The sequence below is a fragment of the Lytechinus pictus genome, chromosome 14 (assembly GCF_037042905.1).
Source record: "Lytechinus pictus isolate F3 Inbred chromosome 14, Lp3.0, whole genome shotgun sequence".
Lineage (NCBI taxonomy): Eukaryota > Metazoa > Echinodermata > Echinoidea > Temnopleuroida > Toxopneustidae > Lytechinus > Lytechinus pictus.
In genome coordinates this window covers 6,656,059-6,728,147 of record NC_087258.1, presented here as the reverse complement: position 1 = coordinate 6,728,147, position 72,089 = coordinate 6,656,059, and the positions used below count along the sequence as shown (strand labels likewise).

Genomic DNA, 72,089 nt, shown 5'->3' with positions numbered 1-72,089 from the left:
GCGCTAATTTGAAACTTCGGGATGGTGCAGACGGCCTTATTTAGCATGCGTCTTCCGTCATGTCAGGCAAGCCATCTTGCGACAAGTTGGACAGCAGAAAAGCACTAAATGAATTATTATTCAAACAAATTACTACTTCTGTCTTCTTGTTTCAACATTGAATACAGCAATTCTAATAATGTAGAATGAAAAATGATTGGCCATGCATGTAACAGCAGTCGGGCCAGACTTGGCAATCCACTTTTTGTAGGCTGACATCATGAGCTCAACTCCCTACGAATGCCCACCATGTAGTACTGTCCCATTTTGAGCATTATAATATGAGGGGACCTAAAGCTACGCACTTTGTTTACAAACGATAAATACTATGCCAATTTTAATATTCTAACAAAACATCTTTCACAAATTTCTGTTAAATATTGTAAACATTCATAACCAAAAAGAAAATATCACACAACTCACTAATAAATCCTGCCGTGTTTTCCTAACACCTCTTGATTTCGCCGCCCGATATAGAAGGGGTCCTAAAGCTACGCACTCAATTTATCATGCAAAGAAAAAGTATTTCCTGTGCCTAAACTTTAAAATAATGTTCATATTCTTAAAGGAAAATATGAAATCAAAGTGAATATAACTCCAAAATTTGAAACAGTTGCTGGTTTTCTCTGTATTTAGTGATTTATTGCAGCCTCTGTAGAAAAAACTGAATAGGAATCGTTCGTCACACTGCAGTCACAGCTCCACACACAGAGTGCGCATTTTGCAATTGAAATTGCATGCGCATAGGAGTGGTGCATAGCTTTAGGACCCGCGTAGCTTTAGGACCCCCTATCATACAGTTTTGAATGAAAGTGGGATCAAGGTTAGACCAAGATCATGTGACAAAAACTAGACCCATGGCCTAGACCTAAAGAACATGAGCCCCTGAGGGTTAGTCCAAACGAACTAGTAGCCTAAATAGGCCTACATGGCCACTTAGCTAGCCTTAAGCTGACGTCTCATGTATATGCGGTTCTAAGCAAGGTCATGAACAATTAGTCACTGACTTTTACCCAATGAAAGGAAATATCGGAGCAATTACCTGCAAAGTGTTTTATTTCCTAACTAGGGAAACCCTATCACCCGCATTCCTGGAGTAAGATAAACTGGTGGAACGAAAATGTAGGTCATTCGCAAATGCATCACAAGTAATTCTATGTTCTGAATTCTATTGTTTTGCTTCCGTGATTGGTTTCTACACTTTCTTGTAGATGTCATCCTTTTAAGAGAAACACTAGTCCTTTTACTTCTGAAGTGAGTTGCATCCTATAAGAATACTGGTCACTATTCAAATTAGATATTACATTTTTTGCAAGGTACAAAGATCCATATTGAAAGATTCTGTTGTGGTGCTGTTCTTATGGTAATGGGGGCGGGGTGGTTTGAAGAATGGCTAAGATATTTCATGCATCGATATAGCATTGCAAATGGGAAGTGAGTTTGTTCTTCTCTGGAATCAGGTATACTGACGTAGCAACATTCATATAGGCCTAATCCATTAATTTTGGAAGCCCATGAATTACAGTGGTGTAAAGTCAGAATAGGCATCAACTTATATATTCAAGTTTTAAGGATGATTTGAAAAAGCCCTTCCTAATTCCATAGGCCTATATCTCTTGATAGCTCGGACAGCAGAATGAACTCTTACCTGAATGTAGTATTTTGGCTGTTTCCTTGACTATATACCCGCTGTGCATGATATTATACTGTGATTAGAACTACCGATACCTTTAAATATCCAGATTAAGAAAATATAAAGCCGAGATATCCTACTAGATAAGAGTTTGATAATCTGTGATTTCGAGAAATCTTTGGTAATTTGCTGGCTTCTCCCTCTCCAAAAGCTTAATCCTTTGATGTAAGTTGGGCATTATCTGAATATGTTATGATATGTTCTGGTCAGTCACGAGGTCAGTGATGGTCTAAAAATAGAAGAAGAACAGAGGGGCTATCTGTTTCTGTTCAGTCTGGGGTATCTCTTGAAATGATCAAAATATTTTGACTAATGGATGATGAAGGATAGTTTGTTATGTTTGGATAGGTGAATGAAACTGTAGATGGATGGATTGATGGATAGAAGGAAAAGTGCTGTAAGTTGGACGGATCAATGAAACTAGCATGTCTTTTTGTATTGATATTAGGACTACACTCTAGGTGCCAATATTACACCCCAGAGTCTGAGCATAACACCAAAGAGTCAGTGTTAATGAATAACCACTCACTCGGGTACTAACCTTAAACCCTAGAGTTTAGCATAATACCAAAGAGTATTAACAGAAATGGCATTAATCAGTGTTAATTAAGAACCACACACAGGTGCAAACATTAAACCCTAGACTTTACGCATAACAGCAAATAGTTTTAACAAGTATGACATTAGTCAGTCAGTCTTAATAAAGCTTTATTGATCATGACAACAGAGATATAGGACTTATTAACAACCAAATTGTTAATAACTTGAGAGGGTGTTTAATTCAACCAAAGTCAGATTACTTGATGTGTCTCTGTATATTCAATCACATCCAGGGAGTTTCATGAAATTTGTTGAATTGGTCAGAAGTTAAAATTTTAAAAAATACGAGTTGTGCCTGTTTAGCTTAAGACTTATTCCTTTAATTAAATGAAAGAAAAATATGCTATAATAAACATTCAACTATTTTGGCAAGATCATCCTCTTATGGAAACTACGGAGGCAAAGGTCTGAGATAAATTTGAAGGTCAGTTATTAATATGAAGGAAGTATGATAATAGAGGACCTATTTGACGATTGAAATCTGCTACCCATGATGCCCTCCAATTTCCTATTGTATAGATAGCCATGATTAGAGCTATCATCCACACAGGTCAATTTTATTCTTACTAAATTGCCGAGTAATATATTCTTTGCCATATAAGACCAGAATTAATTGCGGCGTCATAATTTTGATAATGATTATCTGATTTTTTTGGCATAGTGTTTATCCATTGTTATTTATTCAAGTTGTGATTCCAAAAGTGTTCTAAAAGTGTACCTTCCCTTTCAAGTAGCCTTCCTGCAAAATATCAGGCCATTATCTGTAATTTTATTTTCAATTTTCATGAATATAGGCCCTGCTGATATTTATTTTTATTTAAAGCCAAATTAGTCACATAATTGAATATATTGAGCATAGATGATGTCATTTATCAATCAAAAAAATTATTCTGTTTAATGGGTTAAAATGGAGCTGACCGATGTCTTATTTTGATTATACACAATTTTATTAATTCAAATCAGTTCAATTAATTTACTTTGAGATATTTCAAAACAAAAGGACAACAACCAAAAGTAACACCTTTAGAGGCTTGTTCTTATTAAGCTTAACTTTAAAAGGGTGAAATAGTGTATTTTAACCTGGTAAATGTCAAAGTCATTAATATTATGCTTTTTCAGTCAGTGAAGCCCTGAAGATCCTCCTTTCAATTCGATGCATACACATTTGAAGTACAAGTGGCTTTAAGCTATGTGAAAGTCAGACATGTTTCCAAAGACGTATTTCAAAGACATTTTTTGAATGGCATTTGAAGAACATCTGGATATGTGGGACCTCCCAAATCACATCTTCTTGAAGTCTTTCTGTCATTCCATCTTCTGTATCATCTCCTTAACATTCCAGCGGATAAAGAGGCTCTGCCCAGTGATCGCGATAGGGGTACCCGGTGTCACAGATACAAGAACCGTTCACAAAGATATCCCAATGCCAAGTTCGGAGGAGAAATTTATTGACGAAAAGATGCCAAAGATTGAGGGAAAAGAATATTAGAGATTAAGAGCTAACATTGCCTTTATCAAATGATTAACCAAACATGAATTATTTGACATAGGGCCTACTTTGTTCGCACACAGACATGCAAAGATGAAAATAGAAATTGAAAATCAATTGTATGAGTTTGTAATATTGTGATTAATCAATGTACCCACTTTAAAATCTTTGAATATGATTGCATTTTGGCAGTTGCAATCATGATAAAGGGACACCTCCCACACCTTTGCGAAGCTTAAGTATGTTCTGAATAAGCCCTCAAAGTGAATGCTGTCGTTATATAGGCAGGGCAACGGCCACCAATTGACCATATCCCCTATGTATCTGAAGTGTGAACAATGCCCACCCTTTACTTTCCTCATTTTTCCTTGAGAATTCTGCCTATACTGCACATGTTCTAGGTTCATATATCCTCCAGGTATCTCGTGGAAACTGGTCCAAGCATCCAAGTTCATAATCGGTCACTGTCTAGGTCAGATCCATTACGCCTTGTTAAACACATCAAAGACATAATGGCTTCTAAATCTACCTCATAGAACATTTTCTGTAGCTGCATTTATCCCTACCCTCCAATTCCCTGTCCATACTTCCCCTCTTAACTTCTTGAGTTGTTTGAATCATCTCTATCTTACATTGCCAATGAAAGTGGCTATACGTACATAAACACTGGCCTGGGAATTTTGACGTTTGTAAGCGGCAGTTTATGCTGCATGCACCATGCTATGGGTGTGTGATAGATAGTACAGAGTTTACAGTGACTTGGACAAATTCTGAATGGGATTCTCACTGATAATGGTCCTTTTGTACTCAAAATGATTTTTTTGGGGTTATTTTTAATAAATAGAAAACTTACATTTTGTATATGAATAATTCAGTGAAGAAAATGATTGAATATAGCCGTATGCAACTCTCTTGAAAAAATGCAAGGCAGTATTTGCACATTTTGATAATTAAAAGACAATGTACTACTCTTAGATGATTTATAAAAATATACAATACTAAGCCCAGATATCCTGCCATTGATTTGACACAAACCACATTGGCTGGAGTTATGTCTGATTGCGTGCTTGTGGGTGAGATTCTATTCACAAAAACAATTCCTCTATGGTGAAGGAAGCCCATAATTTCCAGAATATATATAAGTGTAATTAAACTAATCCTGCAGTAGCAGTGAAATAATGTTATATCCTATTGAAATATATGTCTGTAAGATGAGCAAGTAGCTTAATATCTTTCTATGTATGTTTGTAATATAAGTTGTGACAATAAATTGTTGGGTTTTTTTTACATGGGGGGGGGGGGGGGGTGGCGTACTATTCTTCCTGTTTTGTAATGATGGTAAGAATTTTTTCTCTTTTTCTTAATTTTTTAGTCTATTGTATTTTTTAAAAAATCCTGAAAAATCAAAAGGGGTATGAAAACACAAATCAATTTCTTTTTTGAAAATGTTACCGGAAATCCGAATTTTTTTATAATGGAATTAATTTTGCAGTTCAGTCATCCCCTTTGGTTTTGGTTTGATCTTTTATATTATTTTAACCTTTCTCTTTTTGGTAAGAGACATATTAAACATGAGGCCCTGTGGAAATCAGAAATGATATTTTTTTAAATGCTGGCAAGACAGAAATTAGTTGAGTAGCAGTCATTCATAACATTCTGCCTCAGGCACTGAGATGGAAAGGCATTTTATTGCGAAAAGCAGCCAGAAAAAAATGGAGAGCAGATGTGTGGAGCATGCAGATACTGCAATTCCCCAGCTACGGGTTTGAGAGTCCTCAGTCATGCCTTGTTAAAGCTCACAGATTTTTGTACACATGGGACTGTACAGAGAATGCAGACTCTTATTGCTAGGGTAATAGAGTGTCATGTGTGAAATAGATGATCATGAGGTACAGCTGAAAAGCATTTGTCCATAATTGAGAAACAATAATACGAATCTAACTTTAGAGACCTGTTCCACATCTGAGAAAAGAAAGGGCAAATTTCTCCTTCTTTCCCCTTTATATTTGATGAAAAAATATTCTAAATTGAGATTTTCTTTTTAGTTCTCTTCATTTTGATAAAATACAACTTCAGGGCCCTGTAACATATAGCTTAGAGATCAGTTGTGGGGCTAATGGTTTTTATGGTTGACCATACACGTTAATCAGTGCAGTTGATTGTAGAAACTACCCCTATGATTAAACGCTAGGGTTTATGGTCCAGTGCCGGCCGCACAGAAACGTTAGCCTAACAGTGAGCTATCAGTAAGCCCAGTCACATCTTTCGGATTGTGAAGTCAAAACATTGATTTCAATGTGTCAGTAATGCATTCTTGTAACATTAGGCATCGCTGCCACATTACCCGTTGTAACAGGGGCTCTGTTAGCGTATTGTTAGCACAAACAACATTTCTGTGCGGTCAGTACAGGCGCTTTTACTCAAAATTTTTATTAAAATTGTTAGAGGATCAAATATCCACTTTTATCAGTCAGAAGTATGATGGTGATAACAGATTTTAATATAGTACATGTTGTTTGAAGTCCATTGTTCTTTGTAGCTTTACAATTTATAAGACTACTGAATTCTAACCAACATTTACGGAAGCTTACACAATGCATGGTGAAATGTTTGCAATGATATTTTATGACATCTGCAAAACTTTCAAGAAATAATTATGTGCAGGTTCTAAGGGTGCGTTTATCCGCCACTTTTTTACCCTATAATCATGATTCCAATCATGATTCAAATCACGATTCTGCAGAATCACGATTGCGTTTAGTCGAAATTGAATATAATCATGATTAGAATCACAAACATGAACTACGAAAAAAAGGGCGTTTGGAAAGACGTTTCTGCAGAATCACGTACGAAAATGTTCGGATAAACGATATCGTGATTTGAATCATGATTATATGACGTCATTGTGTCGAGCTATTTCCGGTTCTTGCCAAGGCGCGCGCCCCACGTTGTCACATCACATGTACGTCGCCGACCTCCAATTAAGTGTCCAACGTTGACCTATACTTCCTGGGTCAAACTGCGCACTGTGATGCGCACTGGATCGGTCCGAATCCGAGGAGAAACAGCGTTGGAACGAAGGTCGTCTAAACCCTGATTCTGTAGTAATTGTGATTCATGTTTGTGATTTGAATCATGATTCCAATCATGATTCAAATCACGATTCTGGCTTGAGGTCGGATAAACGCAGCCTAAGAACAACAGAATAACAGCTTTTCTTAACAGGCTAGATCTAACCCTTAGACCACCTATCATAGTCCTATTTTTGTTCCAGTTGTTGCTTTGTGGATTAAAAACATAGTTCCTAAAGTGAAAAAACCAAATGCACCCCAAAGCCCTTTAAAATAATTAATATTTAGGCCTACATGATTGTGTGCTTAGTTCAAGAACTAATAGGATGAATTGAAATGCAGAACATTGTAACAGATGTTCATCTTGTCTGGTAGAGTTCAAGAAAAGTTTACTGTTGAATAAAATACACTTCCAAACAACAAGTACAAATGACCTGTAGAGAAGACAGAATTAAGCTGTACTATATCAGCATAGATACTATATCTACATAACGTTTCATCCACCCTAAATTTCAAAGATGTAAAATATATTCAGATCAGCTGTGAGTAATGACCAGCTGAAACAGAGTTAATCCATGTGGATTTGAATTTAAATCTTTTGAGAATTAAACATTTATCTTTAGGATTAAAAATACTTCAATGTTTCTCTGGTCACTATTCACAGCTGATTCGGATTTGTTTATTAAATCCGTGAAATTAAGAGTGTATGCATGCAAAGTTTTGCTTTGTTAGTTACTAGCAACTACAAAACTTGTTTAACAAAAAACTTAATTTCGTGTTATCTTTTTGTCAAAATTAAGTATCTGAAAGATTATGTTGTGCTATGGTTGCAATTTTAAGAAACAAAGTTTGCTATAGTAGCGGTTGCAAGAAATAAAATTTTTAACTTTTAGAGCAGTCTATCCATAGTTATCATTTTGTTTGCCCTTTTTGTTTGCCCTTTTTGTTTCAATATTGTTATTGTGTTCGTCTCTTTAATATTTCTGATCACTTGTAAATATTGTAATTTGTTCTTACATAATAAATACATAAATATAAAAAAAACAATAGCCTGGAGGTGTAGGACTTCAGAGATACCCAAGCGCTCATCATGGCATATCCTCAGGGTATCAAAAAATCACTATCACATCCAGATGACTTCTTAAATCAAATTGGCACTACCCTTATATTGAATTTAAATGATTAATGTTTGTAGAATAAGCACTATTTAAAGAGATAAAAAAGGTGTTTTTAACAAATATAATAATAATGCGGTTCTTGTATATCGCATATAACATCCCTATGCGCTTCCAAACTACTTGGATATTATTACCCTGGCTTTAGCCCCGCAGCCTTTTACAGCGCGATGGCACTTCAAGGAATAAATTCCTGCCAGGTACCGATTCATCTCACCTGGGTTGAGTGCAGCACAATGTGGATGAATTTCTTGCTGAAGGAAATTGCACCATGGCTGGGATGGCATAACATGGACATGTTAGCCATGAGCTTGAGCATTTCCCTTAAACGGTTAATAGGAGCTTCGGGCTGCAGGCTTGCGATAGAGAAGAGTGCCTTGAAGGCAAGAGTATATACTTCCTAAATGTGAGTGATTTATGTTTGGAGGGGTATTTTATTTCACCTGTAGATATTCTGTAGGGACTCGGAAGGGAATCTGGAATTAGCGTTTCAACTTGGGACTCCCATTTAAAGCTACAGTTAGTTTCTTACACTCTTGAAGCCAGCTCCAGATCGACAAAAGCTATTACCTTATGTCCATTGACAGATGATTTGCCCGTTTTGAGTTAGGTTTGGTTGGTGTGACTGTATCATAAAAGTGATTCAAATAAATCTTTGTTTTTACCATTCATGCGAATCACTGTCAGTAATTATAGGAATCATAGATAGTAGGCCTATTGCTGGGGGAGGGTCACGGGTGTGAGCTGGATGGATAGATACATGGGTATGAACATGGAGGTTGAACTTGACTCTATGGAATTACGTTGTTGCCATGGTAATAGTACATTTTTCCCATGTGATGAACAATTTTTCAAGCTTGTTACAGGTACACAATCCTCATAATCTAGGAAATACAACAAACTCTGTTTGCAAACTGCTTGAAAGTAATATCCTCTGAACTTTGACCTATTGACGCCTTTTTCTGCCTCCCTTATCTGGGCAACCATAGGGGGAACATTGCTTTCATCAAAAACACATTTGCCACACATAACGCGAGAATGAAGTGCCAATTACGGTGTGAAGTATCAGCTTCTTTTGCCCTGCACTGATATGACTTTCGGTCCCTCCCATCTCTTCCTCTTCCAATCTCATGTAATTTCCCCCTCCTTAGCAAAGGTGAGCCAGAGAGCTTTTGGGTTGCCGAGAAAATCCATATATAGTGCAGAATCTAACCGGTTTCCTTGGAGCAAGTTGCTATTGGCATGGCCATGCTATTTGATTAAGTTAGATTGATTATTTGTTTAATTAGAAAGGAAGTAATCTGTCCTTGTTGTATACAAGGACCTGCAGGTGTGTTCCTTCACAGTTTTATATATTGTGGATATCAGGAAGGGGCTTTGCAGGCATTTAAAATTCTATTACTGTAAAACTACACAGATGCAATTCTCTAGAATAGAATTTAACTAACCAAGTAGCGAAAAAATCAATTAACTTCTAGACTAATCGTAGATCATGTATGTAAATGTTATACAGGGATCATCAGCAATTAAATTCATAAAAAAAGGTATGCTGAAATAAGTGTAAGAGCAATGATTGAAAATATAATTTTATTAGCAATGGCAGTTTAGATATATTTTCAAAGTCGATCTAAAGCTTTTGAGGATTGTTTCATATAAAACATCATGGTTTTCAAATGATGACGTTCTGAATTGCTATTTTTCATGTTCTCACTTTTGATATTGAGATGCCAAACATTCTAAGACAGAAAAATGCAAAATATGCAAGCAGAATCAACAAGCTATATCCAGGGTCTCATTAAGGATTTTTTTATTTGGAAAAGATTATTTTGATAATCTCTTGCATAAAAACAGGAAGAGTGTTGGATCTCGGTGAGGTCATCATGCATGCTGCTCTTTGAGATTTGAAAAGTAACATTTCAATGTGCTGTGATGTAAAAAAAAAAACAAGGGTCCAGAAATGGAAATAGACATATGTGAACTTGTATTCGTGCTTGTATTGATACATTAATGTATACAAATGTGAAATGAATATTATGTAAAAAGAGAGAAAGAATACTCTGCAATTTGATATGCGATAATTGTAGAAAATTCTAGATATAAAAATAGGGTTTCTCTATTTCACACCATAGGTATTGAGCAAGGAGTCTTGCAAGGAGTCTCTCGTAATCTTAGCAATGAGACTTGAAATTGCCCCCTCCCCTCCCCTAAAAAATGGTGATAAAGAGGGTAGAGGGGATGAAAAGAAAAGAAGAAGGAAAAGAGAGTTTGGGAGAACAGAACTGATAGAAAATATCATGGAACTCAAATTTGTGGCAATTGTGTAAAAGTCAGAATCCTCCACACAAGTTACTCCATTGTGGCTAGGGCATGTAGCAATACTGGGTTTGAAAGTATGATGTGAACATAGTAGCAAGTGGAAGAGGAGGTGTGAGAGGGGGGGAAGAAAATGATACACCCTTACTCTAAAATACACACACCCACACCTACAACCAGACAAATGAGATCACCATAAAATACAAGATGAGACCTAAATGTATGATGATAGAGGGACATTTCTTATATCCATGGACTTGCTCCTATGTGACATCAGATTCATGTACAAAATAATGATTATAGTAGAAAAATTGATAATGAAGTAAGAATATCAGCACAGAATAGGCATATGTGTAAAATGGTTTATAAAAAATAGAATTAATTAAATTATCAATTTTAGATTGTAAAGTTCTTTGGAACACTTCATAGCCAGTAATATACTATTCAGTCCTGAAAAAGAGAGCTCCAATACATGTCTTGGTTTGTGTGTTTATTGCTCAAAATCATGTCTTAAATAAAATCCTAGGTAATATTCCATGATTGATGTCTGTTGTCTTCAGCGTACGACCTTTGAACTTAACCTACGACCTCATGATTGATAGTTTGAATTCCCACACCTAGCTGTTCTACTTAGTGCCCAGGGGAGTGTTGCACAAAAAGTTTTGTCGTTGATTTTCAATTACTTATTTGTTCTCAGCCAATCAAATGCAAGGATTTCCAGTAGTTTATAACATCTGTCTGTGACAATTATTGACAAATATCTTCATGAAACACTCCCAGATCGCAGGCCCCACCCATCAAACTCCAAAGAATTTCATATTGTGATTTCTCCACATGTGTTCAACAGTTCTAGTTTGATCAATGTTCCAGTTTCTTTACAACTCTCAGGACTGAAGTCTATGGCAATTCTCTTTCTTGTTAGGAATTTGCTTTATAAAACGCAATACTGATAGGGCCTACACGTTGCATGTGAACTGCTGTTTGTGCTAATTCATCTTTTATGTGATGAAATATTTAAGTCTCTGGCTTCTATGGTTCTGTTTATAAATATGCCTAAGGTATAGGATATTAAGTTAAAAGTGAACCTTTGATTAAATGCATTAAACATGGTAATTGACTTCTTTGTTTTAATCATATTCAATTCTTGATTCAATGAAGGCCTTATAATTCATAGTTTTAAAAATACTGTTTCTGTCGTAATTTATCGAACTTTTGCTCATTCCCTGCATTCATTCAATGTATGTGAAACTATCATTTTGTTGAAGTGGTTGAAAAAAAAATCAGTGTTTTCTGAAAGATTTTGATGAAAAACCCATGACATAAGGTGACAGTGATTTTGCTAAAACAACCCTCATAATTTACAAAAAGAAATTGCATGATGTGACATTTAGCTCACAAGATGGATAGAAGAGTTCATGTTGTCTAAGGCAAAGAATTAAATACATTTAGAAATAGTATAAAAAGGAACGATTGATCAACTGAAAGGATGATAAACCCCCCACCCCACAAAACCCCTAAGGAGTTAGCGCCCTCTTAGCATCGCAGCTGGTAGCCGATTGCATAGTAAATTACCACCAAACCTTTCCAAGATTATATTTCAAAACTCGGCTGAAACCGGTCCCCGACATCATCACTTGTCTAGACCACCAAAATGTTTTTTTGTGGTGGCACTTTGTTTTCACACTGGGTAAAAATATTGTTCCTACACATCTTGCCCTAAGTGGGGGAGATAGTATTACTATGAACCCAGACTGCTTTCTTAGGCTTTGTCTGTAAATAACAAAAGGTCTCTAATACTGGTCAGATTGAAAAAAAAGAAAAGAAACCATTTCCCATGTTGCTTATCTGGTGTTAGGCGGTGTTTGTCACAGAGGCTATTATTATTTCAAGATTTCATTTAAAAGGAAAAGATTCTTCTGGGTGAAAGTGGTATTTGAGTGTACAGATGGTTATAATTGTCCACTAGAGTATCACATTCACTATTTTGAATGGTAATCAATACAGAAATGAAGCAAACTTCTTTTTATTACATTTCAGATGCATATTTATGTGGTTGGTTTGAAGTGTTTTTTTATGTAAGCAACTTCAAGGAGTCCAGCAGAAGTAAAGAGGCCTATGTAGTATTTTCTTGATATGCAGTTTATGCATTTTAAATCAAATGAATAACAATGTCTTCAACACTATATTGCCCTGGAAAACTATTTTTCTGTGTTTTATCATAACATTTTTTAAGTTCTGCAATCTCTGTACTCTAATACAATTCAGAGATCTGCATGTACTAAATATCTTCTTCGCTCATGTGCAGTTTGTTATATGGCTCTAAGTTGTCTTCTCTATAGAAAAATAGTAATAAGAGATTGTAGCTGAACTTCAAAGTTACAGAAAATCCCGGAGCTTAAGCCAACTTCCGAAAAGCTTTATCGAGAAATATGAATTCAATTGTACTCATTTCTTGGGGTCATTTACCGATTAGAATGGGCTTAGGTGAGATACCCCCAGTGAGTCTCGAGGTGCTTTACACCAACTCGAAAACTGAAAATACCTGGCGTTCTCTGATAACAGAAATCTAGCCTGATTTACCCAGGTCAGAAAATGCATGTCATTCTTGCCAGTGTGAAAGCATATTAACTCATAATTTCCCAAAAGAAAATACCCACTAATTATTCTTGTTTAATAATGGCTACAACGTTCACAGGGATTTTTGTCCAAGGTTGCGTATGTTCTCCCAGTGTGAAAGAATATTACAAGAACTTGCCTATCCAAGCGAGTATGTTGGATGTGCGCACTGTAAGGTAATTGGGATGTTGGCTTGCTGAGCTGGTGATTGTGCAACGCGCACCTGGTATGCTACTCAGACCATATGGCGCATGCTCGTAACTCCCCCGAAAAGCCTCTTGTTTGGGTTGGTATGAATGGGGCAAATTCTTATCAGGTATATTGAGGCCTGAACAAGATCTTCTTGAAATTACAAGTATTTTGGTGATTGGGTGGGCCTTAAAGCACCTTCTAGTAGAGCAAGGGAAGTAAAAGGGGATTGGGAGGGGGTCTATAAGGGGAACATGAAGGTGAAGGTGAGGCAGCACCTGCTGACTGAGAAAAACCCAACACCTAAACACTTGATCCTTTGCAACAGAAAGAGAGAGAGAGGGGGGGGGTTTAAGGAGAAAGAGGGAGTGGAAGAACAAGGAAAGAGAGGAGAGGGAGAGAGAGTGAGTGGATGGATAAGGAAAAGGTAGAATGAAGAGACAAGAAGATAGGGGAGGAGGGAGGGGGAGTCAGCATAAAGCCTTGATCTTATTTTGACAAATTCAAAGACAGAGTTTGGAAGGGTAGAGGTGGGGGGGGGGGGGTGAGAAAATGAGGAAAAGGGGATATTGGAAACCCTTAATCTCACACTGACAAAAACTCAAAGAAAAAACACAAAGGAGGGAGGGGGAGGAAAAGAGGGAGTTATAGGGGAGAGGGATGGAGAAGAGGGATATATATAAGGGAGATCAGAAGGGGGTATAAGAAAGAAACCATCACCACCCTTAATGCCCTTATGATAGAAAGTCAAAGTGAGAAAAAAATGGAAGGATGTATTGATGGAGGGAGGAAGGGGAAATAGGTAGGTGGAAAAGATAGTAAGAACGAGAGGGTAAGAAACATGAGATTGTGAAAACAAAGTTAGAGTAACAGGAATAGAAAGTTACTCATACTTATCCAAATGTTGTCCAATCCAATTCCTCTGCCCTATGTTTGGTTATTGATTGATGAGATGAGTGTTGTAGTTTTAGAAATGTCTTGCCCAACAATACCACAACAGTATCACATTCGTAACCACCAGAGGAAGAAAATCATTGTGTCTCCAGTGGCTTTTGCACTAAAGCCTTCATGATCAAAGAAATAATGCCTGAAAACTTTCTGTGTGTTCTGTGATGTCAATTAAAGATTTGAATCAACTTTGCTTTTGATTGTATGAGGGGTATTCTCCATGTATAATCAACAATGCCTGGAGTTTTTAGATGAAATGGAAGTTGTTAAAAATCTAAAAATAGCAACCAATAATGCATGCCTAAATTCAGGTATAGGGTATCTTTAAACTCTATATCAGACCTAAAATGTCTTGTTAGAGATATATTTAAGAGGGCAGCACTTGTTTATGGGTAAATTGTAAGAAGAAAAAAAGCTTTTGAATAGGATTATGGGATCAGATTTCAGTACAATGTTTGGTGAATGAGCTTGAAGATTTATTCTCATGACAAGGTAAAGCAGTCAAAATCATTTTGAATTCAATCTGCAAGTTCATCTACGATTCTAGAACTTTTTTTGCTTTAATTTTGAGTGCATCGACCTCTCACCAGCTGTCACAGCCAGACTCTTCTCTAGTTTCCAGAGATATGTTTTTGCAAGCTAAAACATACTGCTCTTCCTCGATTTCCATGATGATTGTGCCATATTCTACCTACCTCTACTCTGCCCTCCTTCTCTCCCACATTGGACTATCCAACCTTCCCATTTTTTGTTTATATTATCTCCAATCTTTCTTTCATATCTTAAGTTTAATTGATTTCAACTAGTTGAACTTGATGGCACAGCTAGGAGTACCCCAAGGTTTTTATTGAACCTATATTAAGACATGCCCTCAATGTACTTTGGATATTCTTTGAAGAAGCTTCCCTGAGGAATTTTGCGATCAAGACAATTACATTCTGCAACAATTGTTCTTTCTGTTGTTCTTGATGTAATAAAGAAGTCAAAACACTGATTAATCTTTTGGAGACCATTGTTTTTTAATCTTCTGAGTGATGACAAAAGTAGGTGGAGATGTCAACTCCTAAATCAAAGACACCAATTGATATTACTTGTATTGACTTTTGGAAAACCTGTGGTTTGAATAAAAAGGAAAGGGATTCTCTGTCCTTGCAAGCATTGTTGATTCCTGTATATAAGACAATAAACAAGGATCTATTATAGACTGTGTACATTGATTTATTTAAATGTGTACATTTTCTGCCAAGAGCCATGGGTGGATTACTTGCAGGCTGTAGAGGAATAATATCCTACCTGTCATTGGCCCATGTGATTTAATTTAACTTTGTCAACTCTTTGCAAATGGTGGTTTGAATAGGAAATGCCACATAAAATGTCAAAATAAGTTTCCTTCTTCATTTCAATAACTGAAAATTCTTAACCAGCAATTTCTCCCACGGTTTTGACAGGTTTCAAATTGCCACCATCCGCTTTTTCTCAAACATCTTGAACAACCTCCATCGAATACATTTTTCATTCTTATGACACATAGCATCTCAGGTTCCCTTCCAGTTCGGTTCAGCCTTTATAATTCCGTCACCAATTCAGTGATCACCCGCAGCACTTCTGATGCAGGGTGACATCCACCTTGTGATATACTATCAACTTCTGAACCGTTTGCACTCTTGATGCTTTGCGAGTGAAAAGTTCAAGGTTTCCTGAGGAAACCTGATCTATCTCTGCAGAGATACAATGTTTCATGCTGCGAGATTAAAAACCTGATAGCCTACATGGGGAGAATGTTTGAATGGATGGCCAGTAGTTAGAATGAGATATGAAGTTTGTCTGGTGATGGTCGATGGTAAACAGAAAATGAAGTCCTTGAATAGATAGGTTAGGCTAGATATGAACAGATACATAAGGATTGTGGAGTTATTTTTGTGAGTTTGTGGTTTGTAAACAAAATGTTATGATGCAATGATGATAAACACAGAGGAAGTGTCGTGTTGATAAAAAAGAGATTTGAAAATATAATGATGGATGAGCTCCTTTTTAAATTATGTGCTTGAATATTAATAATCCTATGTAAGACTTAATGAAAATTGATCTGTTTCATAGAAAAGTCATTTATAGAAGTTTGAAACTACTAATCTACCAATATGCCTATCTGATTGTGGTATACAAGAAAGTGACTAGTGTATGACTAATAAAAAGTATTTTTTGAATTAGAAACAAAACTTTCTGATAACCCTAACGTGTCTTCTGAAATCCATTAATAAAAACAACCAGAACAAGAAAATACTGAAATGTAAATTCTGTGTAAATGATAGACATTCTTTCAAGGTATCAACGCTTACAAAGTTAATGATAATCAATTCTAATCTATAACTGCAAAATTGATTATTTCACCACAGAGTGTTATGAAAAGAGAGGTGTATATGAGCACTGAGCATAATGATGGCATTAAGTAAATAAATGATGACCTTTAAAAAAAGTATTTTATTTTTTCTTCCAATTTATCTTTCAGATACCAACGAGTGTCTTTTCAGCAATGGAGGATGCAGTGGCCGGTGCTGTAACACTATTGGAAGCTTTTATTGTAAATGTGATGAAGGGTTTGAACTTGCCATGGACGGATTCAGTTGTAGAGGTATGATTTTAAAATATTTGCCATTTTTAAATGTGCACTATGTATTTGCTTAATTGTTTGATTTATTCTTACAGTAATAACTATTATTTCTGTAATTATTGTTTCTCCTTTGCCTGTTTTCTAGAGGAATATTTATATTTTTCATTTTCCATTTTTATATGAATTGAAAAAATTGCCTTTCTATCACTGATTTTAATTCTTGAAATGTCTAGAATTCGATAAAATTAGAGACTTTCAAATCTAAACTGGAGGGTTATCTTTTAGACAGTCATTAATAATTAAATATATCTCATTCTTCAGATATTGATGAGTGTGAACAGAACAATGGAGGCTGTCAACACACCTGCCGTAACACGCATGGAAGTTTCGAGTGTGAATGCCCCTTCGGAGAACGACTCAACCCCGATGGCGTCACCTGCACCCGTAAGCTCACTCAGAAAAAATCTTTTATAAATTATCTCTCTTTAAAATGAACTTGTGCTTGGGTGATAGTTGATTTTATCCACCAGTATTTACATCCATCCTCGGTCTCTTTGCCATTATCCCTACTGATTTCAAACAATTTATCCAATCTTCCCATTCATATATAGAATAGTTCACACTGCTCTTTAAAAAAAATAAAAGAGAAAAACACTCGTCCAAACAAATTGGTGCTTGGTCGATAGTAAATTCTATTCACCAGTATATATCCATCAGCTCTCTTGGCCATTATCATTTCTGATTTCAAAAAATTCCTCCAATCCTTCCCATTCATAAGTAGAAAACTATACACTGCTCTTTTATGAACTATCTCTGGTACAAACAATCTGGTGCTTGGTCGGTGGTAAATTCTATTCACCAGAATATATCCATCCTAGCTCTTCTGGCCATTATCCCTACTGATTTTAAACAAATTTCTCAAATCCTTCCCACCATTCATGTGTAGATAGTGTACACTGAAACTTTTTTCATGAGCATTTATCATGATTAGAATTGCTGTGATGTGGTCACCCATGGGTTGTGGTCTAAATCCCTCCAAAATATGCACCCCTTTAATCTTCATCCATACTGTTGTACACACAAGTACATGTTTCAAAATACATTGGTATATTAATTATAGCATTATCTATTAAATTTCCAATCCACGCTTTAATTGTCTCTGAAGTTCATGCTATTTCGTTAGTTAGCTCCTTATTTCATATTCCAAAACTTTTCTCCCTCTATAATGGTGATTCCAGTTATATTTCCTTTCCCTTCAACTCCTCTGGGATCATAAGTATGAGTTTAAACAAACTATATATCTGCCTCATAAATTTATCTCATCCATGCTAAATATCTGTGTCATTATGTGTCACCCGCTTTTAAGTGTACGCACAAGCAACCAGAAAAAGATGTAGAAAGCATAGCATTTTCTGGTAAAGGTGTGATATATGCACATGATGTATCTAAAGTGTCAAAAACACATTCGAGGAAAAATTGAGATTTTAAGGAGACATATTAATACTTGGTACAATGTATGTTTCTGAAAAATGCAGAATCACAGCTTACTAGATTTGAAACTTAAAAAAGAAAATTAGAAATTAAACTCAAATAGTAGGCCCTATACATGTATAATCTAAGAAAAATTGGGAAGTGGAACTGTGTTGAAAGAAAATAAAAGGTCCCATTTGTAAAATCTTTGGTCTGACTCAACCAGGGATATAACCCATTACCTCCTATTCATGATCTTTGTATGTTTATTTATTCATAGTCTGACAGAAACATTGTTTTGTAGATTCCATTGTAGATTGCCAATTATATTTCTTGTGTCTTTCATTTTACCCTCAAGCATGTATGAAAGTTTGTTTTTTTATATCATTGATGCAATAATACATTGGAAATTCAGTTTGTTTGCATTAAACAATTTGTAAGGTCTTGTATACACAGAAAATGGTTACATGGTTTTAAAAGAAGTACATAAACATACAATTCAATTAATATTAGTAACATGAAGATAATGACATCTGTAAAGTGCAGCACTTTGAAAAATGGTATGGGCATGTAGTGGTTTGAATAAATACTTCAAATGTAATGTCTCAGATTTCTTTTAGTTTTTAAGTTAATCAATTATCGAAATTAAATTGCAAGATGTCTCAAAGTTTATTTCGTTCATGTCTTATTACAGTATAAAAGTAGACCATCATAAAATTTGATCTGAATATTCAGTCATTTTGAAATTAACATATAGCTGCAAAATCAAACTTTCAAACATGCTTTCGTGTATACTTTAAAGAAAATTCTTGTTCTTGTAACTAACCAAATTTCACTCATTCCACCAAATCATGCTCTGTGATTATATCTCTTCTGTCTTCCCGACTCCCTGACTTCCTCCCTTAAAACCCCACTCGTTTTTAAAATCAATAAAAACTTGATTAAACAACGATAGCTCAAGATGGATGCGCGATCAACAATGGAGGATGTCAGCACCAATGCCTGTCACATCCTTACGGTCATTTCTCGTGTCAGTGCCACGCCGGATATAGACTGTCCGGTGACGGAAGATCATGTCAACGTAAGTCCGACGGGGTTTCGTCCGCACATCTTGATACCAATGCACGCTCACTAAAACACAGTTATACTTTATTTTATCATTATGACATAAAATATCTATGCATGTAAAAGAGTATTGAAATTTGCTAGGGAGGAATTTGGAGGTAACATCTAGGAAAAATGGAAATGGGGTTTGGTGTCATATAAGGGTTAGGGTTTGGTGTCATATCAATTCCTGTTAAATATGGGATACTACTGGAAAATTGATATAATACAGGTTTTTTTTACTAATGTATTTAATTTTCTTTTATTACATTTATATTATTTGAGGGAAGGGGGACAAAGAAGTTTGAAAGTAGTTTACTAACTTTTCTGAATGCCAGTTTTTAGGGGGGTTTTTGTGGAAAGGTTGATGAAATCAACATACCCAATACTTTTTCCACACAATCTTGTTGAATCGTTAACAGGTAAAACTCATTTCGAGATGTGTACATGAAATCTTTGCGTGTGTTGGTCATGATTTTCACACTTATTCTTGAATCACTTAATTGTGATGCTATCCTTCTTTATTGTAGTTTTCATAATTTTTCGTATAATGGCCTGATTCTCGACATCTTTATCTGATCATTTTGTCATTTTGATGAGTATAATTGTACTGCATGCTGCATACGAAAAAAATACTTTAACAATTCATGCTCATCATATCTATTTTGTGAGTTCAGTTTATCTCTTTTCAAGAAGATATCATGCAATGATAGAATATTTACCCTTCAAATTATTTTATATGAAATATATTTATAAGCACTTCTTGATTTGTTTTATCAGTACTGGTGTGGATATTTTGTTATACTCTGGTGCAAAGGAATTGAACTTGTAATGGGCGCTTGTTTTTCATTCACATGTTAAGAAAAGAAGAAAATATACCATTGCATAAATCTTTATGAGGTGTAAGGCTGTAAGATGTGGTATAATATTTATATTTATATAATATGTATACACAATGTAGATATGTAATTAAAAAAAAATCACATACCTTTGCTATATTTATCTCTTTGCAAATATGTGCTAGTATTATTCATGAATGAACATAAAATATATATATATACACAGTCCTTGCCTTTCTTTTTGAACCTGTTTCTTTTACCCAAACCAGTATACAACTTCAATTTACCCCTCCCTTTCCTGACCTTATACCCCAAATCATAAATGTTTGGTGTCCTGGTTCACTTACTATATAGAATTGTGAGTAATGCTACATTTTCAGATTGTGTGGATTACATGTGTTTTACACCCCACCAAGAAATATTATCGTAATTCAAACATCGAGAGCATAAGTCTTGATTTCATTGATGAGTCGCAGATTACTTTTTTAAGCTGTTGAAATTGAACGATATGGATTGAAAAAAAAATGGAGTTGGAACTTTGAAATTTTCTATCCATCAAAATTTCCTATTTAATCTCATTATCTATTTTAAATTTAGTTAAAATTTTCCCTTCTTCATATCAATGCAAAGTGTCACACATTTCTGCTGATGATGGTAAATCCATGGAGCTCCATGGTAAATTGGATTCATGAGAAGAAAACTGCTTTTGAGAATCAGAAGCCATGTTGTGCATGGAAAGTTTTGGTCATCGATTGGTATTTGAAAAGTCTATTCCCTCAAGGATGGTTTATAACATTTGAAGCAATACTTGAATATTTTAGACTGATACAATGAATTTGGACCCATTGTAGATCAAATTTTGTTCTTGATCCGTCCCTACTTTCACAAGCAAGAGATTAGTGGTTCGTTGCAGAAAGAGTTGCAATTATTACTATTCTTATCATCAAGAGCATATTGATTTTAAACTTATCAGAAGTCCCCGTTAAGGACTTGAGTATGATTTCTGAGTTGCATTTGAAATCAAGTCTTGCAATAGAAGGAACAGAGAGCTGTTGTAGATGTAAGGCGTTGCTGCGATATACGAAAAATATTTTATTTGTGGTATTTTTTTATGTGATTGCCTAGAAAGCATGAATGCTTGTAAGCGAGTGATAGAATGACCGAAGGCTTACACTCATCTCAGACAGACATGGTTAAGATCACTAGCGCATCAAGTGGGTCACCAGAACCCGAAACACCCTGCTCTAATGACCGAGCTATGATGCCTTCTTCTGAACTTGAGTATTGATAATTTACTTCTTCTATGTCCTTTTAGCATCAAACCCATGTGCAATCAACAATGGAGGATGCGAACACACCTGCCTTAACATGGGAGATAGAGCCTTCTGCAACTGCAACACAGGTTACAGGTTAGCGCAAGATGGACGTAGATGTGAAGGTATGTATGTAGAGGAACGATGGTTAAACTACTAATCAATAAAATCTAGAAAGTAATTATATAAACTTATTTTAGAACATACATCTATATATAAAGAGAAAGCAGCACTGAAAACCATTATCTGTTTCTACTATTAATTTGGATAGATTAGTTATTTGATCTTAATTCTACAATAGCTTTGAATATTGCTCATCTGTTCTTTTTATTAATATTTTGTTGGAAAATGAAAAAAAAAAGTTTTTGTGAAATGTTAAATGAATATATATTTTGTTGGCTTGTGTGAACTGCATGAATATACCAAAAGATAAATAGAATAGACCTGATAGGTATTATCATCATTATTACTATATTCACCAAACATGCAATCACCATCCTCACAATCATCCTCAGCACCACCACCACCATCATCATCATCCTCATCACCACCCCACCATCATCATCACAATCATCCTCATCACCACCATCATCACCACCATCACCATCATCACCACCGTCACCACTATCATCATCATCATCACTATCATCATCCTCATCCCCAACATCATCCCCAACATCATCCTCATCATCATCATTAACATTGTCCCCATAAGGCCATCATCTCCATCATCATAATCTTTAATTTGGATGTTTAGGGAGCAACATATTCTTTGTTCTTGCTTTCCTCAGATATTGACGAATGCGCTACCAGGAACCATGTTTGCCAGCAGGAGTGTACCAACACCGTTGGATCATACAGATGTAGCTGTGTTACCAACTACATGCTGGAAGCTAATGGCAGGACATGTAGACGTGAGTATTCCCATCGTACAACTAATGTGTAAAATGAATAATGATATCTACAATGAATAATAATGAAAATAATGATAATACATATGGATACTTCTGGATGCTTCTGACCAAAGGTTTAAGCCTTTAAATCCAAAAGATCCAAATTCAGTCTCCTCTTTAGGTTAGCTGGATCATGTTAATGATTATTATTATAGTGTGATAATGATAAATGATAATAATAATAGTAATGATAATGGTAATAATGATGATGATGATGGATGATGATGATAAAGAATGAGGATGATGGTGATGCTGTTAACGGTGATAAAGGTGATAATTGAAAATTATTCATTTATTGATCTAGCAAATGTCGGGGGTGTTTAATAGCGAGTCAGGTCTGATAAAAATTAATCATGCTTGTCACCTACATATCATGATGATTATGCTGTAGTACACTTGTCGTGAAACACCCTCCCCTTCTACTCCAGCAGCCAGCATAACCTGTATGTTGGCCCATTTTCACGATAATACATTAATATTATAATTGTTATTATTTACAGTGCAAGCAATAATCGACATTGAGGCCATTGATCCATGTGAGAACCATCAGTGTCAATACAACTGCACCATGAAATGGAATCGACCTGTTTGCACCTGTCCTATTGGTTATGAGCTCTCCCCTGATCAGAGAACCTGCCAAGGTAAGGGGGATGATGATGATGATTATAATGATGATGATAGTGATGATGATAATTATAATGTTGATGATTATAATGGTGATGATGATGGTGATGATGATGGTGATTGTGGTGATGGTGATGACGATGATGATGATGATGATGATGGTGATGATTACGATAGTGATGATGATGATGTTGATATTGATATTGGTGATAATGATGATGATGTTGATGGTGTTGTTGATGATTATAATGTTGATGTTGATGGTCATTGTGCAGATGGTGATGATCATGATGATTGATGACAATGATGGTGATGGTGATGTTGACATTGATGATGATGAAAATAATAATTAATTTGATTTTTTCTTTGCTTTCCTAGATAAAAATGAGTGTAACATTGGTCAACATTGTTGTGCGGCCACTCACACATGTATCAACACAGAGGGCAGCTATACCTGTCTTTGTCGGCCAGGATTCTTCCTCAGCGATGATCAGTGCAGCTGTATAGGTATGCAAACCTTTAATTAGAGTTAAATTGTTTCCTTCTATTTAAGTAGATTCTTACTTTTCAGTGTAGTTAATGGTTTCATATCAGAAAAGAGAGGTTTTTAAATTCTTCAGATAAGTAAATTGTTCGTCTTCTGGAAAGAAATTATTTTTTTTCAGATATATACATTCTTCAGACTTCAGGATACTGGCCTATACTGACTCTAAGCGCTGTATTTCCGATATGCCTGAAACTTTGCATCCTTTTATTTAAATCTCAGACGTTGACGAATGTGCCCAACGAAGCAGTCATGAATGTGAACAGCAATGTACCAACACTCAGGGATCCTACCTTTGTGGTTGCAACGAATCCTTTGTTCTTGGCGAGGACGGCTTCTCTTGTCATAGATGTAAGTAACTGTGACCTGCCACCCTAAAACCAACCATAAATTGCCCGAAAAGAATTTTTAGATTTTCTTCAGCTTGATAAAGCTCGTCCTAAGCTTCAAAATGATTTATGACATGTCAAAATTGATCAAGAATAACCCACACAAATTCTTGATTGAATGGAGAAGAAATTCAGTGAGAGCTTCAAAGAATAAAGAGAAAACAACGTTTGAAGTTTAGGGTTTGCTCAAGCATGAGATATACAAACTTTACAATCTAAGTGAAACTTCCAAGCAGTCCAGAACAAGTTGTGTCAGAGAAACTCTTAAACCCAACTACTGTCTTTTTTGTAGCTGTACAATCTCAAATTTTGACAGTATGAAGAAGAATTTGCTCTGTCTGATAAGCTTATTTTAGACTTAAATTCATCTCTCAGTGATGACTGTATCATTGTTTGTTATCATTTTCAAGCTGGATTCTATAATTAACTAATCATTGTGACTTTTGTTTTGATTTCAGTGTTGCTGACTCGCCCCTCTCCATCCCCTAGCTATCAGTTCCCTCCTATCTACAACAGTGAGCTAAGCACCGGCCAGTTGGAACAGGGACCACAGACAAGCTGTATGTACACTTTAACATTTGTAGAGCTCGGTTACAAAAGGATCCACATTTTTCAACTTGTTTCTGTAAAAAATATGCACTTTATTGGATTTTAAGCCATAATTCGGAATACAATTTGCTGAAATATTGAAGACATAACTGTATAATAGTGCTCTTTCACAAACAACCATATATAAAATATGTTTTTCCTTCTCTGATTTGCTCTGAAGCACACTGAGCAGCTAATTAAAATAGAAAATTTGTTATACAAATTGTATGCATTATTATCATGATATCGTCCTCTGTTGAAAAACTTTACAAAGGGAGCATTTTCATGAAAAAGTCAGTGATTTTAACTGACTATCGTTATAAGCTACCAAATTTTATGCACCTTATTTGCTCAGAGCAAAATTGTCAGCGACAATCACTGAACATTTGTCTCATGAATACTCTCCACATTTCTTGTAGGAAATTAATAATTTAGGACTCTTTTTATTAATTAAATTTTATTAATACGGTTATATTGACTGATAATAATTTCATGTTTGCTCCTTTCGTTTAATTAGTTTGTCGGGAGGGTAACTTTGGACCCCAGTGCCACTATTCCTGTTCAGACTGCATGAACGGGGCAAGCTGCAACCTAGATCTAACCGGGTGTGAATGCCTCCCAGGCTGGCAAGGAACTATCTGCAATGAGAGTAAGTTGAAAACTTTCTCACAAATTTTATTTTTTCAATAGAGTTTTTATCACTTTGTCTTGAAAGGGTAGGTCCCAACTTGATGATAGAAGGTAACTTGTATTCTCCAAACTGGATTTCCAACTTCATCAGAATAAACCACATAATTGTCCAGTGCAAAAGAAAATCACTTGTAAGATTCCCAAAAGAAATACCTGCAAGTCAGTAGATAGTTTAAAAATAAAAATTTTAGAATTTAGGAAGAGTTTATCTAAAGTCACAGAAATTATTGCAGTGGAAATGCAAATTACGAAAACTTTGGATGGAAGCAAAAAAATACCTTTTCTTTGCGGGGAAATGCATATGTCTTATTTCTGGCTTACATCTTCAGGAACTTTCTCTGTTTCAAGTGGGTGTTAAGACAGGTATTTTGATGACTGAATAATATGTTCTCTTAAGCTACATGTATCATTGTGATTGAATGAGTATGTAAGCATCTAATGTTGTCTCTCTTTTCCCGTCTAGCTTGTCCATCTAACTTCTTTGGTGAGAACTGTCAGCAGACATGTTTGTGTCAGAATGGAGGGACCTGTAATCCTATCACTGGTGATTGTACCTGTCTTCCTGGGATTGAAGGACCACGTTGTACTGAAGGTAGGTGGATACTAAATGATTCTACTTGTCTCCTTCATTTTCTTCAACTTCCTCCTCCTCCTTCTTTGCCTTTTTGTCTTCTCCTTCTTATTCATCTTCTTGTTCGTCTTCTTCTTCTTCTCCTATTCTTTGTTCTCTTGTTTTCTTATTTTTCTTCTCCTTCTCTTTTCCATTCTAAGCTCCCCTTTTAGATTTTTTTTGCTTTTATTTTTCTCCTTCTTTGTCTTCTTTTGTTTGATTTTCTCTTTCCCTTCCTCCCTATTCCTCCTCCTGTTTCTGTCCATTCTTCTCTTCTTCCTTCCTCCATCTTGATTTTTTCTCCAATTTCCCCATTTTATTTTTTCTTCTTCCTACAATTCCTATTTCCTCACTTTTTTTATTTGTTTTACTCTTGTTTCTTCTTATCTTTTCTTTTTTTCATATTTTTTTTCATTCCATAATTCTCAATATTTGTAGGTTCTGAGAGCCGGGGTAATTCCCTAGCTATGATAACAGGTTATAGTCTTGAGAAATCTAACAATATGACATGTTTTTGAAGATGGCTATTTTCTTTTAATTGATATCATACTATTTGACTGATATCATAATTTCTAAATCTATTTTTTTGTCAAATATCTTTTTACATTATCAGGTTGCCCTCCTGGCTTCTGGGGCAAGAACTGTGAACAGGAATGCAACTGCCCATCTGGTATCACATGTAATGAACGCTGGGGAACATGTCTCTGCAGGGCAGGCTACTTTGGGCCTCATTGCAGTCAACGTAAGTCCAAGCAATTTATTTGAGCTGGAATTACATCTGTGAATTTATATTATTATTATTATTAAGTATTGTAATTCATATTAAATAAAGTTGAACTATCTTTACTCGGCTGTCTCGCGAATCGGTTGAAACTTGTAAACCACTTCGCTAGACAACCGAATATAGTTCAACTCTATTGAATTTAACGCGATGATGAATATCTTTAAAATTATTTTTATTATTAATATTATTATCATTATTTATATTATTATTATCATTAATATCGATCACAAACAATGGGATAAGGAGATAGTCACATGGATGCCGTGAGAGGTAACACGACAGGAAAGGAAATGGACAGTGCAATTTTCATCCTATCCATTATATACGACTCGATCCCATTTGCTGGCCACTATGAACATGTGGACATTAACCAAAAATTTTAGTCTCATCAAGATCTATTTATCCTTCATAATGTTGCAGCTTGTCCCGACTTCTACTATGGTAGTATGTGCAGTGAGCAGTGCGATTGTCATCCCGTCCATTCATTGGGATGCGATCCAGTCGATGGTGCCTGCAGATGCAAGCCAGGATATGAAGGAGACAGATGTCAAAACGGTAAAAAATAAGCAGATTAAAATCCAATATGTATGCAGATTAGGGGTCTGTTTCATGAAAAAAATAACAAAGTCAAAAAGGGGCCTAAGCTTTCGATCCTAGCAGAATCTTCGTCGGAGGCAAAATGACAAACATATAAAGTGGAACAACCATGATATAGACCACAAACAAGCTACAGCAACACTAGAAACAAGGAGACAAAAGGGGCATTAGTGAGTAGAGAAGACCAATCAGGTTAGTGAAGGGGTGAAAGTAAAAGGAGTAGGCAGACACAAAGGGAAGTTAGTGTAAGTAAGGCCAAGAGGGATTAAGATAATGAGGCAGGCAACATCAAACAGGATCTGGAACAAAACAGTGATAGAGGGATGAATAACTAGAGAATTAGTGAGAGGTGGGTCAAACAGGTTACAAAGAAAGGCATAATAAACTGGTGCATAAGAGTGGGGGGGGGGGGGGGAAAAGGGGGAAAAGAATGGGGAACAACTGATAAAGTGCAAAAGACATATAAGTATATATGATAAAGCATTAAACAAACTAAGAGAAGAAGGTAAGTGTAAATATGTATCTATAAGTAATATGTATATAAATATATCCAAAAAAGAAAAGTATATGAAAAAATATAAATACACATATGGTGTAACTGATATTGTAATCCACTAGGTGTGACGGGAAAAAAACATAGGACTATATAGACAGTAGGGGAAAAAAAAAACCTGTATATGTGAAAAAGAGGAAGCAAATTGCCTAAAAAGGTAAAAGCAAATATAGAAGAGAGGGGGTGTATTATGAAGAAACCATAGTATACATGTAAAATAAGCAAATGTGGTAAATCTAAAAGAGGTGAGTGGAGAAAAAAAAAAAAAAAAAAAAAAAAAAAAATATATATATATATATATATATATATATATATATATATATATATATATATATATATATATATATATATATATATATATATAATAATTATTATATCGCCTGAATAAGGAAGGAAAAATTGGAGCTGAGCTTGTATGGGATATGGGAGGAAAGTAGAGGAAGAAACTATAATGTAACTATTCAAAAGAGCTGAGGGGAAAAATGATATGTATATATAAAAAAAAATAACAGTTAAAAGATACTGAAACCCTTCAATCTGATTGGTTGATAAAGTATTTGTTAAAGAAATTGTGCTTTTGTTATTGTAACATGTTTTTATGAAACCAAACCCTGACCCTTCATATATTGGAAACTATATGTTGATATGATAAGAATTGTTTGTGTTTTTAATTTTTCGACAAATGACAAAAACAGTTACTAAAAACACTGTTTTCTCTAGTTTTAAGAACATATTACAGCGAGAAAGGTAGCAGAGATGTATAGAAACTAAAAAAAAGTAAGCATAGCAAAGCAGTAAAGTGCACAATGGGCTCCTTACTGATCTAACAATAATAAATTTACAGTTGATGATACAGTACATTGCATATTTCATAGAAAAAATACTCTTATTGCTCGGCGTAATATTTACAGATAATAGCTTGAAAGCCGTTTTTGCCCATATTTTAAATATCCCTTGCTATGGACCTGTTTACCATAATATTCTTCCTAAATAACATGAGAACAAAAATAGAATGCTCACAGTTGTTCTCTTCATCCATCTTTAATATTTACTTTACTTTCCGTACAGTGATAGAATCCTCAAATAAATGGGGAAATTTAAAAGTAGAAACAAAATCTTTTGGTTATGATGGAAAATATCTCTTTATTTTTCTGTTTGCAGAGTGTCGTCTTGGGATGTACGGTGAGCAGTGCAGACACGTCTGTCAATGCCTGGATGCTTCTATGTGTAATAAGGTCACTGGAGAGTGCAGTAGGGAATGCTCGGCCGGATACACTGGAGAAGCATGCGAACGATGTGAGTACACTTTTGTTGGGACACTGTGTAGTAGTGAGAACCGAGTGTTTCTGAGTTTTGATAGAAAGGAGAATTGTGTGAATGTTGGGGCACATTGTAAAATAATAAAATGTGATGAATTATGTAAATGATGTGAGTAGACTTTTGTTGGGACACTGTAGTAGTGAAAATTGAGTTTTCTTTAGTTTTGATAGGTAGAGTAATGTACTTTATTGGGACGCATGTTAAATAACATTGAAAAAGTAATGGAGCATGTAGGCGATGAGTTAAAGTAGCTTTTTGCTGTGACACTGTGTAGTCTTTGATATCAAGTTCTTTTCTGTGATAGGTAGGAGAGTTCATCGGAAGCTATGAATGCATTTGTTGGGACACACTGTGCAATATTGTAAATGTGATTTAGTGAGTCAAACTGGTTTTTAGTCTAATGCCTTGAAAAAAAATCTCAAAATATTTTTTTCTTTTCTTTCAGGGGGGGGGGGGGGCTAAAGTGTTCTGGAAAGGGGTCTAATGACTGCTTTTCAGGCTTAATCTTTTCTGTGTTGGATGATTTGCACAAACATAGACCTTAATACCTTTATCCTGCCTGGAATTATTACCTAAATATCATTCATTCTAATGTTGGTTGATGATATAGATCAAATGATTTAAAGATTATCTCTGTTTACTTCCATGTCGTCTGCAGCTTGTGACTTTGGAAGCTATGGAGTGAACTGCAAATTTACCTGTCGATGCGGAGGCAACGCCTGTAACAGTATCACCGGAGAGTGCTTCTGTGAGGCTGGCAAGACTGGAACAAGCTGTCTAGATGGTAAGGATTGCATCACCTTTTGGTAGAATGATAACATTATTTCAATTGTAGACGTTGTTGCCATGGATAGCTGTATTTCTGCGTATAGATTCTGTTTGTTTTACTTTATTGACACTTACATTAATTTTCTGGAGTTTATATCCCACCGTCAAAAAGTCGATAGTAATTCTATGGCATAATCTTATATTATGTCCCACTGCTGCCACCATTATTATCAATGAGAAGGGCAATAGTCCTTTCTGTGGCATGGAAAATATCCCACCGCTGCCACCATTTCAGTTATGAGACGTCAATAGTAATTTCTATGTCATGATCTTACATTATATCACACCACCACTACCATGTTATTTTTTATATAATAAATTGTTTTATATGGTGTGTTTTGAAGTATGAACTACAAGTTCATTCATACTAATTATGCAGCATAATCAATCAATATATTATTGATACAACCGTTCAATAATATTTTATAAAATTCATGCTGAATGTGACTGATTGTTGTGTCTGATAAACTCAGCAAGAACTGTTTGAAAACTGTAAATATTTAAGTGTGTTGCTTTCAAACTGTCTGAATATATAATCATGTTTACTAAGTGAAATTGCCCATAAAATGTCTTTTCACATTAATTTGATAAATCTAATGACTTCATTGCCACCTAGATTGCCCTGATGGTACTTGGGGTATCTCCTGCAGGAGTAACTGCACCTGTACCGAAGACAAAGTCTGCGACAAGACTACTGGAGAGTGTCTCTGCCCACTTGGATACTTTGGAGAAAACTGCAGGGATCGTAAGTAGTCCCCTCCCCCCCCTAAAAAAAAATGGATTAAAAAAAAAGAAAAAAAAATCAGACGAAATAGAATAAATTGATTGATAGATGCCTAAATATATAAGAGATAAGAATTCATTCGCAGATAAAAAGAAATAAAAAATTAAACCAAATAACAAATAACATTTTGAAGTAATGGAAAAATAAAGATATAAAATAACAATAAAGAAAGAATAAGAATGATCGATGAATGTATTGCACAGGCGTAGATATGCAGACACCTCTATAAATCACATGACCCTTGGTGCAGCTAAAAACCTTGTAGAAAAATGAAGACTTTTGTCTAAAGGCATATTGAACTTGTATTTATTGATTATCTGTTCACAAAAACAAACAAAGTAACACAACAGCAAAAATTGAAATACATCACAAAGCAGATTAATCATAATTCATAACAAAATAAAAGAAAGCATAAATTTGAACATAGCTAGATAGAACTGACTTTGTGAAAAAATAATTTAAAAACTGCAGATATAGTGTGTCGGCATAGCAACATAAGCTTGGCAACACTTTTGTGTACAAAATCAGAGAAATGTGAACTGCCTTTTTTCTGAATTTCTAGCTTGTCCTGATGGACGCTATGGTCTGATGTGCCGACATGATTGCCAGTGTCAGAACGGAGCTGAATGTAACTCAGAGACCGGAGCCTGTACCTGTACACCAGGATGGAAGGGACAATTCTGTACTGATGGTGAGTTTACCGGAAACCGAGCCCTAGAAATAACCTTAAAATATCCTTTCTTGTCTTCCCTCTCATGTTATGTTTTTGCTGGTTTTAATGAACAAATGGATTGAATTTGAACCTTGAAAGTGTCATGAGACAAGGAGGGATGCTTTTTATTCTTGACATTTAAGCCATAAGATTTCAATCTACATGTGCGAGAGGGTTGTCAAGGAAAAATATGTATGATTTCACAAAATGCATTCATCATAATTTCAAAAGAATAGTATGTTTTATCAACTGTTTTCTATGAATGTGTTTTTCTAAAATCTGAATGTATTTGGGAAATAAAGTCTATCCATCCATCTGTCTATAACCTATCTAGTGTTTTTTTTAATTTGAATATGATTAACTCCCTCTAAAATTAATTTTGTGTTAATGACAAGATTCTTCCCTTTTCTATCTATCTAACATACCATTTACATTGCTTAATTTTCAGAATGCCCTGTTGGATACTATGGCATTGGCTGTGCAACGAGATGCACATGTGAAAACAGTGCAGGATGCGATCCAGAGACAGGAGAGTGCATCTGTACCCCCGGATGGAGGGGAGAACAATGTGACCAAGGTATAATAGAAATTCAATGTTATTTGCTTCCTGAAATCTCTGTATATAAATGAAGAGGAGACAAGGTTAAAGGAGAGTCAAAATTACTATCAAAGTGATGGTTTTTTAAAAGGGGCCTGTTCCAATTTTCTTGATTCTATCCTACTGCTGCCACCATGTGAGTAATGAAAAAGTTGATAGTAATTTCTATTACATGGTTGAATAATCCACTGCTGTCATCATGTCAATAATGGAACAGTCAATAGTCTTTACTATTCCATTGGATAATATCCAACTGCTGCCACTATATGTATTATGAAATAGTCAGTAGTCCTTTCTATTGCATGGGATCATATCCCACCGCTGCCACCCTGCCATTAATGAAAGGGTCAGCAAATGTTTCTAGGACCTGATTTAACAATATTCCACCACAACTGTACTGTGCAAGGCAAGAGATGAAAACATTTCTGATACTGAAATTATTTGTTTTATTATTCAGCTTGTGAACCTGGCTTCTATGGTGTTAACTGTGAGAACCTCTGTATGTGTCTGAATAACGCTACCTGTGATCACATCAGTGGGACATGTACATGTGCACCAGGATGGAGAGATAGATTCTGTGCTAAGCGTAAGTTGTGCTCTTAGAATTCCTAAAACAAAGGTACTGATAAGATTGGTCCTTTGGTACATTAATCCTCAACTATTAAAAAAAATAGTATATTGATGAATAGTATACACCACAATTACCTCTACACATTGGTAGGCCTACTCCTTAATTTGTCAAATTTCACCTATAGATAAAAACTTCCAACTGTACATGCAATATTACATTAGATAGGTCAAAAATTTTATTTAAATATTTACTGACTTTCCACCATTTTCATGAAATCTGCTCTACTAAATTAACATATTGAATGTTGATTCTGAAGAAAATCTGAATAAGCAGTCATTTCTTGGAACTTTTTTTCTTTAAAAGTTAAAGATAGTATACTTTAATTTGTAGTGGGCATAACAATAAAACAATGAGAAGATGAGGCGAATATGGATACTGTGTCCATAAAATAGTTTGCTCTAAAATCATACATGCGGTTATAAATGCGGATGTTCAGTATCTGTGGTATCAGTTTTTCAGTGTCAGTTATTCAGTTTCTGCGGTTATTTCAGTATCTGTTTAACATTGCAACATGATTGTCCCAAGTTATGCCAATTTATAACAGTGACAAAGCGTGTTCCTATTATCAATGATCTCTTGCATAATGTCTTCTCTAGCTTGTCCTGATGGTTATTATGGTTTGGACTGCCGTCATCGTTGTAGCTGTGGGAACGGAGCTCATTGCAACGCTACTAATGGACAATGTAACTGCCCAGCAGGCTATACTGGATATGGATGTAGACAAGGTGGGTCTGGTAGTAAAGACTAAACTTGAAATGTATTGCCTGTTGCTATCAATGAATAAAGATTTATACAGTCTCGGTTCTCTTTTATGTGTGAAGTAAGAATGAAAACAAAAACGAAAATCATGATTGATGATTGTAAATGCTTACATAATACCAAAGAATACAAAATGAATGGAGATTTTTTTATCCTAATAAATGTACGACAATGTTTTCAATAAATTTTGATGATTTTTAATTAATTTTGATTATTTCTATTATCAATTTTGATTATTTCAATCCCAGAATGCCCCGAGGGTAACTTTGGTGAGGATTGTCGTGGAGTATGTAACTGTGAAAACGGTGCTGAATGTGATCATGTCAGTGGAAGGTGTATCTGTCCCAGCGGCTGGATCGGAGTCAGATGTCATCAACGTAAGTTGCTTTTCTCAAATTTATTCTCCTTTCACTGTTTCCTCATTCATTACATTTAGATTGAAGATTTTTTTTTCGATGCTTCCATTCCACTATTTGTCTTTTCTTCTTTTCTATTTCTGTTTCTCTTTGTCTTTCTATTTTCTTTATCTATCTCTTTCTTTTCCCCTTCCTCTTTTATCTTTTTGTCTTCCTCTTTCTTTCTCTTTCTATTTATCTTTCTCTTTGACAGCAGACAGATATATTACTCATGAAAATGAAGGGGTATCTATTGCAAAAAGATGTTTACATTCAGGTTTATTATATGGTTATGATATATTGGCCCGTATTCTGAAGTCGGGTTTAACTTAGGTTTAAAGTTGTGGTTTAAGTATGGACAGCCAATTGTTACATAAATCACTAACAGTAGGGATATAATATTTCAGCTCATTTGGCTCTCAAATCATTCATAATTGTCTAGGAAGTATATATAGATTATTGTCTTCACCATCGATGAATCAGGAAAGAGCACAGCAAACATAAGAAACGTACAACTTAATAAAAAATTGATACTTTTGGCTGCCCATACTTAAACCACAACTTTAAACCTGAGTTTAACTTAAACCTGACTTCAGAATACGGGCCATTGTATTCATTCTCTTCTATACATTATATGCATTTGAAAGCTGTTGGAAATAAAATTTATATGCTATGCATGCATTCATAGACCAATAATATTTTCTTTTCAATCCTGTTCTCTTTCTCTTCTTCCCAACTTGTAATATTTCTGATTCCTCATTATATAGAATGTCAGCCTGGTCGCTATGGTATCAACTGCCAGCAGCGTTGTATCTGCGAGAACGGACTTTGTGACCATGTGACTGGGATGTGCGCCTGCGAGGCTGGATGGGTTGGACGTGCCTGCCGACAACGTGAGTTGCCTATGAATACATTATTTCATGCAAAAATGGATTATTGAATATGTTATGCACATAGAAACTGGTGTCTGCTCCTTGTTACAATGAATAATAATTGTATTGTTTTTAGATTGGGATAATGAAATAGATAAGAAATTAAATTTAAAAAATCTTAGTTTAGATCTGGGTAATTTAGTCAGTTTTTGATAAATTATTATTTTATGATGATATTCATAGGATTAGTGATTTGATTTGTAGAGACCAATATCTTTATGCCTCCGCCCACCATAGGTGATGTAGGCATTATGTTTCCGGGATGTCTGTCTGTCCCGTTTTGTTCTTATTTTATATGCTAGTGGTTTTCAAGAATACAGAAAATGTGTCCATAATGAAAGAGATAAAAGAAGAGAGAGAAGGAGTGAGAGGGGATTAGAGAAAGAAAGAGTGCGGAGAGGGAGATGGAGAAACAACAAGAGAAGAGTGGTGAGAGAGAAAAAAAAAGAATGATTAAAAAATATACAAGCAACTATTATTCATTATTTTTTCACAGCCTGTGCACCAGGACACTTTGGTGTTGGATGCCTGCAGTCTTGTACCTGTCAAAATGGAGGGTCATGTGATAAGGTCAATGGAACATGTACATGTGCACCAGGATGGCATGGAGGCAACTGTGAACTTGGTAAATATTTGGTAGAGGGGTCGTGTTAAGGTCAAGGGTCATGGTGTATGAGTCAGATTACAGGGTCTTTGGGTCAGAGTTTCAAATGGCGAGATAATGTCAACAGAACCTATCCATATGTGCCGGGATTGCATGGAGGCAACTGTGAACTTGCTAAATATTTGCAAGAGAATGAGGTCAAGGGTCATAGAAGAGGGTTCAGATTACAGGGTCGAATTAAGATGAACCAAAGCACAAAATTACGTTCTTCATATGGATTACATCAGGTCTTTGAAAATTGGACAGTTTAGATCACTTCAAACTGCAATCAAGACTTACATGTACATTTTTGCCAGACTCTTTAATGCTAACATTTTAAAAGGAATCCTTGTTGAATTATTTGGCAGAGATATATTGCCCTTTTATACTGCTTGTCATCATGAATATATATGTGAATTCATATTCTTTTCTAATTTTCATTTTCTTTTAGCTTGTTCACCTGGTTACTATGGCGTTAACTGTGAAGAGAGATGTCAATGTCACAATGGAGGTCAATGCGACGCACAGACTGGTGCTTGTACTTGCACTAACGGCTGGAGAGGAAGGCTCTGTGAAAAACGTGAGTAGTGTTGATCACCACTCTTATTTTATTCTATCCTTTATTAAAGGTACAACTGAGAACTAAATATTATAAAGTGAGTCCACATCTTCATAAGATAGTAGCAAGTGATAAGTGATGAGGTGATATTCGTCATGGCAATAATACCATTTTGATATGTTTGTCACTCATTTAATCATGTCAGCTTTGGAAATGATATTTAGGAATAAACTTTAAAACTTAGCTACTTCTTGACAATTGAGAGCTTAGCAGAAGCTTACAAAACATACCAGACTTCAGCTTATCTGACTGTTTTACAATTTTAAAAACTTCTTAGTAGGCATCCTTTCCATTGATTAAGTTTGTGATATTTTATCTACTTTCTGTTTTGATGTACTTGTGTAAATGTCATATATACTCTGTTTTTTATGTAGATATGTATGAATTAATAAATTCAAATTAAAAAGAAAGTGGGTAGTATAATGATAGCCATGTTTTTTAGTTAAACCAGGGTTAACTTAGACCATACTTTTATGGTGTGACAGTTGTCATTCACCAATTGAAAATTATTCTTATCCTGCAGCAAAATTTTGTCAAAAATTGAGACGTAAAATGGGAAGAATGGTAAAATACGAAAATATCTTTCATTTAAGTGAATTAATTGATACATTATAAATGCCACGAATATGGATGGAATATTATGAGCCCAGTATTCCGTAGAAGAGTGGTGTCAAAATCTAGTTTAGACCAGGGGTTAAACCTTGGTCTAATTATAAAAAAAAAGAATAGCCAAATGGGTTTATATATTGTTGGTTTGATCTGGTTGGCCACTGATGTTTTCCCCTACCATATCTATCATCCAGCTTGTATCCCTGGTACTTATGGCAGTCAGTGTGCAGAGACTTGCGAGTGTGGAGCTGATAACCCTTGTGATCATATCACAGGAGCTTGCAGGTGTCCTCCAGGCTACGCTGGATATGAGTGCAACTCACGTGAGTATCTTCAGTCTACTTTATACAGGTATAGCCCTTCCAATATCCAGTGGATACCGAAGTGGGATGTCATCAGTTATCTTTTTATTGCATTTCAGCATTTTGGTTATTTTGGAAGAGAATGAATACAAATATCCTCACACTAAATGTGACATGAATTGGCTCACCGGGTCTAAGTTATGAACAAACAAGTTATGATAGTAACAAACCAAGTTATGAACAAATGAATACCTAATAGGCCTCATTGATATCAGTGTTAATTAGTCTGGAAGAAAAAGTTTTAAAAATGTAAATTTTTAAATGAAATTTTAGAAAGATAAATGTAATACAGTATATGCCATTCAGAAGGATCATTCATGTGAGAAAGAGTAATCACATTTCATGATGGGAATGATAATGAAAAATGGTAATATAATTGAAGTTGTTACAACATAAGCACTCAACTTTGTTTTTTTGGGTCTATTCCCACAGCCTGTCCACCCGGTACTTGGGGCCAGGATTGTGCAGAGGTGTGTACCTGTGGACGCAATACAGTGTGTAATTCAGTGACCGGAGACTGTCAGTGTAAACCAGGCTTCCGGGGACACAACTGTGAAAAGGGTAAGTGATATAAAGATAGTGTATACACTATTTATTTTGCTGGGGTTTTATTTTTGTGAATTTTGAGAGTCGGATGCTATTAGGGGATTCAACATCATGCTAAAATATTCACTCCAATCCTTTGATGATATCAGCAATACTAGGAATTTAGAATACAAAATAATGTCCAGAAGATTTCAATTTGGAACATTGTTTTATGGAAGCAAAAAAGGGGAATTTTTTTGCAGTATATGATGTTTGGGAAATAATGGCTTGAACCCTTAATTATACTTGAATTCTTCATGATGTTATTTCATGCTTTCTTATTGATTACAATGATCATACTGTATTTAAATTTTATTACTTAATTCACCTGTGTAAAGTGCATAGAACCTCTATTATCATTATGCTCTTTAAAGATAAATTTTATTACTAATACTATAGTATTGTTATTCTCTCTGATAGACACTGAAAATATCTAAAATGATAAGTCAGACCCTTATGACAAACATCTACCGGGCTGATCAAGAATTATCTTTCCAATGAGTTGAAATAGATTAAAGAACTTAGAATAAATGATGGTGCACTTTTTGTGTGAAACAGTGATGGATCCAATGACCGGGCTAATAATTACATGTATTTAAAAAGCACTTAGAAACACAAAGTATGGAGCGCCATATAAATTTTACAATTATCATCATTGTTGTTGTTGCTGTTGTTGTTGTTGTTATTCTTTTTTTTAATGATTACTCTACGATCTTTCAGATTGCAAACATGGTCGATATGGTCCCGATTGTCAGCACCATTGTAGCTGTCTCAATGGAGGCTCTTGTCATATGGACGATGGTACCTGTCTGTGTCAACCAGGTTTTATTGGTGCACTCTGCGAAAGAGGTAAGTTACCATAATCATGCACATTATATTCTGTCCTTTTCCTGTCCCTTCCTCTCTTTCCTGCCCTTCTCTCTACTTTCCTTCCTCCTTTTATTTCTCTTCCCCTTTACCCCCTCCACCTTCCCTATCCCCTTACCTCTTTCCCTTCCATTGTCATATGCTTTTCTTTACCACACCCACCCCTTACACTTCCATTCTCATTGTGACTCTGCAAATATGAGTGTGTGCATTATAAAGGAAATAACAAAATGGTAAGTAAATCGCCTAATCCAATTCATTTAGCATTTGGTATTGTGTCTTTTCCTTGCAATTACAATGCATATCACATTTCGCTCCACCAGATGTACTATCACAGTATCAGGATTATCCAAAAAATTGGTTCAAAACTTATTCAAAATTCTATAAAGTAACCTTGATATCAACTACTGTGATAAGTTTATCAGTGTATGTGTAGCGTCAATACTAAAAAATGCACTTTTGTATTAACTACTGCATGTGAAAGTTTTTAATGATTGTTTTATTCATCTTCCAGCTTGCCCAGAGGGTCTGTATGGTCAAGACTGTCAGCGTAAATGTATCTGCCAGAACGGTGGTACCTGTCACCATGCTTCAGGGGTGTGTGATTGTCCCCCTGGGTACACTGGTACCTTCTGTTCTACCAGTGAGTAAGATCTAGTATAGCATTGTTAGGAAGAGAAATGGGTACACTGTTAAAAATAATCTAATAACACTGTTTACTATGCAAATCGCACAGCAGTTATTCAAACATTTTAAACAAGTGTTTAAAATCTTAAACAACAAAGTTTGAATTCAAATATTTAATTATCAATAATTTAAGCATGGATGTTTAAGATTTTAAACACTTGTTTAAACTGTTTAAACAACTACTGTGTGATTCACATAGTAAACAGCGTTGTTAAAATTATTTTTAACAGTGTATAGCAACACTGGGATAAGAACTGGGCATTGTAAGACAGAGCTTAGCCATTGATCATATGGAATTTTTGTTTCAATGGCTAGTTGTGACTACTAAATAGTGATTTGAGGAAATGTAGGTAAGTAACCTGAGGAGATGACATTGAGACAAACAAAAACATACTAAAAAGTGAGTCCACATCTTCACAAGATGATAATATAGCTGGTTAGACATGTCAATAGACGAAATGACACTTACTCCAAGTGGGTATGGTTTACAGTCACTTGGGGTACAGGAAGTTGGTCTACTGTCAATAAATTGTTGTTTGGTCTAAACTACAGGTGGTCTAATATCCACTTAGTCTTATTCTTATTGAGTCTCATGATTAAATGGTCTAATTTCCACTCCATCTACTAATCATTTTTTACTTTGTCAAATTAAATTTGATTCATAATACAGTTCATCTTATCATACAGACGAACTTGTATTAGACTGAGTAGATATTAGACAGCATGGGTATAGTCTAAAACATGGTTTATGGGCTAAAGGGCAATTAGACCAAATGGTTAGTAGATAAACTGGTTGGAGAGGAACTAGGATTAGACCATGTGGGATGAGACCATATGGAAAATAGACAACATTGATGTATACCAGTTTGCAGTGTACTGTGGTTATTGCAACGATCATGACAATATTTTGTTTCTGATTTTTCTCATTAGAATGCGCATCAGGAACCTATGGACCAGACTGCTCACAGGTCAAGGATTGCCAATATGGCGGAGTACTTGATGTGACTTCAGGAGAGTGTCATTGTGGACTTGGATACACAGGAGAGCTTTGTGATCAAGGTAACAATAATGATAATAGCTGGATTTATAAAGTGCTTTTTGCCTGCGGATACAAAGCGCTGTTATCATATATATATACCCTTCTATAGCTGTGCTGCCCATGTAGGCGCTCAAGGATTTAAGGAATTTCTTGCTGAAATAAAATACGCTTTGGCTGGGAATTGAACCCAAGTCCCTAGGATTGAAAGACAAGAGTCATAAACACTAGACCACAACGCCCCCAGGTAAACCTGATCAGAATGATTAACTTGTCTATAAAGACTGTTTGATGTGGGGACAACGACACCGAAGGGCTGTTTCATAAAGTTGTCTGTATTACAAATGACTTTATGGCAGGACTGGTGATCCCTTCTTGTTCTAAGTAATGTATCTCTCTGTAGCTGACTTAGCACATGAGATCGTGGTTCAGTCGTACATAAAGTTGTCCATAACTTACAAACAGCTTTATATGAAACATCACTATGATCTTCATGTAAGAGGTGCCACTCTTCACACAAACAGTGGATTTCCTGCCATTTTAGCATATTGTGAGCCATAGGCAACACCTGTAGGGGGTGAACAGGGCTTGCAAAAGGACATTAATGCAGGTGGGATTGAACCCCCAACCTTAAGAATAAGAGTCCAGTGTCTGAACCACTAGACCACGACACCTATTGATGTAATCAGGGTTGTAATAAAAAACATTTTTTATAAAAAAAAAAAAAACGTGTTTTATAAAAAAAAAAAAAACGTTTTTTATTGCTTTAAAACATTTTAAATCGTTTTAAAACGTTTTTTTCAACGAATGATGCAATTTTCTGTAAATCAATGAAACTATACACTACTGACACTAAATACAGTATGATTTAAGCTCTTGATGTTTTAAATAAGAGATGACCACTATTTTGTTAATGAATTTCCAACAGAAAAGTTCATATTTCCCCCAAAATTACTAAATCATGGAAATTGAATGCCTACAAAAAAAGAACACTTAGTGAGTTGACACTTTATTCCTAATACATGTATACATGTAGTCCAAAGGTATATTGAGTCTTGTCAATCGGGGGGGGGGGGGGGAAGAAGAATTCACACAATGGAAGAAATTGACGTACATGGGGTTTCAAAGCTTAATTTCATTACCGGTAAATCAATATGCTTTATTTCATTTGAATCAATTATACCAATTTTAGTGCATGAAATACAAACTCAATTCAAATCTATAAATAAAGCCCTTGAACTACTTATCTTTTTAATTCAGGAATTCTGATCAAATGTAAAAGTATTAGAAAAAATCAGTAGGCCTACATGTCTATAATGTTTATTTAACCCTAATTTTTTTGCGATAAATCCACTGCGCAAATTTTTTTTAATGCGTCACTCACAGACTTTCCTTTTTTTAGTCTAACGCAACTTATGAGACCAAAATCGCGACCTCCTGGTATGCGGTTCCGAAATCATGCAACATTTTGTAAGTGCATGCAGACCCAAAATTGCTCAAAAACGGCAATTCGTGTCCAAATCCAATGCAAATACTGTTTTTAGCCAAAATTCATAAATGTGTCATTATTTTTCCTTTTACCGATTAAAACAATTAATTTCACCTTGTTTATGGTCAAAATATATTCCCTATTTCCTATTTTTAGATTATGCCATGGGTAATGCGCGTGCCAATTTTCGTTGTGATCCCGCGATCGAAGGGCCCAGATCATAAGGGGGAGGGGGGCCTTCAGTCTTCTTAGGAAATGAAATAGCCCAGTCTATTTAGGTTACCGGTAATGTTTTTTTAACTTTTTTATATTTCTTATGTATAGATTTTTAAAACTTTTTTTTATTACTAATAGAAATTTTGGCAATAATTTTCCAATCATTAACAATAAGTACAAATAATGATACAGATACAAATTTTGGCAAGAACTCACATTGGGTTTATACATGAAATCACGTTTTTGAGCAATTCGGGATCTGATAATATGCACTTGTGGTGTATATCATAACTGCACACCCATGCATGCATCCCAAAAATAGTCTAGAACGATATGTCGTGGCCCTGATGTGTTTATGGATTTGTCATAGAAAGTTTTAGGGGGCCATTAAGGTCCCCTGGAATTGTTAGGGTTATGGTTTGCTAGCTGATTATCTTACACTGTTTAAAGTACTTTTCTTCATCTTTACAAAGCACAAAGTTTTACCGCTTTTGTGTGTACGGTGTACCTCAAGAGTATGATGTCAGGTTTACAGTCTTTTTGTAAAATATTATTGTGATTGTGCAACACTTTCATTTCATTCTAGTACTTCTTTAACATGTATTTGAGCTCATTTAAAAATAGTGTTTCTTTCCCTGTCCAAAAAGTGAGCACAACACTCAGATGTTTGTTAAAATGATAATATTCTTAATGTGGATTGGATCATTGATGTGCACAATTGAACAGGGAGAAGAGGAACAAGACAAAGCAATGGAGAAAGAAAGAATAAAGGGGGAAAGAGAAAGAGGAGAAAAGGAGTGGTGTTGAAAAAGAGTTTTAGTTGGAAGGAAATAATACACCACTTAATAAAAAACGGTATTAAAAAAAAAACATTCATCTAAAATCACATCCATGCAAATTTATAACACACAAGTCTATGCGGTGTTTTAAAACATGTTTTTTTTTTGTAAAAAAAAACGGGTGTTTTAAAACGCGTTTTATAACATGTTTTAAAACACACCGTTTAAAACGCGCCAACCCTGGATGTAATAGTGCTGTTTTAGTAACCATAAGCATATTTTGTATTATAGAATGTCCATGGGGAACTTACGGTAGAGCTGTGAACAGAAATGTACTCATTAGAACGGGGCAGAGTCTCAAGGAGAGTCTCAAATCATTTAGTATATACATTTTTCCTTTTTGAGAGTACATAAAGACTACTAAGTGCACATTAATGAAATGAAAACAATGTTACCATGAAAATTATTTTTTCCCTAAATAACAGAATGCCCATGGGGAACTTATGGTATGAACTGCGAACAGGAATGTACTTGTGAAAACGGGGCCGAGTGTGATAGGATGTCGGGATGCTGCTCGTGCACAGCTGGTTTCTACGGACAAAACTGTCAATTTTGTAAGTTCATTTTCCATCATTGGTTTTTCTTTTTATTCAATTATGATAAGAAGAACTTTCTTTGATCTATAGTTATTGAAGACTGCAACCTATGTGCCTGTGACAAGAGAGTTACCAACATGATGAAAGATATGTTTATTGCCCAACTTATCAAGTGGGTCTCAAAGTATTTTAGGGGTATAGCATGCAATTTGAAAAGAACATATAGACTACTCAAGATGGAGTGAAATAAATGAAAATAATCTTTTGTCACTACAAAATCACACATACAAGTAGCCTCAAGGCTCATGCTTTGTAAAGAAATGTATAAATTTTCAATGTTTCATCACTTTAATTTTTTGTTTTTGTTTAAATTTGAATAATACAGCATGCCCAGAGGGTACCTATGGCTCTTATTGCGGTCGGGTCTGTGACTGTCATAAAGACGCTACGTGCGATCCAGTGACCGGTCAGTGTAGATGTCCAGCTGGTAGAACTGGACCAGAATGTAAACAAAGTAAGTAGATATGGTTCCTAATAGAACACGCCCAACATCCACCTTTACCCCAGGATGGCTTCCCTGGATACAAATATCATGGGTGATTTCTTTTGGAGCTATTCTGGGTACTTTCCTTTTATACTGGCAAAATAGCTAGTATTTCCTCATCATGTATGATTGCTATTGAAAAGCACTCTATTCTATCAAGCAAGGTACTCATCATATATACCCATCACACAATATAAATTCATAGAGAAAGAACCTAAAATCAGAAGTTGCTAATCCTGCTAGAGAGTACAGAAGTTTAGTCTGAGGGACTAGGATGATATAAGATATGCAGTAATTAGTGACATATATCTGAAATAATGATTAATAGAAAGTGATTGAATATAATAAGAATACAGAAATGAGAAATAGGAATGTTAAATATGAAAGAAAGACAGTGAAAGGAGAAGTTTTTTTAGGAAGGTTGGAGGGAGGAGAAAGGCAAACATATGTAGTTGAGATCAAGTGGATGAGGTGCTCACATTTCATTTATTTAAAGTGATTGGTTAACATTGGTTTGACTTTAAAAAAATCTGAGCTAGAAGGTCACACTTGTCACCTGTGTCTGTGATATGTTACAAAAATGAAGCCCAGAAAAAAATGCATTCGAAAATAATTATTTAGTGCTTCAAAAATTGAAATATAAAGTGACCGAAAACACCATCTTAATTTCATCCCATACACTTATGTGTACTATTTAGGCGTCTATAAGACGCCTATTTACAAAATCGGGGTTTGCCTTGTAGTTATAGCTTTTCATTCTCAATAATGGTTGTTTTCAGGGTTTATTAGTTCTAATACATGCACTTGTACACATGTTTCATCTTGGTTTGAGAATTTTTTAAATCGGCTGCTCACAAAGTTAAACAATACCTTTAATGTATTTATTCCTGTTTTCTTTTTTTATTCACCAGCCTGCCAGCCTGGGTTCCACGGGCCAAACTGCATCAATGTGTGTGCATGCTCAAACAGAACTCAGTGCAACGCAGTCACAGGTACTTGTGATTGCCCCCCTGGGCTTGCAGGGGATACATGCACAGAGGGTAAGTAATAAAGGTGTTTTACAGAGGGAGTGAGTGAGGACATTGTAACATCTTGTAGCATTGACAGGATTCACAGACCTGCCAACCAGTACGTTTTAGCCGTATTTAGTACGTTTTTGCAACCAAAATTCGGCAGTACGTTTTTTGTAAAAAAAAAATAATAATAATAAAAAAAAAAAAATAAAAAAAAAAAAAAAAAATCGTAATTTATTGAGAAAAATAATCTCTATATGTCTCTATTTCATAAAACGTGCACAAATATGGTTATTAGATCAATGTAATTTCAGGTAACTTGTTTTTTTTTTCAATCATTTTGTTCAAACCAGGGTGAAGATATACACATGTTTTAATGTTTTTTTTTTTCATCTGCAGGAGCAGTGCGCATTTTAGCTTGCATGCAGCTTGAGCGCCGCGATGAGCGAGTGCGCCAAGCATTTTATTATGAAATACACTTTTTTGGGGAAAAATACAGTTTTTTTTATCACAGAATACAGTTTTTCATTCCCAGAGGATGACAGGTCTGGATTCATGTTGAATGTTTTATAGAGGGAGGTTCAAAGTCATTGTAACAGCTTAAAGCTTTTATTTTTCATGTCGTCAAATTTTTTTCAGAGGAAGGGAGTAAGGACATTGGAAAAGCTTGTAATTTTGATAGAATTAATGTGTTTGGAGTAAAATGATATTTATAATCGTAGTTTCATATATATTCTATGTTTCATTTTGCTGTGATGATATGTTTTATTTCTTTCACATGTTATAATACAATAAACATGTTTTTGTATCTAGTGAAAAAACTATGATTGTTTGTTTTATATAAACACTGCAAGATTTTTGTACACATGTTAGAATGTGTCTATGTTACTCTTTCATACATAGCTCTTTCATACACCAGGGAAGTTTGCTAGTACATGTGCATGTATTTTGCAAAAATTTGCATTTGTGTGAACACTACAATTTGCTTATGTGATATTTCCAATGTCTTCCAATTGCTTTGGTCCTAACTTTGCTTTCATACTCAAAGCTGTATGAACACTCCCATTTGCTTATGTGATATTTTCAATGTATTTCAATGACTTTGTTCACACAGAGTGTACTCCAGGAAAGTTTGGTCCTAACTGTGCTTTCAACTGTGATTGTTCAAATGGTGCTACGTGTGATACAAGGACGGGATCTTGTAGATGTATAAATAACTTTATTGGTGCTCAATGTGAACATGGTAAGTTATCTCACTTCATTTCACTATTGGAGAATTTTTTTAATTTTTTTTTTTTGGGGGGGGGGCATTACTCATAATGAAATTACACATAACCCAAAGAAAAATTAGTTTGTGGCCATGCAGCCAAATGGAGTGTTTTCAAAAAGCTATTATGCATGGCTGGCTACCCCTTCTTAATGTATGTATATTCAAACATGTGATGTGTCATAAGTAATGACATAGAACCCGGTTAAATATAATACTCTTTCAAATCTCTACATTACAGAGGGAACAAAAGGAAATAAATGTGATATACCCCCTTGTTTCATTCCGGCAAGCTTTGAAAAGTGCAGAATAGAATTGGGATATATGTTATACACTTATATGCTTTTCACACTGTACTTTTTTTCCTTAACCCCAGGAAATTGGTGGGGCTAAGGTAGCCCCACCAATTTCCCGGGGTTAAGCTTAGCCCACTTCGTCTTAAGGATAGTATGGGGTTAAGGAAATGCAATGTGAAAAGCATAATGATAATTTTCCATAGGCATAATTCATGACACATGGCAGCGATAATAATGATTTTCATTGTATCTTCACTAGGTGGTATGTATGCTTTTCCAACGCCATCAACACCTCGTAGAGGGGACATAGGATCGAATGGATTCTATTAACGGAAAACCATCTCTGAAATACAAAGACTCTGGGAATAAAAACGTGATTCCGGCAGCAGCATTGTCACACCCAGCCAACGCGCTTTGGTTGATTGTCCGAACACACCTAGTATTTTGATGAGCGAGATAGAGCTGTTGGGGAACGTTTCATGAAAAGACTTGTCGGATGTTTCATCCAATGGTTACTATAGTAACAGTAAGACACACCTGTGCTTCTCAGCCAATCAATACCAAGGAAAGTTGTCAGGTGACCAATGCTGATGAAACGCTCTCCAGGAGACGGCTTCAGTCAAAGTATGATTAATGAATATTCATGATCCAGGAGGTCAACTCAGGTCAGCATTGACATTCTTGGTCACAAGAGGGCAGCATTGCATCATTTCATCTGGCTATGCTGTAAGAAAAATTACATGGAGTCTTAATCACAACAAACCGCAGATCAGTCGTCTCGGCTTGAACTGAAGTTTCAAATGGTTGTTTACTAAAGGATAATGAAAGGATGTTTTAAAGTGTGTTCATACTCCCAAGTGTAGTCCGATAAGGCACCTTTCTGAAAGTCTTTGCCACATCTATTTAGCAGGAATCCCTTTAATTAAATGAAGGTGCTAAGTGTTTTCACTGTGGATTTTTCCTCATTCCCCATTTGTTTGTCAAAAGAAATAAATGTGAGAATGATCGATGAAAAGACTCTGATGGATTCCTGCATGACAGATGCCTCAGAGTAAGGTGCTTTAGTGAAATGTGTAATTTGAGTTGTTATGGGTGGTCACACCTGAAAGTTTAATCCAGCTTTTGCCGCCGAACGTAGGCTCTCGCTTCCCTTTTGTTCATTCTTTATTTTTATATCAAGAATTACCTTTTCGTTAACAACACAAAATGATTTCTTCAGATAAAAAATTGGAGGACTTTAAATTTAGTTCCAGCAAAAGGCAATTTTTTATATCAAGAATATGGAATGCTAGATATTAAGATATAGGATTAAATGAGGTAATGGCTTGTCATACATAACACTAAGTAGGCATATGCTGACTAAAATTTCCAGGTTTAACAATGATGGTATTCCTCTTGTGACCAAGCAAGCTCATTCTTATCCTCTGCTCATACATGTCATCTATCCTCATCATGTGATTATTATCAATCTCCCAGCATTATTTATTGTACATTGTATGAGGTTTTCCAAATAGCAACCATAAAAAAATTGGGTCACTCGCTGCATAAAGAAAACCTCAGAAAAATTTAATTTGTGATATTCGCATGGTACTCTTATTAACTCGTAGCAAGGAATAAGTTGTGCATGAGATTTGATTGTTTTTAAGTTATAAATGTTAATGATATTTCTATGAAATTGGAATCATAGAGCAACAATGAATGCACAAGTTTAGAATCCTCATCAAATATAAATATATATATTCATGTAGATAATGTGTCAATGCATACTTTGTAAATGTGAATATGTTTGTATCAAGAATTTAACTATTGCATATGGTAAAATGTTTTACTTTTTTTTAGAGCCCAAAATGTTTTAGTAAGGTAAAGGAATTACAAAAAAACTTTGTGTCACAGCATTTTCATATATGATAAAGAAAATAAGAGAGAGAAAGAGAGGAGAGGGAGGGGGGTAGAGAGAGAAAATAAAAGAGAGAATGAGGGGGGGGGGTAGAGAGAGAGGAAGAGAGAGGGAGAGACAGACACACTGAGTACAGAGAGGGATGAGAGAGAAAAAATGGGTGTATATGTTTATCTTCCATTACATATTCTTTTTCTGTAGTAATCAAAGTTAATAATCTATCTCTATGCAAAGTAATATAACAATTATGCAATTTGCTGCAGTTACTCCCAACCATTAAGTTAAAAAGAAAAAGAATTACGGTTGAAGGAGAATTGGCAAGTAGATTTATTTGCAATTATACTCCCATGTATATTATAGTTATGAAATCAAGGCATTTGTTGAGATGTGTATCAATAGTATCCCATATTTTGTTATATGTATTCATTAGCATCCTCCATGTTTCAATTGATTCAGGTATTTCATGTAATTCCATTATTTTCTAACTCTTATATTAGCTAAGAAGACAGACACTCTGCCTTTTCAGAGATGTACTCGTGTAAAACTATCATAACAAAGTTCTTCTCGAACTGTATCAATGTAGGCACCTCATTGCTTATGTATAGAATTAATTACTGTCTATTTATTCTCAATTCAAATCCTGTGCATTTAACACGATTTGTTCTTTCTGAAAGAAGAACTGTAGATTTTTTTTTCTCTTGTTATCAGCGGTGTTTATCAATGCTGTATTGGATTTTCTATGATTTATTTGTTGTAGTGATACAGAGGTGGATTTTACGCTGTGTAAAGTAACAGTTATTTATGTGTGTGTGTATTTGGACGACCTCTGATGTGTAGGGTCGTTTTTTTTATGTCATATTGCTTTGCTTGTTTTGTAATTTATATATGCTGACTTCAGCACCACAGAGGCTGAACGGACAGTTTGTAAGTAAGCATCATGATCTATTTTTAAACTAACTTTTTGTTAAAACAGTACATTTCTTTAAAAGGTTGAAGAGGTGAAATAGGGTAGATTTTCAAATGAATAAGCACCTCTGCCAAAATGTGCAACTGGCCAATTTTTTTGAGAAAAAAAATCAAGGTTGCCTTCAAACGAGCCAAAGATCACGAGAAGGCTAGCTAATAATGATGTATTTCAATTATGTAAAAAAAAATGAGAATAAACCTGTGTAGAGTATTTAACAGCATGCCACTGCCATTTTTTGTGTGTATTTATCCCATAATGCATTTGGCAGTCGGTTGTAGTCACCAATATCATTATATTCGGTTGTTATGTTTAAACAGTATTACATCAATTGTAATATCTTGTCGGGAAATCAATTCAAAACATTTGCTCAACTTACATCGACAAACCAGGCGGGAGACATTGTAAGAATGTTCTTATTCTTCATATAATCGGTCAATTTTAAACAATGGTGTCATCATTTCTAATTTATACTTATTCTAATATATCTAAATATTCATTAGGAATCAGTTTGTGATAATTAAGCTGTAGTATTTAAGTTTTAACAAATCATTTCTTGTGTCCTTGACAATTGTGGGAACTGTATTTTCAGTAATGTAATAGAAGAAAAAAAAATTATGAAAAAATAAGTATTAACGCTGCTTCACTGCATCTATGTAAGTAGGTATATATTTTGTTTGACGATACATGCTAGCTTTTAATCTTTGACTCTATCGTAATATTAAGAGACCAATTTGACCAGTAGTCTTAATCTCAGGATGTAACAATTATATATTAGCTTCATAATGTTTGAATGTTCAACTATCTTCAAATAACCACTTTTTATGAGGAAAACTTAGTATGAAATTTACACATTATTTATTACCCATCATATTATATAAATGTGTAATTAAGATGTCTTTTTCTCTGAAACTAACCCATTATTGGTCAAAACCTATACCGTCTTAAAGGGCCCAGCCTCTGACAAATCATGGGGAAATTGATTCAATACGAAATTTGCAAAAGGCCAATTGACTTGCATAATATAATCTGTCCGTCATGAGCGCCCGTCGAACTAATGCGATAAAAGTTCGTACAGCACGAATTTGACCGAACTCTTGATGGTTATTTACTTCGGATCATCGCAGTTCCAGTTTCCAACAATCCCAATTCCTATATAGACTCATAGCATGTCTCTTGATTGTTAAACCAAAATAAATAACCTCTGTGAAGTAACATGTTTCAAAAGTGAAAACACGCAGTTTACTTCTGGTTGGTTAGTCTACTAACTAATTGCTCTCCTATAGACCTCCCAGACATGCCGGCGTCTATCACATAACACCCCCAGGCATGCGGCCGAGTGAGACTTGAATCCCTTCTCTGTTCCGAGAATTGCCTTGATTTCCCCATGATTTGTCAATTAAAGGTCGCTTTAAATCATATGAATGATTGCTGGACTTTCTTCTCATGAAATCAACAATGTCTCATTTTTTTTCTCGGGACAGATTTATAAATAGTTGTATGTATCATTAAAAATATAATTTCCTCTTTATAAATGACCAATAATTTCTACTAATATAAGGCATGTTAATTATGTTTAAGTAATATATATATATGTTAAAGTATATATAAAAGACTTTTGTGAGAATTTTTTGATAAAGTAGCGAGTCTGAAGCAGCAATATTGACAGTCGGAATATAAATTATATTTTAAATAACAATTTCTAAATTTCCAATCATATTTTGTATAAAACTCAACTCTTTTTTTTCTTGCTGTATTTTTTTGGAATTCGTAATAAATTGATCTAATGTAGATCACATGGTATGTAAATAATCTTTGTTTTTCTTTGATAATTCCTTTATATCTTGTGATGGGTATTTTAATGATTCTTAAATCTAATCAATTGTCATAAGGTCATATTTCTTTATTTTTAATGGATTTTATATCACATGATGAAAGGGGGGAGGTGCTCACATGTGAACTCAGACATAAAGTATGGTCGATTATTTGATGGAATTGCTCATTTACCCAAAATAAACCCAAGAAACTCCCTCTGCGCTTCCCTTTCTCTCTCATTCACCTCTTATACCTGAACTTACTACACACATTCCACACATTTGTGTGTTTCATAATACCTGGTACATCGCCACCAATGGTTCCATGACATTTGCTCTGATGGAAAATCTGCACAAAAAGCCAAACAAAATTAACATTATGCCCTTCAAGGTATTTAAGACAGGAGCAAATGTCCCAAGAGCATATGTCGTTACCGCCACCAACAGTCATCACAAGAGGCCTCCTGGGACAACAACTTCTCCCTATCTCCCGAATCAGTGTAGATAGCACATTGCAATAGAAAAATCAATGAAAAATTTGACTGAATGATGAAGCACAAGGAAGAATAAGGATCGAATAATGGATCTACAAGCAAGAATCCACAAAACCAAAGCAATTAAATGAGTTTGTAATCACACTGAAAGAGAAATGGCAATTAATGCAGTGTGTCGAGTATGTTGCTGACTAGTCTTTTCTGGATTAACACAAAGGAGTGACGTGACTGACGTCACATTAATGGGGCAATTAGTGTGCATGAAACACACAAATTACGCAGCGTGTAAGCTTTTCAACAGAGTTTTATATCATACAATCAAATGAGAATCTTATGGGATACACAGTGTAAATTTGTATCATTCACAAAGATAAGTGAGGATTTTATTACAAAAGAAAATTCAATACATTCAAACGGCTTGGCAATAACAATGGTAGTTTTATAATCTTCAACAAATATAAAAGAAACATTTCATCCAAAGTCAAAAACATTACAAATGGACTTTCAAAGACACATTACAGTCTTTTTCCATTTTTTTTCTTCCATTTCTTCTTCATAAAATATCTTACACTAGGTTAAGGAAGAAGGGGGACTGTGATAACATCTTCACAAATTACAATAATACATACATTTAAAATAAAATCTTGATTCAAGGTTTAACTATGGGATGAAAAGAAATTTGGTGCAGTGTACTCGGGCATTTCATAAAGCTATTTGTAAGTTACAAGCGAGTTTATGACTGATTATCTTTTCTTATAACTTTGTGCACCAAATTTTCATTGGCGTTGATTTGGCTCAAAAGAAAATTACCAGTCGCTTGTAACTTGCAAACATCTATGAAGCACCCAACAGGCCAGTAAAACAATTAATTTTTGCAAGGACGTCATTCGTCGCTGTTTTATAATGATGCACCAAGCGAAGTGCCTTTGAAGTTTTCTAAATTTATTATCAAAATTATCCAGCTCAATTTTAAATCCATTATCAGAATATCACATCATTTATGGCCAACAGTATGTTAAAAAAAGTATTAAAAGCGGAAACTTGCCCAAACTGAACCTAATCTTTTAGTATTTTATTTATAACAGGTAGTGTTAACGACAAGACAGCAAAACTGCTAATAACAAAAGAACACAAGTATACTATTTGGTAAAATATGATATCAATCAAAATAGTCAAAGAAATGTCCAAATAAACCAAATAGAACAACTCTCATTCGGGAAATTTATACAAAAGGAATGTTCTCCCCAAGAATTGAAACAAGCATTTCAGCATCAAATGAACACTCTCACCAGATCTCTATGCTTTGGAAAAAAAAGAAGACATTTTATGCTAGTGTGGTATATTGCAATGAGATAAATGTACCTGTAGAAATACCTGTCCCCTTTTAAAATGTGTGTTAAATGGTTGTGGTTTGAAATTGCCCACCCCCCCCCCCCCCACAAAAAATAAATCATATCATGCTAGCATAGTATCATCATATGAATCAATAAATACATCAGGAAAATACCTTGCTTCCTCAATATAGCTGACCAATAACTAGCAGGGTCATTTTAAACTGCCAAAAAATGAAGGTAGGAAGAAAGAAAAAGACTAAGTTCTCATCTTGTATTGATATCAATAAATTTTTAGCAATGTTTGTGATATCAAATTTGAAAGACACCATCTAAAAGTGACTGCGCAATGTTGTTTACATAACACCTCAAAACTGTGTGTAGAATCAATAAAAACGAGGACAAATTGATTAAATCTGCCAAGATTCACAAGCACTTCACACAAAAAGCATCTACATGACTACACATGGATGGTCGGCCTGACCTATTTAGCTGGTATTGTGGGAAATAAAGCACAAAGCATGTATATTCAGAAAGAGTTGCATGGGAGGGGGGTAAAATCTATTGACTCTGATGGAGTCCTGTGAAAAGTCAATTCAAGGATTGAGGGAAGGGGGAGGGGTCAATAATACACATAAATGATTCTCTAATGCACTTGTATTACTTTCCACAAAGATATCTTGTCTATAAAATAATAAATAAATGCTGAGAATCTAAAAATGAAGTAAACAAACAATGCATCTATTTACAATAGTAGCAGCAAAGTCCAGTATGCTTTTCTACATAAGTCAAGATTGTGATAAAATAATACAAGCACAATCCTTTAATTATGACTCAGCAGCATATTTCAAGAATCAAGGATCCACTTCAAAGCTGCACCCCCTTTTAATTACCATTTGGCATTCCTTTCTTATAAGCACATGCATGTCAATTACCATTCTATAAAAAAAACTTGTCTTCAATACCCTTTGAACACACAAACGGTAAGTTCCTCCTGAGCAATTTGACAATTTACAAGTCAACGTGTAATATTGACGCTACCTTTTTCTCTTCATATAAAATCTTTACATTAAGTATAACTGGTACTGTAGTATAAAGACAATCCTGTTTACATTTTACGTACACATTATAAATTTGATTAACACTTATAATAAAACATATTTAAGGCACAGTAATAAACGGACGTCATCTTCTCCTATGGTCATTGGCATGGGATCGACCAGAGTCTCTTTTGGATTTGCGTGAACGTGCAATCGGCGATCTAGAGCGGGATCTGGATCGCTCCCTTCTATGTTTACTCCTACTTTTATGACGGGAGTGAGATTCTTTGGCAGAGTCATTGTATGGACTATAGTGGTGCTTATGTCGACGCTCTCGCGACCGACTTCGTGACCTCGATCTGCTGCGGCTGCCGTATCCACGTGGTGGTGTCCGGCTTCGCTTCTGCTTGTGGCCGTGTCGGTGTTTGGGACTGGAGGAGCGGTCTCGTCGGCCGCGTTTGTGGTCGTCTCTCTTGCGCTTGCTGGATTGTCGTTTGCGATTATTGCGAGGGGAGGTGCTTCTGCTACGTGAACTTCGATCTCGTGACGAATGCCTATCCACAACCGAGTCGCGGCTGTCTGATCTACGACCTCTACTTGAAGACCGACGACTTCTGCTAGAGATAGATGATGATGGGCTTCTCTTGTGCTTGTCCACTTTACCATTTTCTCTGTAAAATTATCAAAAGAAAACAAAGAAAGCAAATTTAGTGACAAAGCAAAAACTTCTTGAGAGATATTTTGATTACAAAAAAAAAAAACTTGACTACTTTAAAAGAGGATCAAGAACTGATTTTACATTTGTTACACTTTCTTTCATAAAAGATAGACATATGAAAGATAGGATGGTGGAGGAATTCTACACATATAGTTTACCTCAGATGGACCGTAATTTTGCACAATCATCCAAATAAGAATGAGACAACTAAGGTTGAACATACTTGACCACCAAGCTATGAATGACAGATTGAATGATTGGAACATAAATGTTCACCTAGGCATGTGAACAGAATGCAACATCTTTAATAACTCTCAAGTACCCCTAAATATGTTAGTCTTAAAATGATATATCTCTTTTATTTTCAAACTAAAGGCAAAGAGAATTTTGTTTCTTTGACAACATTATTTATCTCAAATCAATTCAATTGTTGAATCCCACATGACCAATCCAATCTTCTACAGAGAGGACCATCATAAGACTAATATTGCGGGGTTTGAGCTTGACGGCAACCTTTGATTCCAGAGACTCTGGTCACTGTACTCACCTGCTTTTGTTGCTTCCTGCAGATCCCGAGTGAGGTTCTTCCTTGATAGAATTGGAGTTGACCTTGTACATCCTAGGTAAACCTGGAGACTCGTGGTTCGCTTTAGGGGAATCTGTGTTGGACAAACAACATGGCATTAGTCAATTATTGGGTCATGAAAAGAGTGTACATGACAGCACTACAAAGGGCTATTCCATAAAATAGTCAACCTTTTTGTACGTCCGACCCCTATTTTTCTCAATTCTTACTTCACTTCATTAACTGACCAAGTCAAGGTCCTTTGAGAGCATTACAGACTGTCAAACAAACAAGAAATCAGGGACAAAAAACTTCATTAAGGTCCCACATACATATTTCATGGAATTGCCTGTAAGTATACCTATTGTCGATTTTCATGATGAAGACATGTCAAGAAAATTAATAAGATCACATCAGCAAAGAAAATTTCCTGTGTATAAATGACTGATCATTTTTTCTTGATCACTTATATTCATACCCTTTGATGTAAATGTGCATTGTTAGTATTTGGAACTTATGACAAACTTTTCAATAAATGCTTACTAAATTCAATTGACTTTTAAAAAAGATGAAAGAATTAAAGTACAAGTGAATCTGCTCAAGTCGAATATCTTGAGAACACATTTATCTTTTTGACTTTGAAGAAATTCAACTTGGAAAGTTAAAGAATGTTTTCCATGTTTTAAAAACACTGCTTCAACTTTGAGGATATCCGACCTATATAATAGGTCAAGTGAGCAAGATTACCTGTACATATCCGTACGTTTCTATATCTAAACATGCATTGTTAGTATTTTAAATTCCATCAATTTGAAGAAAAGAGAAAGAACTGACGTAGTGGATACTCACTTGGTCTTGATGTGTGAGGTGAGAAGCTGCTAGGGGTCCCAGCCTGGCTGTTGGCTCCAGACTCCGTCAGTTGACCTTTGGCCCTGAGTTTAGCTTCCTGGATGATCATACGACATCGCTCTACTTTCTTGTCCAAGAATTCATAGCTTTTCTGTAAGGTCAATGGATAGATGGAGTGCAAAGATTATCAAAAAGTAATAGTGCATGCCAAATCCATCCATGAAATACGCAGTGAATAAGATGAGAAAAATAAACATGATCATCAATGGCAAAAAGAGCATTTATTCATCCTGTACTTGTTAGCATGCCTTCCTCTTTTTATTCCTTTATTTTTGTTTGCCTTTTCTGAAATCAAAAGTACATTTTTGGAATGTCACCCAGAAATGAGCCCCCCCTAATTGCTGTTTAGTCTACACTTCACGTCCCCTTAAGACCCACTTCGTCCAAGTGCCATTTAGTATAATGCCCCAATGACCCCATTCCACTTTGTATACCAAAAAGAAAATAAGAGAAAGCAGATGTAGACCTAGTGGCAATTTACCAATGTGAGCATGGTACAAAAATGGTTTACTTACAATTGTCCTAGTGTACAATCGGAGTATGGTGAGGGAGATATCTTCAACATCTGTATCTTTAGCTCCCATTAATCCGTACCAAGGTGGATTACTTGGTAGAGGTAGCTGAAAATGAAAAGAAAACAATTACATTGTAAACATGGGTATTACTGGAGCATGGACACTAGTAACTAATTGGGATATTTCAGAGAGCGTTTTCCTCTGCCAATCAAACCAACTTGACCAATCCCAACCAAGAGATTTTGGCCTGGTCGGGTAAGGGATACATCTACCTTGTTCACTAATGATACCCAAAAGAGCTTAGTCATTTGGATTCATCTCACAACTCACTCGTAAGAAATATTGGCATGAACATCACCTATTGTGTAATCTACAAAACAGTCAATTACTCCAAAATTTACAAATTCTAATCAATTAATCATAATTCTCATGAATGTATGAAATAATAAATATGCTTTACTTCATTAAATAAAGTCTCACACTATTGGTTCTGCTATTAATAACTCATTGGTTCACAATGACTCCCTTTTTCCAGTTCTACTAAAAATTATTCATCAAAAATTCTTTTCAATTATACAAAAAGTCCCCATAATTCGAACAAACAATAGTACAAATACTTACTCCTATTTGTCTCGCAGACAGAGATATACAAGCACAGGCCACCGTCTCTGGTGAGTAGCGAACAAAGACATCTGTCCTAAGACTGTCATTCATGTAGTTCCTGCAGAGAAAAAAGTAAAAAACATTTGGACACATGCCCCCCTACATGAAGAAAGAAGGTCTCCAGGGATAACCGAGAATCTTTCCAATATTAGAAAGGTCTGGGAAGGCTATTCCAATATAGAATATTCCTAATACAGCAGGTCTTCCTGATTTTCCATGTAGAAATTTAATCCTGAAATTAAATGTTTCATCTTTCATTAGAACAGACCCGCAAAGAATGCTTTGCAATCAACGTTCAATTGGAGAAGGGTTCATGTTTTCTTCTGAAACATGCCTAGCGAATGAAGCCCAACTTTCTTCCATGTCATCAAGCTTCACAGAATCCTTATCTATCAAGCATTTGTTTCATTATTTCGCAAGAGAAATATGAGAAATTGCAACAATTCTTTTCACTTCATAAGAATCCAAGTATGAAGCTCAAATCATTGTAGATTTTGATTTATTATGAACACTTAAATTTGTAGCTTTATCAGTACAAAATGCCAAATGTTTGGTAACCATGTTGCATATGTCACATTTCAATTGAATATTTAACTGTTGGTAAATGGAGAATAAGATGGGTACTCCTTACCAAGCCAAGGCGTTTTACCATCCACATGCCCTTCAAATCACTTGATCACTCCGCTAGAACTATCAGCCAAGAGTCTTTGCCATCACCAAAGAAATGAAGAGTGCACCCCTGGTTCTTCCCATAGAGGAATGGTTTCATCTGCTCAAAGGTTCTATCGACCTCTCATCTGCCTTACACACTACATTACATGTACGTAATACTACACAACTACACATGTACTAATAAATATATACATACAATAGGACTCGATACACAAAATGTGCTTGATTGTCGATAAGACCAGATAGCTTGCCATTAAAATACCTGCCCATAGACCACAGGCTAGAAGTCACTGGAAACTTGGATGAACTTCACTTGCCAACATCAGGCAAGCCAATTAAGATTCTAATCCAAATTGAAGTGTCAATATACAAGTGTTATAAATCTGATCGGTGACACAATTTTTACAGTGGTATCCATCGGACATGATCATCTAAATCTGAAACCCACCTCTTAATATCCACAAGACCTTATGACAAACGATGTGGTGCCTTTCATACGTTGGGGGAGGTGATAAAGTTTGGTCTCGGACATGAGGCAGGCACAAAAAGTATATAAAACCCAAAGATTACAAATTGCATGATTGACTGCTTAGGCAAGTATTTTGTAATGGGGCTATCTGGTTGGACTTTGTGTTTTCACTAAATTAGAAACAATCCTGGGGGAGCTGGCAAATAAGGAACTTCTAATCTGTAACTACACAATTTCAATGGCTCTCTAAAATCTTCATCAACTTTGTACACCTAGTATTGGAATAATGATCACAGCCATAGTCTAAGTGAATATGTTACAGCACATGTACAGCAAAACAAACTCAAGGGAATAGCTTAAACAAGTTTCTTTTGACAAGATTAAATTTTCAACTAAAGGGTGAATGCTCAACACATTTCTACCCATCCCCCACCACCCCTAACTGGCGTATTGAGAGCTTACACAGAGGTGCTCTTACGCGAATACTAGTACCTTGAAAATCATTAACATATCTTTTGGTCATGTAAACTTTAAGCAGATCCATTAATATTCCTGCTAGCATTTTGTATTCATTGTCACTGCCACCTTACTTTCGTGTGCATTTTCCTTGGCGAAGACCATCTTCATTCATGGAGTCTTTCTAAAATGTCTTTCCATCCATCTTGTTGACAGTAAGTAATCCACCTCCTCTGGCGAGGGTAGTCCAATTAAACTGTTATCTGCAAGGTTATATAAGCTCAAAAAAGAACATACACCATTGCACAATCTTTACATGAACACATATTTTCAAGCTTCATTGCATTTTTAATTCTCATCTGTTAACTTCTGCCACAAGTGGTCCATATTGATGTGACGATGATCTTCGTATTCCCTGATCAGTCAATGTTTCATCCTCTCAACACTTCATCAAATCGATCTGCCACTAATGGCCTTTTGCTTGGTTCCACATTTGTTGAAGACCTCCTTCTTATTAGGTTTTCATGATCATCAAATCTGCAAAAACCTACAAAATGATGTACAGCTACAGGGACAATGTATTGCACATGCACCAAACACATTTTAACATTTGAATCGACATGGAATTCATAAATATCAATTAATCACTATCTTTCATTTTATATCACACTAAAATCATTAAAATATTGTTCTGCTTTTCAAGCATGCTTTAAGTCGCCTCATAAAACATGCATAGAATTTATTCATGCAACCATGTCATGAGCTCGCTCGTGACATGCTGTGGTTCGAAGGCTTTTAGTTCTGACGCAGTGGCCTTGCGGTAGCTGTTCATACGTCATACTAAGCAATATGTGAACTCCAATGCCGGTTGTGAAGTTTATCCAAGGTCCAAGAGACTATCACCATCAGGCTTGTTACCACAGTAAACCAGCTTCGCGTTGCACCAAGTCCTTGCAATGTTCAGTGGAACCCAGATGTCATGGCTCATTTCCAAGTCTGATAGTGTCCTCAAAAGGTCCAATGTAGATGGTTTCATGGAAGACTTGAAAGATTTTAATCTGTAAAAAGAGTCTATAGAAGAGTCATCAACACAATGGAGCATGTGCGATGGCTATTTCTAAGTAATTGTACCTAATGTAAACCTTACACAAACTATAAAACCATCTAGATAATTAATGGGTAATTCAAACTGTTTCAAGGTTAACACTAGCAAGTAGCAATAAAAATATAGATACTCATACAACTTATGATTATGCACACAGCATGTTATGTACGGGAAATAAAATGTGGTATATCAAAATATTTTCTATAAAATCTACAAAAATTTTTTTTGACTGCACCGCTCACTGACTTTTTACTTTCAAGTCTTGCGCATCTTTTGAGACCACATTTGCGACGCCCAAGTACGCGGTTCCAAAATTACGCAACGTTTTGTAAGTGCATGTCAGACCAGATATTGCTCAAAAACGTGATTCCGTATAAAAAGTCAATGCAAATTGTGTTTTTCAACCAAAAATCATAAATTATGTTTAGTTTTGTTGGTTTAAATGGATTTATTTTGTGCCATTTATGATCGCAAAAGAGGTCCTCGACAAAGTTCATCAGGAAAAACAATAAAAAACAAAGGTTTAAAAAAACAATAAAATACATAAATTAATTATATTTTTGCTATTTTTTGTAGATATTTGTTAAAAATGAAATAATTGATACTCCCACCAAAAATTAACATTCTACTAGCTATATAAATTGAGTTTAAGGCAAATACATACACAAAAAGCCAAATTTATGGCAAATTTCATATGCTTATTTGCATAATAAATAAAAAATATCAAAAAAAATTTTTCCAAAATTTTACTATTCACTCTTGTAGTTTAAATCCTGCTCTACGAGCTTGCCAATTTTTGCGGCAATTGCGCAATCAGCGGCTGAGATCTGAGGGGGGGGGGGGCAAATTGACCCCCCTTGCAGTATATAATGGTCCAAAATAGCCCAGTTAAGATAGGGTTAACTCTCATCTTACTTTTGCAAATGAACAATAAGTCTTAATCTGATGCAACCAGACATACAAAAACTCAAAGCTGATATTTTGAAACATTGATTCCTAAACACCAATTTTCAAAACTACTTTTATATTAAGGATTGGAAGATCATTATCTAAATATTAAATTATTAAAGATAAATCCAACCTTAAAATAAAGTTGTTGAAAGCCGTTTCCAATGAAATACAAAATATCAGGGCAGTAGAGATGTGAAACAAAATCGGACAATTAAAAAGATGCATTTTTTTGTTTTAATTTAGGTACAAGTAAAGATTTCTCTAATAGATTTCAAATAGGCAACATAGGTAATTCCATTGTGATGTAGGACAAGGACAACTCATCCACTTGCTCATACACACAAAATGACTAAAATGTACTATTTTATGAAAGTTTTATTCCAAAATAAGTTATATAGTTAAAACACTTAATCACGATTAAGTAAAAAATAAAGAGGTGTCTTTACCACTTGGCACAATAAACCAAATTGCCAATTTGAGATTTACTTAGTCTTAGATATCTCAATTTTCGAACTGTCTTATTCCTTTTCTGAATTGTTTCAAACTTTCATCATTGTGGGGGTTTTTTTATATCCCCACCCCTCACAAAATATATTTTATCACTTAGGTTGGATTCCTATTAACTAAGCAGTTGAGAAAATATTTCCCAGCACATACTTCTACTACTCTCTAATATAATTATTTTACATAAACAAAACGAGAATAAAGTTGAAAAATAAAATCTTATGAAGCGAACATAAATAAAACAAATGAAAGAACACCACCCTGTGGTACACCGTAGAGGTATACTTGACATAAGTGATGTCCTCCTTTGACAAGATGGGCAGTGAGTGTGAGAGAGACGAGACCATTCCGTTAAGAAACCGGGAGACCACAAAGTGCACCTTCTTTACTCCGACTGAGAGGGTATGACTGGGGAGAGCTTGGACTGACGAAAGCCACCAGGAAGGTCAGCTGTCCAGTCCTTGCCGGGCAAGAGCCCCCCTCCCCGGCTGGCTGGCTTGGCGAGCTGAAGTGACCTGGTGATGTTGAGCAGGCGTGTGGAAAGGTTGTGTGCGTGACACACGCCGCTTGGAGAGAGAAGTGATTTTCTCTACTTACCAACCTACATCTTTAGGTGGAGGGGGAGAAAATAAAAGAAGTACGCATTAACCACTATCCTATAATTTTGTGAAGCCTATTAAAATATGGTCCGACTATAATTGTAATCTTTCAAGATTTACTTAGGAGAAATCATTAGTTTAATGGCTATGCAAATTCCAAAGAAAATGACATCATGTCTTCTGGAAATAGAAATCATTTAATCCTCCAAAGTAATAATTTTAAGCAGATAAACAAATAAATGAAACAGTGCTTCAGTAACAAACAATTAATATCTATAATATTTATGTAAATGCTGAACATTATAATTTTCATTAAAGGTCAAGTCCACCCCAGAAAAATGTTGATTTGAATAAATAGAGACAAATCAAACTAGCATAACACTTAAAATTTCATCAAAATCGGATGTAAAATAAGACATTTTAAAGTTTCGCTTATTTTTCAAAAAACAGTGATATGCACAACTCGGTGACATGCAAATGAGAGTCGATGATGTCCCACACTCACTATTTCTTTTGTTTTTATTGTTTAAATTATACAATACTTCATTTTTTACAGATTTGACAATATGAATCAACCTGACTGAACCATAAGGTATTAAAACAATGCTAATTCCACATGTTCAGGGAGGAATTAATCTTTGTCTCACTTGACAATTTGGATAAAGTTAGAATATCTCATGAAGTACAAAATAAATAGTGAGTGGATGACGTCATTAGTCTCTTCATTGCATACCCACCAGGATGTGCATATGACTGTTTTGTGAAATTAGCCGAAACTTAAATATGTCATAACTTTCTTATTTTTACATCCGATTTTGATGAAATTTTCAGTATTAAAATCATGCTTTTTTTCGATTTTTCTTTTTGTATTTAAATCAACTTTTTGTTGGGGTGGACTTGTCCTTTAAATCAAACATGCATAACAGGCATACAGCTGTTCTTTACACTTTGAACTTCAAACTGGTATTTTGCTAAATGTTCTAAAATGGATCAATATTCAATAATTCATACCATTCAGAGTTTCCTCATGTAGATGCACACACATTTATGTGTTCTTTTCACCATGTTTCAAGCTCCACAGACTAATGTTTATTTTCAAAGCAATTTGCATGACCACACAGGCAAAAAAAGTTTTTTTCATTATTTACATTATTTTTAACAATAAACAAAAGGTCTTTTTTTTTCATATAATATTATTGCACATGTGATGTCATCAGATGTGAACAAAACTAAATCATACACATTCCTGCCCTTTCCATTAATGATTATGTTAAAATGAGGTCTTTGAGTTTGAATTGACCTTGGCTATTTTGGGGTCCAATACCCCCCCCCCCCCCCCTTATCTTGGTCGCCGTCCATGAAACTGCAGCAAAATTTGGCATGTACATTCTTCAAAAAAAAAAATTTTTTTATGAATAAAATACCAAAATTTATTTATCAAAAACCTCAGTTCCCTTATGTTTTTTCATTATTCTAATATATCTATTTTGGGGCAGATGCAGTCTCTTTGGATCTATATGTTTTTTTAAAAGAAATTGTTAAAGTCAAATTTTCATAGAGCATTTTTTTCATGATGCCCCCCCCCCATAACAGGGCCCCAATAACTTCTTCATAAATCATATACATGTTTATTGTAAAATTTCACCACTTGTCATGTACATGTATGGACATGATATTATCTTATTGTATAGGGCAATACATCAAAATTTTGAAAATCTTATTTTTTTCATCAAATTAAGAAGACTGATACTCCAGCTTTGAAACTTTGCAACATAAATGCTTTTGACCAACCCTAAGCTTTAATGCAAAAGATTTTTAACAGAATGGGGGTCCAGGCTAACTGGTATTGAAGGAGGACCCTTGTCTTAATCATGTTCCCTAAATAAAAGATGAAAGTTATGAACAAACAAATATTGCTCTTTTTTCCCCCCAGATTTCTATTTTGACCACCTTCTTTTCCCTAGCAATCATCGACATCTGATGACATCAACATATGACTGACAAAGAAGAGAAGAAATTTACTCACCATGCTGTACGGACAAGTTGAGTGTTCTCCTCACACTCCAGGGCCTGTATGTACGTCACTATCATCTTCAGTGACGAAAAGACAGGAAGGAAAGAAAAGGCACACAAATCAAGTTAGAATGGGATCTTCAATAGAGATGGGTACATGAGCCTTCGACTATTCAATGCATTGGCCTGTAATTGAATACTTCATAAAACGCACTGCTATTGGGGAGAGAATGTTATTCACACGTTATTCAAAACAAATTTAATTTGATGGCATTTTAAGAAAAAGAATGAACAAAGACACATAGTAAATCATGACAATTGTAATTGTTTGGAGGAGAAAAATGGTTACATGTTATGCAAAGGTTAACATAGCAGAGAAACAAAAAAAGACGAGGGCTGCCTGCATCATTATTTGACTTGCAAGGTAATAGTCTTTTAGTTTGATGTCCAATTCTTTCTCAAAAATTTTATTAGCAAAACATTCAAATTCAAGTATTTTTTACATCAAAATAGTTGAATTTGCAATAAGCCAATACAACTAGCCTGTTATAACAACATAGCAATACAGGGTCAATAATCACACAAGGTTGTTAAAGACTCTGATTCCTCACTGAACCAAATAAGAACAAAAGTGTTTTCGGACACATTAGAACAAACTACAGTCTGATTTGTCGTAAGTCAAATAACTTTGCAGACAACCCTCGGGTATCGATATTTACCTTGTGCGGATGCTTGACATGGACACAGAAGCCAAGCTCCTTTAGTAATCTTCGTTCAGCCTTGATTACCTGATTTTTCAGGTTGATATATTTTTGGTCAGATATTATGGGTTCAGCGGCTCTGCAGGATAAAGGAGAAATAGAAAAGAACGAGGTTGTAAATTTTCTGCATTGGATTTTAACAAAGTTAAATTTCATTCATAGCCATTTTAGTACTGACAAACATGCATTTTCTTGCAATCATTTCATGACTATCATTCATGGGGGGGGGGGGGTCATCTTGGCAAGTCCCATACCCCCCCCTCCTCCAAAAATTACTTCATGAAATAGTAATGTTTTCATCATACTCACTTTTTGTTCCTTTTCTGTCGTATATGATGGAACACATTGATAACATCTCTCAGCCTCCTCGGTGCCTCTTCTATCTTTGAAGCTAGGTTGATGCAAGCCATGGCAACTGTCTGAATTATAAAAAAAACAAGATGTTTATTTAATAATTTCTCCAGTTCAAATTATTCTAATTTATCATCACAATATTATAACAGAACAAACATATCATATCATTAAGGATCTACCCACATTGATCAATTCTTCACACTTTTGTATACCAAGCATTGCAGGAAGTCCAGGAACTCGGCCCCATTCATGCATTAAGTTTTTTAAACAAATATATGCCCTCACTGCTTCCATAATTCTGGATGTAACCTGGATGTAGTCTGGCTCCATTGGTACAGGGGAAATTTGGTACACCCCCCCCCCTATTGATTTTGTTCAAAAATATTCATCAAGAACATTACTGGTCATTATTCAAAATACCTTGAAGGTTACCAATAATCTTTACTAGAGTTGGAGGCAGTCTGAAAATAGAACAACATGCACCACTCACCTCCATATTATGCTTAACCATCGACTTTGAGTAGTAGAACCTTTGAAATAGTACTTGTCCAGTGGCCATTGCAACCTGGAGAAATGGGAAAAAGTATAAGAAAAAAAAAGTTTATATTAGTAATAACATGTGCCTCATGTCACACACCACCACTGTCAAACAAGTTTCTCCTTCTCCATTAAAGTCTTGGGCAATTATCAGGTTAACAAAAATCTGTTATTATAAGCCAAACATTAATTTGGCATATAGCATGAATCAGTTGCATAATGTACATGCTGTATGAATGAATGGAAGTCAATTAAAAAAAAAAAAACATATGGATAAGAATGGTTAAAAACTTTGGGCTTTCGAGGTTTCATTGAGACATGAACATTTGGTACAAATTTAAAGTCAGAGCCAGAGGGGATCAGGTGACAATAAAAAAAAATAGATCTAGATTTATGCAGTAGGTCTAGGCAACATCTGATGGAGGGTCTGAACGATGGGATATAGGATTAGGTGTTAAGATTGAAGCCAAATTAGATCTAACGTTAGATCTACATGATGTAGCCTACAGCGACAGGATGCCGCTGAAATTCAGGTGATTTATAAAATTGGTTCATTAAATAAAATGGGCATTGATTCATCCATGGACGAGTTTCAAATAAAAAACAAAATCATGTCCAACTTTTTATGAAAGAAGACCAAATTAAAATATGATGAACATGTCATGACACATGCATTAATGCAGAAAGTCACATCACAACGATCGAGTGAGTGACATTCCAAAATGACCGAATCCAATTTCCAACTTTTTTCCAAGCCCAAGCCAAGGCAAGGCCAAGGGACCAAGAATAAGATTAACTTTTAACATGAGCATGATGAGTAAAACTAAGAGTAGGGTCTAAAGAGATTCAAAACAAGCCAAATATCAATCATTATCATTCAAATCATGTAAACATACGACAATGTCAGTGAACAGTGCAGTGTCCACTTGACTCCACTAGCCTACACAAAAACAATATTTTAATCAATGCAATATGTCCATGACTCAACTTCTTTTTGTGCATGCAGTCCGACTCAGTTGACAAGTCGAGTTGGAATGTAGATTCTAACGAGTAATATCTACATTTTCTACTTCAAATAATATGTCAGATAATCAAGTCAGTCTTATCTAAATAGCTTATTAATTTACCAAACATTCTAACACAGAACAATGAATGAAAATGGGCGATTTTTAAAAGCGTTTCAAATTAATTTTTCAATTTCATGCAATGGTAGGTACGCTACTCTAGCGCGAGAGGGCGCGATTTTCGCGTCATCATTTTCGCGTACGAAAATGGCGACAAGCTGCTTCGGGAGCCGGTGCGAGCAATAACGGCAAGCCCTACTTGAGTCTCCTGTCTAGGATGGTAAACGTATATCAATGGGAATGAAAACGATGACATCATCTTCCCAATGCATTCAGCTATACTGCACGGTAAGCTCTTGCGACGGAGGGTCGAGATCGGAACAAAAATTGCACTAAAACAGTCTGTAAGTACAGTTTATGCATCAAATCATCATTATATGTTATTTTCATGGAATTATCAGACATATTACGCTAAAAATACATATGCTACTCGAAAATTGAAGTCGTAAGCTTTCATTTCTTACCTCATTCATGGCAGCATTTCTTGCCACCATTTGCCACGGACGAATGTTAAACGCCCTTGCTATTTGTTTCGTGGGATTTTCGTGGGAAGTTTGGCGACGCGTTTCGCGGGCTAATTTATGGCGGCTGCTAGGGTTTTTGGTTGCCCGCGGTGTGTAGTCCTGCGCTTTGGAATTTGTGTAGCAGACCGTCTACCGTGATATGTCTGGTATTTCTTTGATTTAAAAAAACTTTTTCTTTTTTATAAATTAGGAATTGAAAACCAGACACAAATGTAGAAATCAGAAATACATCCCACACTGACACACATTCATTTTGATTGAATAAAATATTGAAAAAAAATGGCAAATGACGCAACAACTTTCTGAATCTTCTCGAACCTAATTTTAGCCTTTACTTTAGGTAATTTACTTTAGTCTTAATTTATTATTTGATGATTATATTCTGTTGAAAATTCATGTAACATGATTTCTTTCGGCCTAATCAAACTTAAATTTTTTATTATTTTAAAAATGAATGGCCTAGATCTAATTTAATTCATTATCATTTTAATTTTCTTTTGTTTTCATATTTTTATTTTCATTCAGATTAATTTCTTACCTCCATTTGAGCACGGCAATACTTACTGATCTGAAGTCGAGGGGCCCAACAATGAACAGACTTGGGCTGCATGAGCCGTCGAATATCTGTGGTTCCAAGAAAGCGTGATGGAAATGCCGCCTTAAAAAAAACCAACCCCACCTCTGCCTCTGGGCTTTGTTCTTGGCGATCCTGCATTCCATTCAGACTGCAACTTTAAGCAGGAATTGTTCTACCAACTACTTAATTATTCACAAATGTGAATTGCAGCTTTTAAATTGACAAGAAAGAAACAATTGATTTATCTCACCCCCCCCCCCAACTGTCTTCTAACATTTTCTATCACCCCAAACTAACACTTTTTTTCTTGTATGTCTGTTTAAATATTTTTATTTAGACTTCATGTAATTTTTTCATGATTTATTTAAGAAGTATGAGCAAAAAAACAAACAATTTGGCACATGCAGTAGAGAAGAGAAGGAACATAGTGTTGAAAAAGGATACACATACAGATCTGAATATTAAAATAAATTTAAAAAAGAAATGACAAATCCACACTGACACATGAAAGTATTCATTTTATTTTTTTTCCTTGTTGGCATTGGTTACATTAATTAACTCCACATAAAAATATAAATTGGATATTTTAACAGTATTAATGAAGTTGCTCAATAAAATTTAAAATTAGGTATTCTCATTGGAGGTAATGGTTGATACAGATGGGTGGGTGGACCTGCAGCCACTAGCGTACCTATGGGGGGGGGGCAGACTGCCCCCCCGACGAGTCACAACCCATGCAAGGGACGTATCCCTGCCCCCCCCCCCCCCTGATGAGCCACCGGTGGCCCCCTCCTTTGAAGTTTAAGACCGAAAGTACGAAATCCTTTATTTGTGGTTGAAGACTTTTTTGCTTGTCAAATTTTTGGGCGGACGATTTTGCCCCCCCCCCCTGTGGAAAATCCTAGGTACGCTACTGCCTGCAGCTCTATTGTTTTATTAGATTTTCATTTTTTATTGCTGGGGGGGGGTATTGTGTAGAGCTGAAGCCAAATGATCTTATGAGGCAAGATTCAGTGTACAGCTCAATATGATGCATGTAAAGTGATTTATTAAACTTTTGAAATATCAATTAAGAACTGGAATGATGAATGATATGAATATAAGAAATATATTAAATGCATGTAAAGTGATTTATTAAACTTTTGAAATATCAATTAAGAACTGGAATGATGAATGTTATGAATATAAGAAATCTATTATATGCTAGTTCATCACAACTTTAGCTGGATCTTGCTGCAGAAAGTGCATCGTGTAGTTCTACAAATATCTCGGGTGAGAGGCAGTTTGGCAGAGCGGATGCAATGCTTCATAGGGCCCCTAACATTTCTGTGGTAAGGTCGAATCCAAACTGATGTTTTCATCAAATGATACAGCCTCCTGGCTACAAAAATTTCCTGTAGATGAAAGAGAAAACAAAATAATGAATGCAATGAAATTGGGAAAAAGGTGAGGCTAGAGGAGCAAAAACAAAAGCAAATGGTTGTAAAGTTAGTACAGGAGAGGAACAAAATGAGAAGAAAGGAACTCACAGAAAAGGAAACAAAACGGAGAGACAAACTTGAGACTAGCTCCTTTAAAAAAAGTTCTGTATGGTGTACTATGGATCTGTAAAAATATTTTTAAATTATGTAAAGTTTCAAGGATTGAGCATGCATAGGAAATCACGTAAAGGCAAGGATATCAAGTCACGAATAAAAACAAAAAATGAGGGGGGGGGGAATGGGAATTACATCACCCCCCCCCCCCCCACCCCGCCTCTCCAAAAAAAAAAAAACGACTTTAATAACTTGTCAAAACTCTATCTAGTATCAGCTTATGTTATTATCCTTTTTAATGTTATTGTTAGGGATCGAGAGAAAGGATGAACGCGGGGGGGGGGTGCATTTTTCGGATTCATACTTTCAGACATCAGTGTACTGAAGGGGAACATTTAACATAGGACTACAAAAAATTGAGGTGGACAGACAAGAAACAAGAAATGATTAAAATGAAATAAAAAATTCTCGATCTCAAAACAACTTGAAAAAAGAAAGATGCAAAACCAAATGTTATCAACTCACTTACATATTATATTTGAAATCCATCCCAATGGTCTTCCATGTCGTAATTGTGCACTGTAATTCAGATAATCTAGTTAAAACATGTGAAATTAACTTCAAGTCTCAAATCAATCGTCTTGCACACTGTGCCTTGCAAAACAACAAAATACTAGTACTCCGATATATGCGTATCATGAACGCACATGCATATTTATGAGCGCCGCGAAAATGACCAATCTCATTCACAAATGATGCGCACTTACGCTTCGTCACCATGCCGCGAGAAGCGTTTATGCGCGATGTAAAATCTCCGCCCCGAATTGGCAATCCCCGAATGCGCATGCGCGGTGGTGATTGATACTCGATGGTCGACAATTCGTTCGGAATGGATAATACTTAGAAATCATTTCTTAAAAAAATCATAACTTGAGTTATTCTTCATCATATGTCTTAATCAATGCATCATCGTAATGGGTGACACATTTTCTTTATGTTGAGGTAAGTTTCAACAGATTTGGATGAAGATTTGAATTATCAGTGGCGTACCTAGCAATGGCTTTTACCTGAGGAAGTTTGAGAAGAATACCAGCCGTCTGAATGAATTCACATCCAAGGATTCTCAGATCCATCTCCGTCTCCATATCAAGTCCATCGTTGGCAGAAGGAGTTTGTGAAAGTTTTGCGTCAGGAATAAGAACATTGTCGAGTGTAATTATAACATTTCCATACGATGGTATTTCGGAGTTCTTTGATGGAGTCTTGTCGTCGTCCGCCATACTTGCAAATCGCCGAGAAATCGTCGGGCACGCATGCGCAGAAGCAAAAATGCCGGTCAGTAGTGCGGATTGATATTAAACACTGAAGGTATGTGAATCTTCCATTCAAATTTTATCTCCAAATTTCGTGTGATATTGGGGTTAAAAGCGTAAGTAAACTACAGTTTTTAGCATTCTCATAGATATCACGACATCGATTCAATTATTAATGACGAAGAAAAAGATTTCATACGAAATAGACGGAGTACTAATTTAATTGCTCATGAAACTTCTTCGGTATACTGTATTGTAATGACGTCATACCTTCCCGGTAACAGATCACGTGGCCATACATTACAGCACAAAGCCAAATAAAAGGGATATCATAAAAGTGACACATATGCAACTGTATGATGAAGTTTTGGAGGAGAAGAAGGAGAGGAGAAGAACCTTAATTAAATGGACCTTGCAAATTGAGGTGGACTATTACTAAGCTTGACATCTATCTCTAGAACCTCCACCGGCTTTATAAATAAAATTTATTTTCGAGCGCTAAAACTAAAATGGGCAAGAATTATTAAAGGACAAGTCCAACCCAACAAAAAGTTGATTGGGATAAAAAGAGAAGAATCCAACAAGTATAGCACTGAAAATTTCATCAAAATCGGATGTAAAATAAGAAAGTTATGACATTTTAAAATTTCGCTTAATTTCACAAAATAGTTATATGCACATCCTGGTCGGTATGCAAATGAGGGAACTGATGACATCACTCATTCACTATTTCTTTTGTATTTTATTATATGAAATATGAAATATTTTGATTTTCTCATCATTGTCATGTGAAATGAAGTTTCATTCCTCCCTGAACTGGTGGAATTCCATTATTTTAACATTTTGTGCTTCAGGCAAGGAGGTCCTAATCGTCAAATTCGCAAAAATTGAAATATTGTATAATTCAAACAATAAAAAACAAAAGAAATAGTGAGTGAGTGACATCATCGACTCTCTCATTTGGATGTAACTGGCTCGTTCATATAACTATTTTGTTAAAAATAAGCGAAACTTTGAAATGTCATAACTTTCTTATTTTACATCCGATTTTGATGAAATTTTCAGCATTGTGCTTGTCTGATTTTTCTCTATTGATTCAAATCAACATTTTTGTGAGGTGGACTTGACCTTTAATGATGCAAGGAAAGGGATTTTTCCCTTCTCGCGCGAAGAGCAGAAACCCGTGCAACTTGTCGATTGGTCGAATTTATAGAAAAAGCCAAAAAGGGAAGATGTGTAATTTCTTGGATTAACCTCTTCCTTTGTATGATTAATAAACTTTATTGACATTTAAAAGTCAAATTAATTGCTCAAAACTG

General features: G+C 35.3%; 2 protein-coding genes across 4 annotated transcripts; one reads left to right on the top strand and one right to left on the bottom strand.

Annotated features, from left to right (window-relative positions):
- Positions 1-16,644: 16,644 nt before the first annotated feature.
- LOC129276708 (multiple epidermal growth factor-like domains protein 6) lies at positions 16,645-51,039 on the top strand. 2 transcript variants are annotated; one of them, XM_064109800.1, is made up of 34 exons: positions 16,645-16,762; positions 17,063-17,185; positions 19,167-19,292; positions 21,470-21,592; positions 22,259-22,381; positions 22,921-23,061; positions 23,423-23,551; positions 23,811-23,939; positions 24,436-24,537; positions 25,083-25,214; positions 25,719-25,847; positions 26,479-26,607; positions 27,070-27,204; positions 28,961-29,095; positions 29,778-29,903; positions 30,564-30,692; positions 31,294-31,422; positions 31,892-32,020; positions 32,499-32,627; positions 33,269-33,397; positions 33,680-33,808; positions 34,594-34,719; positions 35,255-35,383; positions 35,853-35,981; positions 36,824-36,952; positions 37,424-37,552; positions 38,297-38,425; positions 38,958-39,086; positions 40,061-40,189; positions 43,136-43,264; positions 43,632-43,760; positions 44,702-44,830; positions 45,918-46,046; positions 46,626-51,039. In XM_064109800.1, exons 1-34 carry the CDS (start codon positions 16,741-16,743, stop codon positions 46,694-46,696), a joined length of 4,194 nt encoding a protein of 1,397 aa, XP_063965870.1. In that variant the 5' UTR covers positions 16,645-16,740; the 3' UTR covers positions 46,697-51,039. The 2 variants fall into 2 exon arrangements, with proteins under 2 accessions (XP_063965870.1, XP_063965871.1); XM_064109801.1 differs by lacking the exon at positions 19,167-19,292.
- Positions 51,040-51,883: 844 nt separating this feature from the next.
- On the bottom strand, positions 51,884-71,030 carry LOC129276709 (cyclin-L1-like). Of its 2 annotated transcripts, none has more exons than XM_054913107.2 (10): positions 70,525-71,030; positions 65,651-65,725; positions 65,116-65,225; positions 64,765-64,885; positions 64,059-64,123; positions 57,235-57,334; positions 56,614-56,718; positions 56,039-56,189; positions 55,172-55,283; positions 51,884-54,577 (listed from the first exon to the last, which is right to left on the bottom strand). In XM_054913107.2, exons 1-10 carry the CDS (start codon positions 70,735-70,737, stop codon positions 54,052-54,054), a joined length of 1,578 nt encoding a protein of 525 aa, XP_054769082.2. In that variant the 5' UTR covers positions 70,738-71,030; the 3' UTR covers positions 51,884-54,051. The 2 variants fall into 2 exon arrangements, with proteins under 2 accessions (XP_054769082.2, XP_063965872.1); XM_064109802.1 differs by lacking the exon at positions 70,525-71,030 and adding an exon at positions 67,286-67,352.
- Positions 71,031-72,089: the final 1,059 nt, after the last annotated feature.

Excerpts from the sequence above, each read along its gene's own strand:
- LOC129276708 (XM_064109800.1), top strand. The coding sequence starts at position 16,741 with ATGGACGGATTCAGTTGTAGAG. Across the intron at positions 23,940-24,435 it reads CGGCTTCTCTTGTCATAGAT|TGTTGCTGACTCGCCCCTCT; the intron begins GTAAGTAACTGT and ends TTTTGATTTCAG. Across the intron at positions 40,190-43,135 it reads AGGAGAGCTTTGTGATCAAG|AATGCCCATGGGGAACTTAT; the intron begins GTAACAATAATG and ends CCTAAATAACAG.
- LOC129276709 (XM_054913107.2), bottom strand. The coding sequence starts at position 70,737 with ATGGCGGACGACGACAAGACTCCATCAAAGAACTCCGAAATACCATCG. Across the intron at positions 64,886-65,115 it reads CGACAGAAAAGGAACAAAAA|AGCCGCTGAACCCATAATAT; the intron begins GTGAGTATGATG and ends TTTATCCTGCAG. Across the intron at positions 57,335-64,058 it reads CAACTTGTCCGTACAGCATG|GAACTACATGAATGACAGTC; the intron begins GTGAGTAAATTT and ends TTTTCTCTGCAG.